The sequence below is a fragment of the Mustela nigripes genome, chromosome 3 (genome assembly GCF_022355385.1).
Source record: "Mustela nigripes isolate SB6536 chromosome 3, MUSNIG.SB6536, whole genome shotgun sequence".
NCBI lineage: Eukaryota > Metazoa > Chordata > Mammalia > Carnivora > Mustelidae > Mustela > Mustela nigripes.
Genome location: NC_081559.1, coordinates 43,017,148 through 43,089,236, shown reverse-complemented (window position 1 = coordinate 43,089,236; position 72,089 = coordinate 43,017,148).

Here is a 72,089-nt window from a genome sequence, read left to right as displayed (position 1 = left end):
GCCAAAGGAAGCTCCATCTCATACCGAATATGATAACTAACTCAGACTAGATCAAAGCCCTCAATACAAGAGTCAAAATGGTTAGAAGAAAACACAGAGTAAGTCTTCCTGACCCGGGATTAGGCACCGACTTCATAAATATGACTGAACACATAAACAACAGAAAAAAGAATAGATAAAGTGGATGTTATCATAACTGACGACATAAACAACAGAAAAAGGAATAGATAAAGTGGACCTTATCAAATTAAACATTTTTGTGCTTTAAAGGACGCCATCAAGAAAAGGAAGGACAACCATAGAATGGAAGAACATTTTGCAAATCATATACTTGATAAGAGACTTGGACTTGTCAATAACTCTTACAACTCAAAAATAGAAAGGCAAATAACCAAATTTTAAAGTGGGCAAAGGATTTATTCAGTCAAGTCTCCAAAGAAGTCACGCAAATTGGCCAAACAAAACAAAAAAACACATAAAAAGATCTCAAGAACATGACTCATTAGGGAAAGGCAGATCAAGTCCCAAATTCCATCCACTAGGAAGGTATTACAAACAAGATAGATAATACTAAGTGTCGGTGAGAATGTGGAGAAATTAGAGTCTTTTTATGCTATGGGTGGAAAAGCAGTGTGCTGAGGCTGCCCTTGGAAAGCAGGCTGGCAGTTCCTCCCACGTGTCAACCGTCAGCATGTGACCCAGCAATTCTACTCCTAGGCCTATAGCCAAGAGAAATGAAAACAAGTCCATGGAAAACTTCATGCACGATGTTTGCAGCAGCATTCTTCATGATAGGCCAAGAAGTGGAAATAATCCAAACATCTAGATAACAAATATGTATTAAAACATGATATATCCAATATTGTGGAATATTATTTAGCAGTAAGAACCAAGGACATCCTGACACCTGCTACAACATGGATGAATCTTACAAATGTTTTGTCAAGTGATATAGGCTAGTTGCAAGTGACCAAGTATCATATGATTCCATTGACATGAAATATCCAGAGTAGGCAATTCCACCGAGGCAGACAGTAATCTACAGGTGATAGCAGGACCTGGGGCAAGAGGATGGGCCACAGAGGACCAGGGCTGTGGCTGGAGTTTATGGACAGCTCTGCCTAGACTTGAAGGTAATGGGCCACTCATCCTGGAGCCAGCCATCCTCTGTGGCGAGAGCCTGGACTTCACACCTGGGATGGAAGCTAACATTAGAGCAGGACCAGCTGCCTCTGTCAGATGGATAAGAAGAACAGATAGGGATGGAAGGGGAGATATTTTTAATTCCTGAGACATCAGACTCTCAGCAAAATAGAAGAGCATATTGGTTCTGGCAGATGGTCCTCTAGAAGAAGTGGGATTTGGGGTGTGCTGATGTGGCTGAGAACGGTTGTCATGGACTGTCATTGGACCATTGACTCAGAGGGACATTTGGGACTGTGCTTGGTAAAATCTCAGTTGGAGTTCTTAGTAAAGTCATCCCCTGTAGATGGCACTATCAGTGCCATTTTGGAAATGTCACCATTTTGGAAAGCAAGCTAACAACACAGAGTGGGAGTTGTGACACAGTCTTCGAGTTCAACGTAGAGTCCTGCCCCTGGAAATTATCCCAAGGAAGTCATTGCAAAAGAGGAAATCAACTAGGGTGAGACATGGTTCAGCAACATAAAATACAAAAGCTAAAGTCCTTAAAATGACCTATGTGTCTAATAGGTGGAAGGTCAACCATGGTATGGTCAGGCAAGGGGATGTTTCGAAGTCATTAAACTCATAAAGTCTATGTAAAAGGAAACTTTCTGAAATAATGTTAAGGAAAAACACAAATATTACAGTCTGTATTACTATGTTCCAGATTAGATTTATGAGGACATGTTGGAAGGCACATAAAACAGCAAGCTCTTATAAGACTAAGGTGCTAGATTCTAGGTGAGAAATATTTTCTTTTGAGATGCCTTTTAATATTATACAATTATTTTAGTGATGATATTTTTGCCCCAAGTCTTACACAACTTTAACAATCCAAATTAAAAAAAAAAAAAATAGGACACATCTTTCTCCCCTCACCCCCTTCCTCCTGATGCTTGTGTTCACAGGTGAATAATAGAAGAGAACATTTTTGCAAAACTTCAGAAAGGCCCAGGAGCTAAGGGCAGGTACACATTAGGGGATGTTCAGCAGGATAAAGAAAAGATGCAAGGAAGGATGTCAGTGGTGGAAGCAAAGGGATTATAAATAAAGAAGGGAAGAAGGGAGACCGGTGGTGGGCGGGGATGGGGGCTGTCCTACAGAAGGGTCACGTGGAAGCTCTTCTCATGCTCATTTATGTCCTCTGCATGGATGTGACTCTTGGCCAACGACATGAGAGGGGATGCAGAGATGTTCATCATCCTTGCACTGCTACCTTTATTTAATGCTGTGAGTTCCACGGGGCAGCGTCTCACACTCGTATCATGAGCTCGTGCCAGCAGGTGCTCAGTTAATGTCTGCGGAATGAATGTGGGCGAAATGTACCCATTTTCTTTCTCTACTCCCTGAGAACAGGACCTTGCCTTCTCTTCTCCTCTGTCCATCAATCCTTGCTTCATTTCCTTGCCCCCCAACAACCCTGTTGGATCTGACAGAAGGGTGCTTCTCCCCACTCTGCCCTGAGGGGGATGTGGCTCACTGGGTGCTCAGTATGGGATGTGGCCAGAACTGCTCTGTCTTCTGAGAGCCCAGGATGGAGGGCCATACTGGTCCCCCTCCCAAATCACCTTCATCACCAGGACCCAGTCCCTCTGCTTGTGACATCTGACTTCTGACTTGCAGCGCTTCCTGGTTGCTTGTGCTGGTTACTTCAGTCCTCTTGATGCCTCCGGGACTGTAGGGCCACCCAGAGCCCCCTCCACCCCCACTGGCTTGGAACTCCAGGATCCTGTATAATCCTCTCCAATTTTCTCCCTTTGCCTTAGGTCATCTCCTCCATACTCACCCTTTCGTCAGCGAGTTCCTGTGTACAGACAGCTTTCCCGGAATCAAAAGAGGCAAAGTCATAGCATGAGGTGGGGGGCAGGGTGCAGCTGCCCCAGCAGGTGACCATGGCCGACATAACTAACCAATGACAGCCCTCTTTCTCATGGAGCCCGGCCATGGTCTCAGAATCCTGCTGTACAGGGGGCGTCAGCCAGGCCCCACCGATGGGACAGTGACACTTGTCAGCATCTCTGTGCCAAGATGGAGGGGCATCGCCAATCTATGTATCTGGTTTTGTGCAGCTGCCATGTCCCACGTGCTTGACCAGGGCCCCAATCTTGAGCATCTCCAGAGGTGGGATCCAGGTTGTCATCCTCCTCAGACAGTTCTTATATTCAGCCTTCTGCGTGCTCAGGGCTCCCCAAGTCCCAGCAAACTGTGCCCGTCTGAGTCATTGTGACCACAAAGCCCAACCCAGGCCTGAGAGCAGCAGCGTGTACTTGGCAATGAGAGGTGGGTGTTATTTGGTCTCTTAACCTACTGTCTCAGCATAGCCTCGCTCTGGGGTCACAGTCAGTCACCCTGGGCCATCCTATATCCACTGGACCATGAGAACTACCAGCCCCGACTGTGAGCCTCCAGCGGGCTGACTTGCCCCACAGGGCCTCCCCAGCTCTTCTGCAAACAAGCCTGTGGTCAATAAACTTTCTCAAAGGGATGATTTATATTTACCTAGACATAGACGGGGATCTGGAGTTGCTTAATAGAAAGTCAGTCTTCGGTGGGGAAAGAAGTGTAGGAACTCTAAAAACCCAACCAGAATGCGTCGTGTGTTTTGGGGAAACCAAAGCAGAAAGCATCCCGTGTTTGCCCCTCCCTTTATCACAGAATGCTTGAGAGCCCAGCCTTCGAGCCCTGGCACTGACCTCGTGGCCTCGAGCCCTCCGCCCCTTCAAGTCTACTTCTGCACCTGTGGAACTGAGGAAACAGCTGGGCTGCCTGCAATGCAAGGACGCTTTGATGATTGAATTAGACTAGTGTTAGTCCAGTGCCCGGGCTCCTATATAGAGAGTATCATCAACTATGTGAGAGCAACGAGACCACCTCCAAATTGTGACGTTGTAAGACACATCCATTTTAACCTTTCACAATAGAAAGCAAGCATTGTACTTAAGTGTTTGGAGGGAATGCAGTTCTGGGGAAGTAAGATCAGTTTTCTCCCCTGAAAGAAGGGTCAGCTAAGAGAGCGGGGTCTGGAGGCCTGGTGGGTGCGATCTCAGTCTTACCCACCAGGGGCCGCTGTCGCATCGCGGAGGATCTTTGCTCTTCCGCCGGACTGGCGCACCTGAGCCTGGCCTGGGCAGGCGCAGCAGGTGGATACTGGCTTTATTTCACGGGCTACTCTTTCGGCTTAGGGCAGTTAATTACTCTTCCTCAAAAGGAGAAGGGGCACTGTGATTGGAGGCGTCCACTTCCACGTGCCACATGTCTGTCTTAATTTTGGGGGGCTTCCTCAGGCTTGGCTCCATCCTGAGCTGCAAGGTCCAAGAAAGTGATCAGGCATGCGCGGCGCGGGGTGAAAGTCACCATTAGCCTGCAGGATTCAGATGCAAGCCTTCTCACCCATCCCGTCCTGGGGAGCTGACAGGCTGGTGGGGGTGGGGGGGTGTGAAGAGCTGCAGGCTGCTCAGGAGGTCTTGGACCGAGTCTGATGGAATTGAGGATGACTTAAACTGGATTCAAGCAGATTTGAGTGACCATTTATGAAGCTACCTTATCTGCACTGTCCTGCAAACTTCACACCATCAAATGAAGAAGCAGAGCTCAGAGAGGTTAGGGAACTGTCCCAAAGTCACACAGGTGGCAAGCAACAGAGACCTGAATTTGGGCTGCCTCCCTGCAAGGCCCGTTTTCAGCAGCAGCGCACAGAGATTGAGCAGACCCCGCACACCAGTGAGTGCTCACTCCCGCTACATCCAGTCTCCTACGTGACTCCTGGGGATCAGTGAGGCCTGGAAATAAGTTTGGGCCCAGGTTGCCACTGAATTGCCTAGGCTGCTTTATGAATCCATACCCTTCCTGATACTCCTTTCAGTTCCAGACTTCCTCACATCTAGATCTTCTCTGCCTACTGACCATTCCCATGATCTACTCAACTGCCCCACTTCAGCTCTTACCCTTCCTAGAATGGTTCTGCTGAGCACCTACTGTATGCCCTGCACTCTTCCAGGAGCTGGGGCTCAGTGGCCAAGAAATTCGGCCTTTGCCCTCAAGCTACTCACTCCTTGAGGAATTCCTCTAGTTCTCTTGGGTCTCTGCTTCCTAGAACCTACCAGACCATTTCTGTGTTGTCTACGATTGCATATCAAATGGTCCTGAAGCTCAGCAGGTTGCTATGATAGACATGTACTGTCTCACACTCTTCCTGGTGCAGGACTCTGGGGGGAGCCTCGCCTTCTCACAGGGTCTCGTGGGCTGGGCCGCCTTAGCGAGGTTGACCAAGGCTGTGGGCTCTTCTCGAGGCTGATGTGGGAAGGAGCCCCATCCATACTGCCTCATGTGGAGGCTGGCAGGAGGTGGGTCCTGGGGCTGTTGGTTGGAGGCTCCCCCTACCCCTTGCCAGGCGGGCCTCTGCATAGATCAGCTCACAGCAGGCCAGCTGGCATCATCCACAGCCAGCGAGCAAGAGCAAGAGCAAGAGACGGCGCCTAGGAGGAGAACCAGAGTCTTTTGATAACCAGATACTGGAAGTGACATCCAACACTTTGGCTGTTCTGTATTCTTCAGAAATAAGCCATTAGGTCCAGCCCACTCCTAATAAAAGTGCTGGGAAGGCCAGAGGATGGGCGTAGCAGGGGGTCACATTAGATAGAGCCTGACTCCTACAGTTTGTCCTCTAGCTCTCCAACAGTCACATCCCTCTCCCAAGCAAAATACACTCATCCTCTTCCCAAGATGCCACCCTAGGCTTCACGTGACTAATGCATCAGCTAGAAGTCCGGAGTCTTACCATGTGAATCAGATCTGGGTGGGCTTCTTGACATACAGTTCCTCTTCGTATGCAGGTCTCTTAAACGAGAGACACGAGCGTCCCATCCCATAGGTCCTAATAGGCATATGATCACTACTATAGACACCCCTGCTCTGGAGAAGGGAATGAGGGGCATAAGGGAGTCCCCAGTCCATAGCAATTCTGAAATTCAGCCAGGGAGATGTTGAAAGTTCCTGGATTCAGTTTCAAGCCCTGGGAACAGTTTTCCATGTCTCTGGGCTCTGCCTCTGGCCTGACCCTGTCATCTTTCCTCTACTCAAGAAAGGTAGAAAATGTTTGCAACTAAGTAGTTGCCTTGGTCTGTCTCCTTCTTGATGGTGACCAATTGTTTCTTCAGCTAGGTGATAAGGACACAGGTGATCATTGTAACTGCTCATCAAGTTTTTTGATGTGTCTTTGATATGACATAATAAATGTTATAAAAAGAAAATTTCTTTGGTACATGAATAGACAGACAGATCAATGGAAGAGAATTAAAGTCCAGAAATAACCGAAGTACATATGAAAATTTAGCGCATGATAAAGGTGACATTTCAAAGGCTGGAAAAGTGATTGGCTTTTTAATGAATGATGTGGAGACAGATAACCATACCTCACACCATACACACCAATGCTCTCCAAGTGAATTAGAAATATACATGTAAAAAATGAAATTATACAAGCTCTAGAAGACAACATCAATGAATTTTTCAGTGGGGAAAGGCTTTTTCATTATGACTCCAAATCCGGTTGGCATGAGACACAAGATGAACAAAGCTGAACTCATAAAAATTGAAAAACAGAAACCTCTTTGTACACCAAAAAGTACCATATGCATTCTTAAAAAGAAAAAGCAGGGGTTCCTGGGTGGCTCAGTCATTAAGTGTCTGCCTTTGGCTCCGGTCATGATCCCAGGGTTCTGGGATCGAGCCCACATCAGTGAGAAGCCTGCTTCTCCCTCTCCCACTCCCCCTGCTTGTGTTCCTTCTCTCACTGTCTCTTTCTCTCTGCCAAATAAATAAATAAAAATCTTAAAAAGAAAAGAAAAGAAAAATCACACAACCTGGTAGAAAAATCTTTGCATATCTATTGAAGACACAGGGCCAATTTCTGTATTGTATTAAGACTTCTTTTTCCCCCAAGATTTTATTTAGTTATTTGAAAGATAGAGACACAGGGGCAGGGAGTGTGGAGGCAAAGAAAGAGGGAGAGAGAGAGAGAAGTGGACTCCCCACTGAGCCGGGAGCCCAATGCAGGGCTCCATCCCAGGACCCAGAGATCATGACTTGAGCCGAAGGCAGATACTTAACCAAATGAACAACCCAGGCACCCTTGTATGAAGAATTCTTTAAGATCGAACCAAGACAGGTGGGGATGGTTATATTGGTTGTACTCTCTACTCTAGTGTTTCAGTCTCTCAGAATTCCCCATAAGAGTATCCAGAACAACTACATAGAGAAACAGAGGGTGACAGGTAACATTTACAATAATCACACGTCATAAGTTGTTCTCGGAACTTCAGAATACAGGCAGATGGGACTAAACCATTAATAGTGCTAAGAGGAATAGTGTGTGAGGAAAAGCAGTGGAAGTGAGGAGGCTTCTGATGGTCCGAAGAAGAGGAAATGTGAAATATAGCCCTGGGTTTTCACTGTTGAGTACAGAGCATGATTTGAACTCAGTATGTGGAGCTGGGGGTAGGGGGTGCCCAACTCAGCAGTGGCCGACTGCAGGCATCCCTGCTGACTGCAGAAGGCATGGAGACTTCTAGACCCTGTTGACTTGCAAAATGGATCCCCCAGTGTTTTCTCCCAGGGAAGGCTGTTGAGAGTGGAAAAACCATTTTGCAGAAAAAGGACAACTGAGCAAAAGAAAGAGTGTCTAGAGGCCCCTGGGGAAGGGCTGCACAGCCAGGACGTCTCAGCTGAGCTGCTGTGTTTTTGAAACACTTCCCAGAAGTAACAGCCAAGAGGGTTCTGTGGATGAGGAAAGCATGTGAGCTGCGATTCCCCTTGAATGGCCACGAGAGCCGCATCACACAGAAATGGACAACATAAAAGGGCTGAGGAAAATCCTAGTGGAGTTCTCTCTGGAAAATGGAGGGACTAAGATCACAGCCCATTGGAAAAAGTGGGCAAAGATTTGAGCAGGCAAGAAAATGTACAGGTAGACACCTAAGAAAACACACTCACTTTGTCCCTGTGAAAAATAGGACACTGCGGTTCTGTCTGTCAAGTACCAGGCTGACAGAAACCCCAAAGACCAAGGACAGGCTGTGTGTGGCTGGGGTGCAGTGGACGCTTCCTCACACTTCTGGGGCGAGGAACAAGGGACAGCGCCGTGGAATGCCATGCCACTCAACAGAGCCAAACTATGTCTACACTTGCAGAACTGGATTGAATGGTGCCTCCCCCAGTTGATGTCCACCTGGAACCTGGGAATGTGGCTTCATTTAAAAATGGGTCCTAGCAGATGTAATCAAGGTGAGGTCACACTGGAGTTGGGTCGGCCCTAAATCCAATATGGCTGATGTCCTAGTAAGAAGTGGAGAAGACACACAGGCTTGGGGACAAGTTCATGTGACAAAGGAGGCAGAGACTGGGTGAGGTTTCTGTAAACCCAGGAAAGTCAGGGTGGCTGGCAACACCGGCAGCTGTAAGAGGGCAAGGAAAGATCTTTCCCCAGGATCTTCCTAGAGAGTGCGGTCTTGCCAACATCTTAATTTTGGAATTTGAGTCTCCAGAACTGTGAGAAAATACATTTTCTGTTGTTTAAAACCACAGGGGCAGTAGTGATTTCTTAGGGGAGCCCTAGGCAGTGAGTACATGAATTCTCCAGCCAAACAAAACCTCTTGCAGGAATTTATCCTGAAGACCTGTATCCAGTGATACAAAAAATACTGTGCACAATCTTATTCACCAGGGGCTTTTCTGTAATTGAAAACAGTCTAAATGGTGAGATGGAGAAGATTGGTGGAAAACCATGCCACGTCGTGTCACGGCTATGCAGCTCTAGGACGGAATGAGTACTGTTAGGAGCCCTAGGGGACTGACTCCAGAGATGGCCCATGGATTCCATCACTTCTGCTATGCACATGTGGCTAACCACATCAAGACTGGGGGCTGACCTTGTGTCTTGCTTTGCCCCATAGAACGCAGAAGAAGAGAATTGTGCCAGTTCTTGAAGGGGACTAACACCTTCTTCCTCCTTTCTTGAATATCCTGCCAAAGATCGGGGGCAGATGTGCAATAAGGACAGTGCACCCAACCATGTCTGGGGGTGTCAGGATCAAGGACATAGAAATCACAGTCTCTTTGGCAACTTGAACCCCTAGGGAAGGCAGGAAGCTCCCTTACTCTCTTGGTTAGGGACAGGGGTTATGGTGAGGGGCTTTTAAATTCAACCATGCCCTTCATTCCCATTGTCTACCGCCTTCAGTGACTTCTGATGGGAAGTTTGTCCCCAGGAAGCCATCCACAGGTGGGGAGAAGTTCGGTTCCTCTAAGAATGGACGTTTCATTATGGGGTTTTCATGTGAACATTTTCAAGGATAGTTCCACATTTGAAGGGCTTTGGTTAGGATGGGTGACTCTGCTGCTCTTATCATTTTGGGGTTCTCACAGGATGGTTTCTAAGACTTGTTCAGCTGGGGCCTGTGTCTTCTGCTGTCGCCGTTCTGCCTGATTCTTGCTGCCTGGAGACTGCGTTGGGCGTCCTTGCTTGCAGCTCTCCAACCTGCAAGGTCCGGATGCGACGTTCGGGTCTCCATCCCCAGAGTCCTGGAAAATTTCCAGAGGATCTGAATTCTCTGAAGAGTTCGGTCGCTGGTGGTACAATGTGGGGCCGATAGCAGACCGTTGCCCCATTTGCCCAAAGGAAAAGGAAACTGTTCGTATTTTTACAAACGTCATCACATCCTTTTGAGATACTGTGTTTTGTGCTCACCAACGTTAGCTCAAAAATGCTGAAAATCGCCAGAAGACCTTGGTGGTAAATGACTTCCCTGATTTTCCTAGCAATTCTTGTAGCTGCCCAGAGGATGTGCCGGGTCCCACCTACTGCCCATATACCGTTCAACAGACTGGGGTACAGATGTTAATTATGGAATTAGACAAAAATACAGTTATTCACAGAAAATGGCAGGGGGGTACATATTTTATGCTGATGTGCAGTATAAAGGTCTGATGGTTGGTTGGGTTTCTTTGTAATACAAGTGCCTGACCTGAGCATTAATTGCCCCCAGAGTCCACGTCTAGAGGGCTACCCCCCAGTGAACACACTGCCAGCCACACCCATGGATCAGAAATTAGCCATGTCCTCAAACCGAGGTTCTTTTGTTTTAGAAATCTTGCTTGAATTCAGTAACTGACCATTTGGGTCACTTGCCTTTTCTCTTCTTGTGCTTTAAATGCCTGTTCTTACATTTTAAATTTACCAGTACTGAAACCTAGGTCCCCAACCTTAACCCCAGGAAAAATAGAACCCCATCTTCCTCTACCTGTGACCTTGCTGTGTCACCCCAGGTATGCTATGTAATTTCCAGGCCTTGGAAATGATCAGCCGAGTGAGGCACCCAGGCACCCCCAGGTCAGCACGTTTCCAGGGATAGCAGGACAAGGTAGGTGAAGCCGAGATGATTCAGGTTGCCAGCTGGCCGGCTGCAAAGACTGACCATGTGATTAGAGAGCTGGGGCCTTGGGCCACCTGTCACTCCCACATCTGGGGAGACAGTCCAGAGCTGGATGTGGCGATGAGTCCCACAGGTGACGATTCAGTCGATTCTATCTCTGCAAAGAAACCTCAATAATAAACCCTGGAAGCTGAAGCTCCTGTGGGTTTCCAGGATTGCTAATACTCCAGACACCGAGTCACGCATCAATGACAGGAGGGCCCTGCTTCCCTCAGGACATGGAAGCTTCCAGATGGAGCCGTCCTTGACCCCGGATCTTCTCCCTGGGTCTCTTTGATTGGTTCTGATGTGTTTCCTTTTGCTGTCATAAAACTGTCACTGTAAGTATAGCATTTTCCTGAGTCCTGTGAGTCATTCTAGTGAGTTCCTGGACTTGAGGGGGTCTGTGAGACCCCTGCATTTGTAGCCAGCTGGTCTGAGTGAGGGTGATCCTATGAACTCTAACCTTGCTGCTAGGGGCTGAGTCTTCCCAGTCTGGGCAGTTGGGAAAGGCAGGATGCAGGGCCTGGAGGACCACGGGGGTGGGGAGGAGGCTGGGCCCATGGGACAAGCTCACATGTCCTACTCCAGCCTCCACATCGCACTGGGTACTGGGAGAGGCCTGTGCTTTGGGCAGGGGTCTGTGTGGCTGCCCCAGGAGCCTGGCCCCTCCCCTGCCCTGGTAGTTGCCCCAGTGACCTCATGGATTGGTGCAGGAGAGAAAGCATCATTGGGCAGTCCAGGCCCATGGAACCAGCAGGCTGGAGAAGGCATCTTTGCAGGGTCTCTGCTCCCAGACCCGATGCCATCCAACCACGGTCGAGGCTAATTTCCAGACACAACAAGAGAGGGGCCCTGACTCTCCCCAGGTGTGTGCAGGCTGCTGCTCTGTGTGGTGGTTGCCCCGGCCCTGCTGGCAGGCCCAGTCACCTGGTGTTCAAGTTGGATCTGCATGTGTTTGTGGGCATCAACCAGGCCAACGATGCTAAATTCCTGCACCAACAGCCATCAGGACAGAACAAAACCAGGGTTAGGCTGTAGACCACCATAGAAAAGCCAAATCCATGGGGAGAGCTGGTGGAGGAAGCGGGGAGTAAATAGTATGGACCATCGGGGGCTGGTCGTCAGAAAGCTGGGCAGGTATGAACGGAGGACCGAGTGCTGGGGAAATTGCTGATGGAGACAGCCTGGAGTTCACCAGTGGGGGACAGAGATGGCTGAGCACCCCAGTGTGGGTGAGGAGGCCCAACTGGGGGCTGACTGGGGGCTGCTCCCGTGCGTCCTGCTGAAGGACATGTTCCTAACCACCTGCTCAGCTCTGCGCCCATTGTTCGCAGTGAAGTGCTCTAGGCCATGGGTCCTATTGTTTCCATTTAAGGAGGACATCAAGGCTTAGATGGATTGTACCACTTTTCCAGAGCCTCGCAGCCTGTTCTCAGTAGAGGTGGGGTGTTTTCCCAGTAGAGCTGGGGTTTTTTTTTTTTTTTTGATTGTTTTAATCTTTAAAATATTTCTTTTATTATAGTAAATTATATATGTATATTTGTGTGCACACATATAAAATTTGCCATTTTAAAATATACGATTCAGTGGCATTAAGCACATCCCCAGTGTCATGGACCCATAACCATGAACTATTTCTACTTTCCCACCACCCCGAACAGAAACTCTGTACCTACTAAGTGGTAGCTCCCACTCCCCTGTCCCCCCAGCCCCAGGCAACCTCTGATCTGCTACCAGGGTAGCTGGAGGAGCCACCAGAGGTGGGTCTGCGTGCACACAGAAAGCTCACCCCCGCTGGGGTGAGGAGCAGAGGGTGAAGGACGGGTGTTTGGGCTGATCAGTCCTCCTCAACACTTTCCCAAGAAGCCCCCACATTATGGTCTCAGAGGGGAACTTGGGAAGAAAAAGACAAGGGTTCATTTTCCCAGATACATTTTATAATCATGCTTCTCACGAAATTTCTGTATCATTTGGGACCCTATGTTACGTATACCGGAAATGAACTAAGAGGAGTTGAAGGACACAGGTCATGGAGACGTCTAGAGAAGGGCCAGTGCCAGGCAGGCATTCTGGGCGGGGTCACAGGATGTCATCGGAGTCCAGCTGTTCCATTTCCTGTGGGTGGGTCCCCTTGGAGGCAGTCCCCTCCCCACGCACCTTTGGGACTGTCACTGTTTTCTCAGGTTCAAATGCAATGGGATGGAGACCTCCAGGACCAGTGCCCACCAACAGACCAGCCACTGTGCAAGTGACATGCAGGCTGAGATACTGATTGGCTTAGGCCGGGGTCCCCAAATCCCCCTGCCAGAGCCCAAGGGCTTGGAGGCAAGGTGGGGTGGTTTCCCGACTGCGCAGAGTCACCAGAAGCAGGGCGAGTGGTGCCAGGTGTCAAAGCCAATAGATAAGTCAGCAGATAAAGGTCCACATCCACTGAGCCCAGCCTCTTGGAAAGTTATTGCATGTAAAGTACTTAGGACAATGCCTGGCAGCCGGCGTGTTCTCAGTAAATGTTCACTGCCATTGTTGCTTTTTGCCAAACACTATTCCCAGCAACTACCTTGCACAATATCATTTAATCCTCACAAAGCCCCATCAAGTGGATGTTAGATTTTTTTCATTTTATAGATAAGAACACCAAGGCTCAGAGAGGTTATGCAACTTGTCGAAGGTCACACAGCTGGTGAGAGATGGAGCCAAGACACAACCCCTGGTAGTCCTAGCCCAGAGGAGCATGTGTGGGGGACCACCCTCCAGTGTGGCCCGAGGGGGGCTGGTTCCATACACAGGGGCCATGAGGCAACCGCAGAAAGTGAGTGTTTTAAAAACATCCCCTAATAGTATAAATCAGATTGTCCCAGGAGCCAATTTTTACTCTGGTTTTAATCTGGAAACCCTAAGCTATGTTAATGTTTTAAGATAAAATTCTGAAACCCCAAGAGCAATCGACAATGCCTCCTTGGTGCCCTAGCAGCCAGAAAGAGTTAATGTAGCTTCTAGAGCTTTGCAACTTATGGTGAGGAAGAAATTTACACACTGGGAAAGTATAATTCACGGAATAATGGGAATCTGGATTAATTCCCAAATAAAGCTGTTATCATAAGAATTTATGAACAGAGGAATAAAAGACATTTAGCAGAACCTCCAGAGACAGATATTAGACATGAAAATCAAACTTTGCAGGGCTTTAAATGTTATTTATCACGTCTTTCTCCCTTTTGTGGTTCGGCGCCTGGAGCCCCAGGCCTGTGACCATTTTGTTGTAAGTGGACGGGAACAAGTGGCTGCTCTCACGGGGAAGTAAGAAGGACAGGGAAAGATGGATGGGGGGCGGGGTGAGAGGCAAACGTGCTCCCTGCCTGTGAACACTAAACATAGGAGGTAGACCACATGTGCGGCTCCAGTTCAGTGCCTAAAGCCTTTTCTGGAAAGTTACCTTCAGGACTTTCCCATTGGATCAGTCCAGGGGCTATTGGGAAATCAAATGAGGGTCTCCCTTTTGCTCTTCCTTTTCTTAGGAAGAGCTCAGGACTCATGGGACTTTCCTGGTATGAATCAGGAGATGAGAGGCCAGCTTTGCCTCTTTCCCCCAGTGGTCCTGCTTAGCTTCTAGAAGTCTCCTTGGAAGAGGGGAGCTGCACCCTGTCTGCATGGAAACCAAAAAGACCAGCTCTCTGGGCTGCTCTGTGGGGGTTAGCCTGTGCCTTGTGCCTTTGCATGACATTTCTGAGAGGCCAGTGAAAATGGAGAATTTAGGTCCCCATATTTGGGGTTATTGGCTCTTTTGTGGTGGGTGTACCTCCATTAGAAGCAATTCAAAGTTCTTGATCCAGGATGGGTCCTCATACAGACTCAGCAGCTTTCCTCCCTGATGTGAGCCAGGCTAGCTGGAGCTGACGGCGCCCTGAACAGCACCTAAGGGTCTCACACTGTCCTCCAACTGCTGTTCATGATCTACAGATCATTCATATGGTCACCATCCACACTGATTTTTCTGGCAAGTCTCCTACATCGTGCAGAGCCTTTTAAAAATCATAACCGGGGATCTGCTAAGCTCACTGTTTTGCCCCGATCTTTACTCTAGCACCTATTGCATGAAAACAAGACCCTCTACCTCTGTGGCCCAGAGTCTACTGTTTTGCAGGATGGGAGGGTGGGCTGATGGGAGCAGACCTCATGTTGGGTGGGAACTACTGGGGATGAACAGGAACATGATGGAGCTTTGGGACGATGGCCGGAGAGACATGGAGTGAAAGATTGAGAAAGAGCACATCTGCCTTCTATAGAGTGGTGACCGGGTGGGACGGGCGGGATCACTGATTCCAGAGAGCTGAGCTGGAGTGATAATTCTCACGACCAAGAACCAGAAGGCTTGGGGTCCATGTGAACCCCAGCCAGAATGCCCAGCTTTCCAGAAGGACCACCTGCTCTCTAGACACAGTGACCTGTTCTCAGATGACAACCAGCAAGAGAACGGGGCACTCCTACCAGGGGTGCCATGGTGGTTTAGTCTGTTAAGATCCACCTCTTGATCTTGGCTCAGGTCTTGATCTCAGGGTCATGGGCAGGAGCCCCGTGCATTCTGGATGTGGAGCCGACTTAAAAAAATGAATAAATAAGGCCTGTGGTGCAGCAGGGCCAGTGGGCACTGTGGAGGGCAGTGTTCTTGGGTGTGGAGTGTCCTAGCACACAGCAAACCCTGGCGGGACTTCTGGGCTCCAGACCAGCCAGCTAATTGACGGTCGGTCTTAATTCTAGAAGTGGGATGAGCCTTCTGGTTGGGTCTGAGGTGCTTCCGAGCCGTCAGTACAGGGAAGGTTAGGGGCACCTGTGCCAGCAGGGCGGGGAGGGCCAGTGGGGGGCCCCAGGAGTGGTACCTGGGGATAGCAGGTACTTTGCGTTCTTGGGGGTAATGCAGAGATAGACCACAAGGTGGCGATCACCACAAAAGGATTCTAGGCCCGTGTACCTCTTCACGGGGGATTTCATCTTTTCATTAACTTGTGATTTTCAACAACAACATGAACAAAAGAAAGCTGAGACCTTCCTGGGCATTCCTTCCTTCTTCTTTTCCAGTATTTCCTGCTGGATTGGACAGCCTAATCCTGCCTGATCCCACAGTCTAGTCCAGAACAGCGGGAGCGGACCCTTGAACACCCCAGCAAAAAAATCTCCGTCCTCACTGCTAACCCTAGGGAGGCCGCCAGCGCCCAGCCAAGGGCGATCTCCCAGAGGCCTAAACTGTTTTCCCCCCAGAGCACTGAGAGAGGGGCAATGGTGGGGAATCTGGCAAGGCCGCCTTTGGGTTGCAATCTTACGGTTTCAGCCTAACCCAGAAATTCCAGGAGTTCGGTTTTATGCAAAATTTTTTCTGTTTCTACAAACGTGGATATTTTGCTTTTTTGTCCCACCCCAGCCTCCCTGTTTCTCATGCTCCCCATGCACTACATCATGCTCTTTCCTTCAGTTCCCAGAACCTATGCTCTTCCGAGCACCGAGCATTGCCCTGGGATGCGGGAGGAGGCTGAGGAGGGACAGGGCACTGGGAAGGAGCCCAGGCTTTGGAAGTCAGGAAACAAGCGTTTTTGTATCTCCTGGAAAGTCACAGGAAGAGCAAATTATTACAAAATGTTTTCCTCTCATTGAAACTTTCGATGTATTGGTGTGTGAGTGTGTATAAACATAAATGTTCATTTCCAGTGCTGCCTGAAATATCCGCATGGAATTCTGCCTGCCTCTTACCGCCGCATGGAGCTTGCCTGGCATCCTGTGTAAGGTCCAGACTGCTTGTCCCGATGAGCCATTGTGAAGCTGCTTTCTGGGAGCTTTAGTCCCAGGGCTGCAGTCAGAATATGGGGTTGACCAGAGGACTCAGCCCCATGTCTTCCCAGGATGCCCTTGACTTGCTTTCTCACTGGAGGATGACTAGCCACGGGGAATGTGGCCTTGGAGCAAATGTTTAGTAGACAAGAGACCAGAGTTGAAGAAATCCATAGTTAGAAAAGTGTCTTGAAGTTCAGCTGCAACGGTGAAAAAAAAAAAAAAAAGGAACTTCTATAAAAAGAATTCTTTTAGCAGTGATCTGCTGAAGTGAACATAGTGTGCATCTTGGTGGATAGATATATAATTGTCTGCAGATAGATATATAACTGATAAGTTTGCAAGAATGAGCTTGCTGCCTCTGCTACACAGAAAACATTGACAAATACCCAATGGCACGGAATAATGTTCTGAGATGAAAACTGCTGGTGGAAATCAGTACAGTCAAACCATAATGACATGTTTTATGAAAGTTTCACCACCGCTGGTTATCTCTGTGTGGTGAGAGTACAGGTAATTTATGATTTTATTCTTGTTTTTTTAAAAAATAAGTTTCTTGGGGCACCTGGATGGCTCAGTGGGTTAAAGCCTCTGCCTTCGGCTCAGGTCATGATCCCAGGGTCCTGGGATCAAGCCCCACATCGGGCTCTCTGCTCAGCAGGGAGCCTGCTTCCTCCACTCTCTCTGCCTGCCTCTCTGCCTACTTGTGATCTCTGTCTGTCAAATAAATAAATAAATAAAATCTTTGAAAAAAAAGGGATTGCTTTAAAAAATAAATTTCCTTTATTCTGTATTTTTAAAGTATTTTTCTTTTCTTTGTTGTCTGATTTCATCTGAAATCCATTTGTTAACGTATACCGTATCATTAGTTTCAGAGGTAGACTTCAGTAATTCATCAGTTGCATATAACACCCAGTGCTCATTACATCCCATGTCCTCCTTAATGCCCATCACCTGGTTACCCCACCCCCCGACCCCTGTCCCCTCCAGCAGCCCTTAGTTTATTTCCTAGAACTAAGAGACTTTTATGGTTTGTCTCCCTCTCTGGTTTCATCTTATTCTATTTTTTCTCCCTTCCCCTATGCTCCTCTGTTTTGCTTCTTACATTCCATATATGAGTGAAACCATATGATAATTGTCTCTCTCTGACTGACTTATTTTACTCAGCATAGTCCCCTCAGGTTCCATCCACGTCATTGCAAATGAGTTCATCCTTTTTGATGGCTGAGTAATATTCCGTCATATGTATGAACCACACCTTCTTTATCCATTCATCTGTCAATGGACACCCCAGCTCCTTCCATAGTTTGGCTATTGTGGATGTTGTTGCTGCTATAACATTGGGGTACACGTACCCCAACTATTTTTTAAAAGCACCAGCTAGGGGCGAGTCTCTCAGAATGTGTCAAGGTAACTGTTTCTCATCGTGGTGTTGCAGGGTCAGCGCTGCTGGGCGGAGGGCCCTCTCTTCACGTACTGCAGCTTTGATTATGTGCACACAGACAAGGGGACCTCACCATTCCCACCTTGAACTGGGGACTGCATCTGCCCCTCTGTCCCTGCTCTAGGCCATGGGCATGGGCAGAGCTCTGAGCATCTCCCTGAGTGGAACTAAAAAGTGGCAGGAACCCAGAGGCCTACCTCCCTTCCTGAGCTGACAGCTCACCAGGCTGCTCTCCACAGGGACTGGACATGGCTTCCTATGATCTCCCTCAGGGTTTGTTGGGCTGCACCTCCAGGCAGGCTTGCCATAACCCCTTCTGTGCACCCCATCTCTAGTAGTCCCTTCCCTCTGTGGGCTAACAGCATGGAAGGCACGCGGTTCTTCCCAGTTCTACTCCATGGTCCGGCACAGGTGCATTTGGCCTCCCTGCGGGTGCTGCAAAGGAGGCCATGTCCTCGAACCCATAACACGTAGGTGCTACGTAGACCCCTCGGAATGCAACTCCAAGGACCACTTCCCTCTCCTGTCATGTGACACAATGAGCTTCTATAAGGAATGACCCCTGATCTGTTGGTTCCTCTTTCTGGTTCTAATAAGATCTCCTTGCCAATTATCTGGATTTTTAGAAAATAAATTATTTCATCTTTAAGGTTTTAGGCCCCTTTCTCTCCTGACCGTAGTGGGGCAAACTGGGCAGGAAGCCAGCCCCAGTGGCCACATTCATGTCATCCCACGCCACAGCAACCAGCAACACGCACCCAGGCTCAGATGAGAGTGGCCAGTGTCTCCCCCGTGACTGTGCTGCTTAATGAGATGGACACAGTATGGCTCTGTTAGAGGCCTTGCCTCACTCTGACCGGCTTTTGAGCTCTATCTGGGCACAAACGTAACATATGGCGGCACTATCCCTGAGAGCTGGGATCAGTGGTGATAAGCTCGCCCTCCCCAACAGGCACGGGGAGCAAGCTATCTGAACCTGGTGAGGAGAGGGTCTCGCCGCATTTATTCTGAAACATTACCTAATGTCGGCCAGCAGCTGTCTTCTGGCTAAGTCCCAGGGGAAACTTCCATAACTTACTATTTCAGGGGCTGGAGTTACGGGTTAAGGACATTTCTCGGCTATATTTGCCGTATCCATTACCAGAAGGAAAACAGTGTGGTTTGCAGACGTGCACAACGGCAGACTCACATGGTCTGCAGGACAGGGCATGACACAGACACAGTCCTAGCTGCTGCTGAAGAGAATCAACCTTGGTGACCGTGGCAAGGGTGTTGGGGGCTCTCCTTACCTCAAGATGCTGGTTACTGAAGGCTGGGCGAGGCCTGGGAATTTGGGGGCTTCAATCAAGTTGCTCCATAATGAGGGAGGTGCCTTCCCTGTCTGCAGTGTGTGTGTGTGTCTGTGTGTGTGAGTGTGCGCACACACACTTGGAAACAAGGGCCAGGGCAGCCCAACCAGCTGGTAGACCTATTGTTAATCAGCTTTGTCCACACTTGTTCCGCTGCAGGAACATATGAGAGAACTTGCACTCCTCCAAAATCCTGAGGGATCCAGAGGGCAATGGTGTTCTTCTCCCATTCCTTCCTGGTCTCTTTGCTGGTTCCCACCCCAGTAAGGTGGAGAAGGGGTCTGTCTAAGTTCGCTCTCCCTCATCCTTCAAAATGATGCTTTGCACCGTTAGTTCTGATTGAATTTTGAGGCTGAGCATATTTTTGTATCTAATTGGTTTCAGACTTAAATCAGGGACATGGCTCATTATCAGGAATTCTTGAGTGCGGACCCACAGTCCCCTCCCCCTGTCTTGGGTTTCCTTTTCCAACATCTGCGGGCATCCCTTTGCCTTGATCTTGCCTATGAAGTATTTTGAAGGTTCTGATGTATTAAATCTTTAATTCCCTCCCTCTCAAATCCCCATTCCCTCCTGTAGCGAACCCTCAGTCTTTTGCAAAATTCGCTTTCCTTCATGGGTGTTACCCCATGGGCCAAGGGCACTGCCAGAGCCTGTGTTAGCATTCATCATGACATGGGCCAGTGACTTCCCTGTTTGCTCTTAGATGGGCTGCCAGACTTACAAGTAAACATGCAGGAGGCCTAGGTAAATTTGAATTTCAGATAAGCAATGCGTACATTTTTGTGTAACTATGTACCAAATATTGTATGAGGTATGGCTGTACTAAAAAAAATTATTCATTGTTCATCTGAAATTCAAATTGGACTGGGCATCTGTATTTAATTCAGCAACCGCGCCCGTAGATCCGTTCCCTTCCCTTCCCCTGCTCTGCTCCACCTCACCGGCCCCACAGCTCCCTGGCCTCCAAAGTCTGTGTAGGTTGGGTGAACAGGAGGACAGAAAGAACCAAACTCCAGGTCCACTGTCTTCTTCTAGTTGAGTTTCTGGCCATAGCTGCGCCTTCCCATGGCCCCATCTCTGGGCAGAAACGCCTGCCGCGGTCCTCCCCAAGGGGCAGGGTCCTGGGCTGCTGCGAGTCCTCTCTTCCTTGTGACCTTCTGGCCCCGAGGAAGGCAGCAGCTGCCCTCTCTGCTAATCTCCACATTGTCTGCCACCCCTGCTTAGATAATCTGCTTTCCCAGTCACTGTTTAAACAATTTCCGGGCACTATACTTCCTCCGTTTGAAAGATCTGGAGTGTTTTCTGTTTTCCTGATGAGACCTTGATGGAGAAGTGTCTCTGCTGTTCATTCTTGGAGTTTGTCCTAAGCCCCCGCCCCTCTTCCTTCTGTCTTCACAATTTCCTTCTTCCCTTGTCTCTTCTCCCCTGCCTTTTCCAGTACAGACGGTCCGTTGTAAGCCGTAGCACCTGTGATACCACGAGGATTAAAGTGCCCCACTTACTTTGGTGTAAAGATGGAACTAGCACCCGGGCTATCTGTAAGATAACATCCTTGTCACTCACCCGCACTCTGGTCTGTTATCAGAAGAACACAGCCGCAGTTCTCAAGGAGGGAAGAGGCCAGAATGAGAACTAGCCCACTAAAGCCTGTTCGCACTGAGGGATGAGCACCTGCTAAGTCTGCCATGAAAGAGAAGAAAGGCTGAGATTTCCTGCTGCAGAGCAATGAAAGGGAACTTCCTCACTTCCCAACTTAGGTTTCTATTTCGTTCCCCGATAGCTGTGCCCGGAGGTCTGGCCTCACTCATCCATCACTACAAAACAAAATCACGTTTTCAACAGATAATGAGGTGTCAGCATCATGAGCAATCCTGAAGAGTTTAATCACTGTGAATTAGTCTCTTCAAATGATTTCCAGGTTACATCGACAGGTGTCGAAGAGAGCTGACACTTGTGCTCGGGATTGGGCCTCATGATGGGTACTGTGGTCTCCTTGTCTTGCGCCATTCAGCTGCCTGGTGTCCCCAGAGACCACCACCCCTTGGCCCCAGCTGGGCTCTGCTGTGAATGTGGACACAGCCTCCTCCATGGTCTGCTGCAGCTGGGCAGCAAAATTGTCCTTCATCTTCCAAAGCAAAACAGACCAAGTGGTGACTTTTAATAAGGACTTGTGGAAATTTGGGGGATAATGGCAAAGAAAAATATTACAAGAGATGCTTAGAGTAGTTCCCAACGTTACCACATGCAGAGCCCACCAGCAGGGCTCCCTCTGCCTTCAAGGTCAAGCCAGCCTGACCGAAGCTTCCACAGAGAATGATGCACTCCTCTGCTAGCCCCACCTCTGCCTCTTCACGGCTGGCAGTGGGCAAAGCCACTTTGGGGCAAATATCGCTTAGCTTGGTTATAGTCTAGCCCTGCCCTTCACCATTATGTAATGGACGTCAAGCAAATCCTATTCCCTTTCATAGTCCTGAGGATGAGCCTACACATTTTCCTAAGTCTTTGAGCTTCTGGATTTCTGGCATCTCTGAATGGGAGAAGTGTGCCCTTGCACACACATAGCCATGCACACACACCGAAGCACACACATGTGCATACACATGCACATATAATCATCTCCCAAAAAGCATAAGACTGATAATTTATGTGCATGCTTCATTCTACATGAATACTGACAAAAACCTTTTTTTCCATAAGAAAACATTTTGCAGTGTACTCTTAGAACTGCTTATACTTTTGAAAATTTCGCTGATACTCAGCCAGAACAATGATATCTTCAGAGCTCTATTATCTTAGATATTTCCTTCTTAGAAAAAGGCTTTCTTTTTCGCCCAGGAAACTACCTCTGTGAGCTTTTTAATTATGCAAATGTGAGCAAAAAATAGTGAGCGCCAAAGGCAAATTCAAATATCTATTCTTGAGAGCAGAAACAACGAATAACCTCAATGATAGGTGTACTAAATTATGGAATAATTTGATGCTATAGAAAAAATAGTTAATTGATAAATTAGCTAACCCTTAGATTTAAGGAATGCTGGTGCACTAACATTTTTACATGTTTGTTTCATATTTCCTATTTTTTTAAAGAAAAATTTTGTTTATTTGAGAAAGAGAGTGAGTGAGAGAGAAAGCACATGCAGAGGGAGAGGGGGAAGCAGTATCCCCAGTGAGCAGAGAGCCCTATGTGGGACTTGATCCCAGGGCCTGGAGTCATGGCCTGAGCTGAAGAAGATGCTTAACCAACTGAGCCACCCAGGTGCCCCCATGTCTTTAAAAAAAAAATAAGACATGATGGATGAAGTTCGACCCCCCATTTTACTTCCTCCTGGTCCTGTCCCCTAAGTCTCTCCCTACTCGGGCACCACCAGCCTCACACTGATTTGGGTTTTTCCTGTTCATAACTTCACGCCTTCAGTATATAAAATCAATATATAGCAGATTCTCTCCCTCTCCCTCTGCTCCTCCCCCAGCTCTCACTCTTTCTCATTAAAAAAAAAAAAAAAAAAAACACAAAAAAAACATATATAGATATATATACTTGACAACTCTGTGTATGTTCCAACTATGCAAATGTTTCAGACAGACTATATTATTCTCCAAATTTAATTTTTTTGATCAAGATTGTTTCAAGAATGACTGTAATGTGTAAAGTCTAATTAAGTCTAGTTAATTTCTTAACATGGAGCTATTGCATTTCATCCAAGGAGAACTTGCTCTGTCAAGGTAGCATAATAGGGAATCAGATTTGCCTTTCTGCCAGAAACAAACAAAAAGTAGACCCAGTATATGGAATGGTCATTTGCAAGACACTGATGTCAGGCAGTGGAGGATAGTGATCCTGTAGGATAGTAAATCAGTACCCGCCCATCATCCTGCCTTGGGAGCGTTTCCAGGCAGGCTATGGTATGGGGTGACGGGGTAGAGACTCTTGACTCCCTGAGTAAAGAAGACAGAGCTGAGAGTCCTGGAAGATCACAGGGGCTGGAGCTTGCAGGACAGAAGATCAGAGGGGAGAAAAGTCTGGAGATATGCCAGCATCCCTTCCAAGGATTCAGTGCATGCACTCAGGAAGCCTCCCAGTTCATGGAAAGAAACCACCAAAGGATGAGAGGTATCAGTGCTTTTTGTCCACATGAGAATTTTTCCTGGATTTGCACTAATGGGCGAATTATTGGATCATGCAATCATGAATGAGTGCTTTTCCCATTTTACTTGTATTGCTAAGGTGCCCACAAAGTGCTCAGAGAATGAATTGTCAGATTTTAACGTCTGCTTTTCTAATGACTCTGGATGCTCTATTCTGATGCACTAGTCTGTTTGTCCATCTTAGTCCTGATATAATGCTCTGTAAATTACATAGCTTTATAATAAACCTTAATATCTATCAGACAACATCCTCAACATTTTTCTTTTTTTCTTCTTCTTCGTCTTTTTTTTTTTTTTTTTTTTTTTTTTTTTTTTTTTAGTGAGGCCATGACAAATAACCACAAAGTAGGGGCTTAAACAACAGAAATTTACTTTCTCATGGGCTGGGGGCCAGAAGCCCCAAATCAAGGTGTCGACAAGTGTGGTTTCCTCTGATGACTGTAGGGAAGGATCTGTCCCAGGCATCTCTCTTTGGCTTGCAGATGGCTCTGTTCTCCCTGTCTTCCTGTGTTTTCCTCTCTGTACATAACTGGGTCCAATCTCCCCTTCTTATGAGGACACCAGTCAGGGTGTCCACTCCAAGGACCACATTTTAACTTAATCATCTCTGTAAGAACTTTATCTCTAAATACAGCTACTTTCAGATGTACTGGAGTTTAGGATTGCAACATGTGGGTTTTGAGGGGAGCACAATTCAACTCCAATACCCTGTCTCCTACCTCTTCATCTAAACAGAATTCTAGAATCAGTTTCTTGAGTTCCACAAGGAAAAGCCCAGTGGGACTTTGATGAGTTTGTGTTGGACTGACTTTGGGAGAAATGACATATTTGTGATACTGAGCCTTCCTTTTCATAAATATTGTGAAATATGTAGTAATGTCTATAATATCTGTTATTTGCTCAGGGTTCCTTTTCTGTCTTCCAGTAGAGTTTAAATTTTACTCCTAATGGCTACACATTATCTCTTTTCCCTGGCTTACTACCATTGCCCCCACCCCACGATGGGGTCCATTCAGCCTTTACTTAGCAGCCGATATATAAGCCACCAGCTCCAGGGTGACTGTCTATGCAAATATCAAACCATTGACTACTCCAAACTCTATGCCAAGATGCTTAAGGTTTTCTCAAGCACACCATGCCATCACACATCTCCACAATTTTCCTCTATTCCTCTGAGTTAGACTCAGCCTAGGCAAAACCCCAACCTTGGCTCAGAACACTGATCACCCACAGGATGGGTTAGGTGGCTCTTCAAACCATACAACTGCCATGCCACAGTTTTATAAGTGTCTCTAGGATGGAGGCATCTTCATGGAAGCTCTTTGAGAGCTCGGGCTGTAACCACTTCAAATTTGGATACCAACAGATGGTAGCACAGTTTGGCATATAGGAAGTTATAACAAATATTGACGACATACATGAATAAAATAAACCAGTGATATTTCCTTTTTAGATTCTGCTAGCTGGGGGCCCTTCTCAGGATTAGTGGCCTTGGGACGTCAAAGGGTAAAGGGAACATGGGGCGGTGAACATCAGTGTAGGGAAAATCAGGACAGCCATGAGAACTGATAGCTCCCCCTCTTCTTAACAGAAAACATCATTTTAGTAACTGGAACATTCATGTCCACTTTGTTTATTGTTCCACTTTGTTTATTGTATCCAGCACTGGCAAAGTGCTGGATAAACATCATCAGGGTCTGCTGCCATCACAGGGTTTCCTTGGGAGTTAAAGACAGCCTTCATGACTGTGGGCACATTCTGAAACTGCACCCCTGAGATCACAGACAACCTTGAGGAAGGGAGCCATGGGTGTCTCCATGAGGTCTGCACCTTACATATGGACCATCTCTCCACTTAAGCCTTAGAGCATTTTCTTGCTTTCCAAAGTCTTGGGCGAGGAAGCGCCTCACTCTTGTCCTCGAGCACTGACTCTGCTTCACAGGAGGACTCAGTGTCTGTGCCCGAGCCTTTTCTCTGAAATTAGTGAGCCCACTGAGGGTTTCAAAACACCCCCAAGGCCACATGGTAAAGGTGACTCTTCAAATATGTTTTAAGTTCCTGGCTTTTGATGGCTTTTATCTTCTCAAAAGTAGTCAAAGCTTTCGACAGGACTGTGAGAACTGTTGAGGAAGTGTGAGAATGTGAGTGAGCTGGGGACGCACTGGCAGGCTTCTCGCTGAGCACTTTTCTCTCTCCTGCCACCCATGCTGGGGCCTTTCTTCCCTCCACAGGTGTATGAATCCAATGGGCTGTCCAACTCTCCATGTCCACGAGACCATCTCCTATCGACAAATGTGATGTTTGCCATCTCCCCACCTCCTCCTTCAGTCTTGTAGGACACCAGCCCCTACAGATTTGCCATTCTAATTTTGGGGAAAAGAATGACAGGGGTTCACTGTTTTCTTTGCCCTGTCTTTGCACAACAGAGAAGTCCCCCTTTGTCCTTGCTTGAAAGGTAACTGGGCTCAAATGTGATACTCAAAAGAGTTTCTTCCAGAGGGGGAAGCATATTCTAGAAAATCACCTTGCACCTTATTTGCTGTGGATTTCTGCTCTTTGCTCCCCCCACACCCCGCCCCATCTTGTGGTAGCAGTGTTCTTGCTTTCTTTTAGGAAGCTACCCCGTGCCTTATCCCTGACGTTTTGGTGGGACTCCCAACCAAGGCTCCTTCAGGGTGATTAATGAGGATTGAGAAATTTTCATTACCCTTATTTCAAAGAACTTCTCATCATCCTCCATAGGGTGGGCGCTTAGCCACAATTCATAATTTTAATCAGTCCATGCAAATATTTTAGGGATGGGGAACACCGATGGCTGTTAACCTCTCGTGGTAAACTTGAGCAATCTGACATCCTTGAGAATGTATTACTTCACCTACGAGAAGTTGCCAGGTAATTGAACCTAATTCTTATGAACAAAACTTTAAACATTATAATCTTCCATGAGACTTTGAAATATAACAGATTCAACAGAACATAGAGGAAACACATAGAACTTAACTTTGCTTTTATGAGTCAGAATGGCCCTTCTACAAATCAGTCACTGCCATTGTTGTACTGTTATATTATGCAGCAAAGTGTGTGGGCCAGAGAGCTTTGCTTGACATTCTTTGGAATGCTTTTATTTGTGCTTCCAAAACTTCTTTGTCTTTCCAGCAGCAATCGACCTTTCCTGTCACTGAATATTTTTCCATTCTTGTAGGTTTGTGCATGCTGCTGGTTAATCAGGAATGTCTGAGTCAACACGAGGGGAGAGGTGATGATGGTGATGTGGGGAAGGCAGAGCACAGGTGATCCCTGAAACCTTGGGCCTTAGTGCAGTGACTGCATAAATGAAGGAGAGCCTGGCAGAGAAAGAACAGATCTTCCTGGGGTCCTCAAGTTTCATTATACAAGTTATACAAATTATGTACGTTTTCATGGGTTATGTTCTTTATAACATCATTCAGATACTGAACATCGGGGGGAAAAAAAGGCTAGGAGAACTGTCGGGGTGTCACACTGTCCAATTTCTTTGGGAAAATGTATTGAGCCAAAATTCTTTCTTTGATTATTTCTTTTAAGAAACAGGTTATTAGTGTTGGGTTTTTAGATTTTTGGTTGGCTTACATCTTCTTGTAAAAGATCTGAACATACTCTAGGAAAAAGAAAGTGTGCAATTGTAGGATGTCTAGTATTAGGGATGCTTACTTGATATTATTATAAAATAAACATTGGATTCTGGCACGCCAAGGCCAGGCTTCCCTGCTGCCCCCTGCGTCCTGGTTTATGTTACTCCTATCTTTTCTAAGGAAGCGACACCCATTATCTCCTTCCCTGCCATTCAAGCTGCTTTTCTTTGACATCAAAGATTCCTCTGTGATTTCCTTTCCTGGCTCCGCTGCTAACAGTGGAATATGTAGACTCAGCAGCAGTGAAATCTAAAGTCATTAAATATTATAAATTCCCCTTTGGACAAACGCAGTGTGTTTAACAAGCACTGCATTTCCTGTACCTTTATGAAAGAGAGGGAAATTTTAAACATGACAAACTTCAAAGTAATTAGGTCATCCAATCATAATCCAAATGTTTACATTTGCATGATTACAGCAGCAGAAAGGAAAGATCCAGGTAACGTTTTGAAGTGAAATTGAACAAATGGCATGTCATGTCAAAAATACTCTAAGTCACTATTGTGTTATCAGACTAATTCTACTAACTGCAACCTCAGTTAGATAAACAGAGATGGAAGCCTTCCACGTGTAGGTATTTGGAATATGTCCAACCACTTCTGTGGTGTCCATTGGATAGTTGCAGATGGGCTCTCAGACTTCGGAAAACACGCCATCTGTTGTGGCATGGCCTAAATACTCTTCTGGGTCAGCTCCTACTGAGCCTGATCATATTGACTTAATCATCTGCGGGGTCTGCTCTATCCAGACTTTCTTTTACAGACATATCCCAAAGTGGTTCTTTAATTGGAAAAGTAGAAATAAAGACCGTAATTAAAAGAAACTCAATTGATCCATAGATGACAATGTACGTGGAGTGATTTAATGAACCATCAACTTCTAAATAGAGATTCTGGGTGGGATTCCTTCTGGGACCGCTGGAAATGTCTAGCCCACCTTGGATCAAAGACTGGGGATTCTTCTTCTTGTTCCAGTTTCATTACTGAGACCAGCCGAACATGGGTAATGGGCTAGTCCAAAGGGCTCTATGTACATTACCTCACTCCCTTCTTAATCCAGGTCAGGGCTTTGTGTTCTTATACTCCAAGGCCCCCTCCGATGCTTGGACTGTCCCCGGATCGCAATTATAAACAAACTTGTAGAATTAGCGGATTAATGCCTTTTTCCCCCAGTAGATAAGGAGCTCCATGCAGGCACAGCTTTCTATATGAAATTAGCAACTGAACATGAGTAGGCATGCCTGATATTCTCCAATTCTTTAATTGGAAAAATAGGACACTAATTGGAAGCCACTAAAATTGTGCTACGGATGAACATGTAGACAGAGAGATGCATCGGACAAGCAGTTTAGAGGTGACTGGCGGCACCAAGCCTAGTACACAGATGACATTCTTGCTTGGAACTGGGAGCCAGGCACCGTGCTTGGTACCTGTAAGACGCTCACTCACTCACTCATACCTATGAATGAGTGAATGCCAATATTCAATGCTACAGAGAATTAGGAGTTATTGTTCCAACTGTGTTTACGAGGAGACCTAGGGCTGAAGAGGATAGGATCTGTGATCGGGAGAGGATCTGGCACCATGGACTTGGGTGGTGTCTCCAACTACCTCCTCTGGTCTGACCCGTGTTGTCTACTTCTTGGGCCTGGAGTCACCACTGCTGACTCAGGAACTCAACATGGTTAAAGCTGTGTTAAAGCAGCATCTCTCAAGCAAGGCAGCATTCTGTGGATAGCCCTCGAGTGGGCTTTCCATAACGAATGGGTGAACTCGAGAAAAAATGTTTCACTACATCATCCTTCAATGTAAATGAGAGAAATGTTACTGGGAAATAGAACTAAAACCATATAACTGGAGCAAGAAGCTAGTTTTGCTCATGGATATTACTGCCTAGGTTGGGAATACATTGTTCAAATTTTCAAATGAGTCAAGTTGGAGGGAAAACACTAAGTAATTAGTGATAGCTGCTTTCTTAGACAAGGAAGACCACACAAAGTGTTAGAAACACTTCCTAATGTTACATAAGGTTCACCCTACAAGCAAAACATTCTTTTTGATCTGTCCCTCCCTCTTCTCAAGACTTCACCTACCCTTCTTCAGGCCACATTGAAAGTCTTCTCATTCAGAGCGGGACACCCCTTTTGGAGCAGGAAAAAACACCATTTTAACTGTACAACAATAGGAAGGCTTATTTTTCTGTTCCATGGCGAAACCCCAGACTTGTCAGGGAAGGGTTTGCTTTGAGAGGTGCCGTTTGCAAAACAATCCCCCAAACAAAACATCTTTCTGCTGTCATCTTTGCTTTCTTTGCTCAAAATTCCTGCTGCTTTGAAATGGGAGGAAAAAAGGGAATTTCTTGCCCCAGAGTGGGGAGGTGCTATTCCTGTTTGTAGCGGAGTTGAGAGCCAGGTCTGGGAAGGGGCTCTTCGCATTATTATTAAAAATTAATAACTGTCTTAAGGGCAAGGACCATGTCTTATGAATATTGAAACCCTTTCCCTCAAGATATATGCAAATCATATACTTTAGTACTCAAGAATGCTAACTGAATGAGAAATGAGAGAACAATTGTTCTACTATTCCCCCCCAAAGTAGCGAAATACCAATAGAACTCGTGCTTTTAGGGCACCTGGGTGGCTCAGCGCGTTAAGCCTTTGCCTTCAGCTGAGGTCATGATCTCAGAGTCCTGGGATCGAGCCCTGCATTGGGCTCTCTGCTCAGCAGGGACCCTGCTTCCTCCTCTCCATCTGCCTGTCTCTCTGCCTACTTGCGATCTCTGTCTGTCAAATAAATAAATAAAATCTTAAAAAAATAAAACTCATGATTTTACAGTAATGACATATTCTTTAATGACTTGAAAGCAGAGCAGATCTTCATCCAAAGACAATAGGTGCCTGCTTCTATGAACTTTCACGCTGGAATGTAAAATTTGGAAAATCAAGTGATATGAAATGATTTCTTATGTATGAAGCACATGCTCAAGAAACACTTATTATTTTTGCTGAGCTGAATAGTGTCCTCTCAAAATCCAGGTCTATGAAAGATGTGAGAACGTGACCATGTTTGGAGATAGGGTGGTTGCTGAGGTCATCAAGCTGAGACGAGGTCATCCCAGAGGAGGGCGCATCCTAAATCCACTGGGACTGATGCTCTTATTGAGAAGAGGGACATTCGGCACAAAGACATAGACAGGGAAACTATATGGCAACAGAGGCAGAGATCGGAGTCTCACGTCCAGAAGCCAAGGAGCCCCAAGCATTGCTACCAAACACCAAGCTACTTGGTTAGGGAGCTTAAAAAATAATTTTTGTGGAAATTTCCTAGCAGTCTGCAAGTTCTCCATGAGCATTTTACAGTTTTGCTTTCCATATTAATGATACTTTATAAAAATGACCACAGACATGGCATGTTCCAGAAAGCCCCCTTTTCCATCTTATTTCGAGGCCCACATTGACATTTATCCCCCCTTTCATGCCTTGTCGTCTCATAAAATAAGCTGATGTCTCCCGGCAGCATCCAATGTTTGTCATGGTCATAAGCTGGAGTCTTTTAAGAGGCAAAACTTCTCTGTACACACAACCACTCTCACGGATGAAGACTTCACTTTCCTGCTCTTGAACGAGTGAAAGCTTTGATGTGACATAACTTAAAAGAACTAGGGTGGCCGAGTGAGACTCTGATTGTGCGGATGTGGACGGGCAGATGCATAGTTGATTTGAAGGTGATCCTACTGCACCAACCCTACATCAAGTACTATCTTCACTGACAGCACCGAGGTTTGCAAAAGTGGCTGGGAAATTTGGAGCTCCCCTTGCCTCTTGGGTGGAGACGGCAGGCAGGACCTGAGCCATGGCTGTCACCGCACTCGCTCACAGGGCTGTGCCTGTCACATTGCACGCACCTGCCGGAAGCACCCCCTGCATGCAGCAGGTGGCGGGAGGAGGGGAAACCTTGCTGCAGAGGGACCACGACTGAGTCGTCATTAAACAACGTTAAATAGCAAAATTGAACTGAGTGCATTTTAAAGGTCATATTGGCCTTGCTTGACAATTCTGAATTGGGCAGCAGCCCATCCAGCCAATAGAAAGAAGCTCAGGAGAAGCGTACAAAGTGACTTGTAGAGGCGCAAGGGGGTGGGATGAGGAAGTTGCTAGCTAGTGAAGAATGGATTGTGTGTGGCAAGGTCACCTTCCCTAAGGGGACAGCAGAGGTCCCTCCGGTGGGCTTCATCACTAGTGCTGACTTGGTAATTCCAGATGGACTGGTTTAAGATTCCACTCCTGAGAGAGGCTGAACCTGTATTTGGGTCAGGTTTTAAGTCTTGGTTCAGGGATGTGAGCTTAGCCTAGGTGACTCCATCTGGAGCCTGTCGTGAGTGTCTTTCTGTCTTTTTTTTTTTTTTTTAACAATGGCATACAAACACACACACACACATTTATATATATATTTATTATTGCATTTTGGAATACACTTTTAAAATGATTGGCCTGTCAACATAATGGATTGGCAGTTAAAAATAACTAGGAAAAATACATTTTAAAAAGTGTAAATTACACCAATGATAACACGCTGGTGATTCAAACAGGGGTCCATCAAGCCGGGCAATAAAACAGACTCCAGCCAATAATATGCAAATGTGAAGCCACCAGCACATTTTTCTACTATTAAACCCGGAACTAGCAATTCCATTTGAGCAAAATAATGCAATCAGTCATATCTAATGATACCATTGATTTGAATTTGGGTCCTTTGAAAGCATTGTTTTCCGTGTGTCCTCCGTAAGTGACAGTTGCCAGTGAAGAAGGGGCACTAACTCACTTTCTGTTTGTACATATTTAAGAGACGGTATAAGAGAATTCGTCCACCAGAGGAATCTATGAGACTTATTTCCCTTTTAAAGGAAATCACACAAATTTGAGTAGGATAGCCCTGTGATCGCGTTGTCGTCTTTTCTGCATTTTATTTTCAGATTTTGAAAATGACATTTGCAGTGTTGTCCTGCGATTATAAAGGAAACACAATGTCATTGTTACCTACGGAGAAGCTAAAGGAAAATGAGAATCACTTGTAAGTCTCCTTCCCATACCATTTAATACCTATTCTTTAGGGGGGTTTCTATGAATATTTACTTTAATAAAGCAAAACTGACATGAAACCATAAACTTTATTTTACTGGTCGCTTTTATCACTGAGGAGATGCTCATGACTGTTACAGGATATTAAAGTAAGATTTTTCTAATTCAAAGTTTTTAGCAGAAACGGACCCAACCATGCCAAGAATCAATTTCCTAAAACAAGGAGGGGAGCGGCCACTGCAGCGGGACTTGTGAGTTAATGAAGCAATTTTTGTCAGCATTATCTTTTGCCCCAAATCTATGGGAATCAAGACCAGTTAGAGGCAGGGGAGGGTGAGCTGGGTTCTCCTGCGGGGACCTGGTGCCACGCTGAGTGTCTCCAACTCCTATGAGGGACAGGTGGGCCTTCTTCTCACATACCTGGAGCCAGGTGAGCGGGGGCTTCAAGGGGAAGCTTGACCCCTTTACTCTGGAACTTGGGGAGCACGGTGTCTGACTCACACAGGTGACTTCTCAAGGCCTGGAGGCCAAGGTGGGCGTGGCTGGGACCTTACCAGGGCATGGAAGGTGTCTGGCCGCTCAACATACACTTACCATGGAGTTGATAAAGAGGGAAGAAGGAAAGTTAGTAAGGGAGGCGACAAAGGTGAGGTTTCCCATGAACGAAGGTCCAATAAGCTCCCTTTCCTCGGAGGCCATCAACAGAACATTTATTGATCCGGGGAAACACCTGCCATGGGCTCTAAGCGGTAAATGACGGACAAACTTTGGTCTGGTTTGTGGGATTAGCTTCAAATATAAGAAACCTCAAAATGGGCCAGTCTTCTTGTTAAACAATACTGAACAAGCAGATACCAGAGGAGACTTTTCTGCACGCATCTATTGCCTCCAGATGAATTCTCTTGAGGTCTGGCCCCAGGGTCCTTTCCTCCTCATTAACACAAGTGCCTACACAATGCTATTTAAATTTCAAAAGTCTCACCTCATCCTCATTGGAGGCATGGAAATAAAATTCAACTTGTCGATGCTTCTGAATATCCCTTTGCATTTTTTTCTACCCATCTATGTATATTCCAAGGACTGTTTTTTCTTCTTCTTGTCTGAAAATAGGACAGGAGCATGTAACTGCAAACATACAAAAGATGCAGGGGGCAGTTTTCATAAGTTATGTGTTCTCTGGGGGGATTAATCAGGGGAGCAGCTTTGGAAGCTGGTGTGTCTTCTTCTTCACCTGATCAAACACTGAGGTTTTGGAAGCTGGGCACTGCTGTTAGCGGCCAATGGCAAAGCCGTAGCGGCCAGCCCACTGAGTCAGCCCACATTCTCACTCTAGCCGGCACAGTCCCCTCTTGCATCCCTGAGAGCTCCTGACGCAGCAGCTGGCCAGTGCTCTGTGCTCAGTCAAGTGATTTTTTTAAAGGCGTGATTAAAAATGTACACAGTGTTCAGGCATTTCCAAAGGTATGAGCCATCCCAGGAAGGGACTTCCACTTTCCTGCAGGTCTGCCTTTTTGTTTTGTTTTGTCTTTTCAATTAACAAAGAATCAAGGGAGTTACTCAACTAAGAATTAAGTCAAAGATTAGAATTTCAAGAGTCTGACAGCCCTAGATGAATTGATGAATCCTCTGTCCTGTCTGGGGCTGAGAGATGATTCTGATTCCTTGCTTGGAGCTCTGTTCTCAGATTTCTCAAGAATTCATAGAGGAGGAGGTCCACGGGGTCCCCAGGAACAAGGAGAAGGGACTCCATGCCTCAGGTGAGCCCCCTTGGGTTGATGTCCACAGAGGCTATGTGAACCAGCTTTGTAAGTATAAGGAAACTTTGATGCTACCAAGGGAATGGTGAGGAGGTCTTGTCTTGTCTGCTTCCTGGGAGGCTCCAGAACCAGGTCTATGACAAGACCCATAGATGTCTAGATACTGGTTCCATTGCCTTTACCAGCTGTGTGACTCTGGGTAAATGATTTATGCTCCCCACTCAGTCTCCTCTTCTATAGGATGGGGACAATAATGCCAACTCAGAAGCTTGCTTTGCTGATCAAATGCAGGGCAGTCTCTGGCCCAAGGCAAGTCCTTAAAGGGACAGAGAGGTTGCTGCTGAGGGTCACCATGGTGTACATAGACCATCAAAGACAAATAATAAGGGAAATTCCAGCAGAGGAAAGCCCCAAAGGTTTTCAATCATCCTAGGTAAAACAAATCCTATGGATTGCTTATGGAAAACTAAAGGCTAAGGGGCCATCCTGTGCTTCACTTTTCCTGGACTGGATTCTTATGTCGAATTTTACTATAAATTACTCATTCTGTGATGACACGGGCCATTGCCCAATGCCACATGACACCTTTATCCATCGCTAGTAACAGCGGATCTTAGTCTTTAACCTTAAAAGTTACCTTAACCTGGTGAGAAAGAAAGAGACACTGCTGGGGGATAATAGTGAAAATAGGAAATAACAGTGATAATAGCGATAGTGAAAAAAGGAAAAAACAAAGTAGCAATGAGAAGAAAGATCATGTAAAAAGAGGGGAAAGCTTGCCCAGTTGGAAAACACGGATATAAAGCCTTACGAGTGACCCGAGAGGCACGGGTCTCAGAATCTCATTACTCAAGAGATTACTGAAAATTTATTAACAGAAATAGTGGAGCAAGCCAGTGCAGTTAGAGGGAAAACAAATTTACCGTATTCCAAGTACATCAAGACTGTAAATGAGCAATGCTTCGATTTGGATGGGACGCAAGTTCATTAGCTTTAAATGACCTTGGCAAACATTAAAAATCACCATCAACTTTGAATAATTATTAAACGCCTAATTGCACAGGGTGCTGGATTCCCGATTTAAATAGGTCTAATTAGCACATGAAGAGGAGCTGCCCACAGGAAAGGCTTGGAATCTCCAGCGGGGCATAGAGCTGTGGGCAGCAGAGGAGGGTGGGTGTATGGGGAACAAGTGGAAATATGCTTGGAGAGCAGAGTGGAAGCTGGACTGTGGGTCTCTGTGGAGTCTGTTTACCCTTGCTTGCTCTCAGTTGGGTTGCAGTTCCGGGCCTTGCCTTCTTTTTTAGTGTTTTGTAATTTAAAAGAACAAAGGAAAGATCAAGGCTAGAGATTGTTAGAAGTTTACTCTCTCTCTGGGTGATCAATGGCCTTTATTTTCCTTATTTAATGGTGTCACCCAAGGACCATGTCTTTTGACTCTCCTAAGAAATAATCCTTACCTTAGAATCTAATTCTGTTTTAGATTCCTCTTATGATAACTATAATGTTACCATGATTTCTTTCTCCCCCTCCCCCTCTCCCTCCTCCTCCTCTTCCTCCTCCTCCTCTTCTTCCTCCTCCTCCTCCTCTTCTTCTTCTTCTCCTTCTTCACCATGATTTATTTCTCATTAAACAGGACTACCTTACAAAATGGAGTTAGTTTGAGATATTGGAACATTTTCTTTCTTTCTTTTTCTTTTTAAGATTTTATTTATTTATTTGACAGACAGAGATCACAAGTAGGCAGAGAGGCAGGCAGAGGGAGAGGGGGAAGCAGGCTCCCTACTGAGCAGAGAGCCCGATTCGGGGCTCCATCCCAGGACCCTGAGATCATGATCTGAGCCAAAGGCAGAGGCTTAACCCATTGAGTCACCCAGGCGCCCCTGGAGCATTTTCTTGAAGAAAATTTCCATCTGTAAACATCACTGGATAAGGCAAGCCATTTCAAAAGTGGGTCTGAGGACTGTCATGGGTTTTCTGTACATATTTTCAGCAGAAGGACATTTCTACATGACAACCTGGGGACATTTTCCTTCCTTTATTTATTCCACAAATGTTTACTGCACACCTATCATGTCTCAGGGCTATGCTGGGAACTGAGCAGAGAGTATATAATACAGACAAGAATGTAGTAATGATCCTGAGAGAGTCTCCTTCATGAGGCAAAGAGGGATGTCTTCCTTGAGGATTGGAAATCTGGATCGGGCTTGCAGAAACAAGGTCCTATCCTGGTGGCCACAGTAGAGATGGGTGAGATTTTGGGTAGAGGGAACAGCAGCACCCAGTGGGCACAGTGACTTGACCTGCGTAGGGGGCGCCCCATTGTTGGCATGTCAGGTGACAGGGTGGGGCCCTGGGATGGACCTGGTGGGATGGGGGTGGGCAGGTCAGGTCCCTAAAGGAGCTGTCACGGGAGTGTGCGGGCAATGAGGAGTCAGGGAAGTATGTCAAGCAGAGGAGATTCGCAGTGTGGTGTTGTGAGGGGAATGGGAACAGAGAAAGCAGCATCTCAGACCCTTGGGACAGGTTCCTGATTGCAATAGTAGTTCGGTCAGTAAGGTGGAGTTGCTGGGTTAAGGCAGTCAGGGGAGTGGCGGGAAGGACAGTTTTGCAAGACGTTCACGGGGGAAAGTCTTCAGACATGGCTCCCCTTGTGAGCGCTGGGTTTCTAGATGCAAAAACACGGGAGAAATTGGTGCCTACAGTCAGGACAGCAGTCAGTGTAGATGGGACTGGCCATAATTTAAATCTGTCCATTTTGAGATCCAGAGTCCTGCGGGGCATGGAGCTGGCAGCTGATGAAGGCAGGTTCTCGGAGCAGAGGAAGAGTTTGGGTCCTCAGAATGCAGGCGGCAGTTAAGCCCTGGGGGCCGGGTAGAGAGTATCCACAGGAAAGAGTGGTGGCCCCCACGTGACAGATAGAGACAGTGGTGGTTACTCGCTTGCTCAGGTCATTTGAGTAACGTGATGGGGTGAGGTTTCGGTCCCCGGGTCACCTGATCCCCTCACCTATGTTGATCTTGCATAGTCCTGCCTGCCGACGCCAGGGGACTTATATCATTGCTTCAATTCCTCAAAAGAGCTACATTTGTGGGATTTAGTTTGTTCTCAGAAGAAGCATTTTCAAACTAACCACGGCAGATGTGGCCTTTTCATCACACACAAAGTGAATGTACTTTTGACTCAGGGAAAGCAGTTTAGGTACTATGGGAGATTTAGACTACAGCAATGGATTTCAAGCTTCTTCCTTAACAGCAGATAGAACTTTTGTATACATTTGAATAAATGGATAATGAATGAATTTGCTCTACAGATGGAAGTGGATTGTTTTTTGTTTTTTGTTGTTGTTGTTGTTGTTTTGATTGAAGGTGGGGATGGGCTCAAACCTGGCAAAGAAGCCCCTGGGACAAATGACCCTCTAGCTGGGTTTTCCAGGGTTACAAAAGGCTGAAAGCAAGGCTGTGGATGGCCATCAGAGGGACACACAAATACCAAATTGCTGAGGTCTGTAAGACACACACATAGACACACATGTCTTGATGTTCCTGGGTTCTTGATGTTCCTTAATGTTCCTTGGATATCAAGGATAATTGCTAATTTAACAATGGTCTTAGATTGAGTTGATATAAAATGTCAGTGGCTGGCCCCTTCTTTTGGATGTGCTCAATCTTGTCCCAGTTACACAGACATGGCCAAAATGAGGCCCTAAAATCACATCCACCTGTTACTCCTCTTCTTGCCTAACTGCATTAAGACTTCCTACATCTGTAATGTCTGGGTGTGCTGGGATCGGCCTCAGAGTCCTTGACCTCGCATCGATAGGAAGGCAGCTCTATTCAGAGGCCAACACAGGGAGTCAGAAGCAGATAGGGAAGTCCCTGTGAATGATGGTCGTGCACACGGAAGCCAGTATTCCATCGAGAGAGGCTTTGTGGTTAGTTAAAAGCAAGCAGCAAAGTGTGTGATGCGGTGCTGATTATTTTTGCCCCAGGGACATATTGCAAAGTGGGTGCAGACAGGGGGTGTGTTGTGGTCCTGCTCCTGGAGTACCAGTGGAGGGTGGATGGAAGAACCAAGAGAGTTGAGTGTCAGACAAGAAACTTGAATAAAGAGAATTCCGAGGTCATTGCTTGCTATGAACACCACGTCTCCCATCGGCTATCCACTGAGCTTCTCCCTCATGGGTCTCCATGAACTTCTGATGATGAACAACTCACTTTGAATAACTGAGTCCCCCCCAAATTCTAGATTACGGGGCAATTGTTCTCACTCTTCCCGAGTACAAAGAGCCGTGTGAAGGCTGGCAGTGCAGGCACCTTGCTCACAATGATGGTCCAGGTTGTAGAGACTGATTGGAAAACACTCATGTGAAAATACTCACAGGAGGTCATTGCTGGTTGATCTCAAAGCACAGGGGGACATTTTTCAAAGACACTCAAGCTTTGGTGCACGAGACTTGTCTTTAGTGGGCACATGGAACCTGGTGGCCAGAGTGACTGCCAAGGCCCCTCCAAGTAGGACAGAGCTCTGAGGTCCCCTAGGGCTCTGCTCCCCATGCTTTGGGGGACCACAGCTCTAAGAAATAAATCTCATGGTGTTTGGTTTCAGAGACAGTTTCCCATAAAGAAATAGAACTTAATCTTCTGACGTGATCATCCCCTTTCATCTGTCACAATCACAATATGTTCAAAGAAGAAAACCCTGCTCCCAATGTTGTCTATTTGATCAATACGGTATGGTTACAATATGTCACCGCTGACAGTGGCAATGACACAGTAGGCATGCCACATCAGAGGCGTGAGAAAGCTGATGCATTTTAAGCCTATAGCAGTTTATTTTTTTTTAAGATTTTATTTATTTATTTGACAGACAGAGATCACAAGTAGGCAGAGAGGCAGGCAGAGAGAGAGGAGGAAGCAGGCTCCTTGCTGAGCAGAGAGCCTGATGTGGGACTCGATCCCAAAACCCTGGGATCATGACCTGAGCCAAAGGCAGAGGCTTAACCCATGGAGCTACCCAGGCGCCCCCCTATCGCAGTTTATTAAGAACAAAACTTTTCTTTCTTGTTCTGGGCTTTGATGAGAGCCCTAGCCAGGGTGTTGACTCAGGGTTTTATGGAGGTATTTCAGAGAGGAAATAACAAAGTAGAGATCTGGGGGCCTGTGTCAAATGATCTGAATCCATATAGATACAAATCTTAAAAAGGAGGGAGGCCCAGTCAACAAATCACCCCCCCCCCCCACCGCCCAGCACGGGTTTTGCCAGGAGCCTAATGCAGGCCCCTTGTTGTTGGCACCAGTGGGAAAAAACTCAACACAGGCACATTAGCAACCAATTGAGGGGATCCACACGTTCTGATGGGTAGGTGGAGAAGGACTCATGTGAGCTTTTGCTCACTCAGCAAAGATTTAGGGGTCCAGCCAGGGGCACAACCACAGTCTGTGTTCTAGTGAGGTGTGAGGGGAGGGAATGATACACAATTAAACCAGCAAGTGTATAGGATGCCACCTGGTGCTCAGAGCCAAGGAAAGATGAAACAGAGGAAAGAGGGGGTTACTTAGCCCAGGGTGGACCACAGAGCCCTCCTGAGAAGTGATGCAGAAACAGAAATCTGTGGGAAGTACATCCATGCAGCTCAGTGAGGAATGGGTGTTTCAGGAAGAGGGTACATCGTATGCAAAGGCCCTGAGGTGGAGCAAGGAGGCCAGCATGATGGGGGAGAGCTGGGGGCAGGTGTGTTAGAAGATGGGATCAGGGTTTCACATGGCATGACCAAAGGTCTGAAGGCCACAGTGAGGAGTGCTCTGAGGAGGACGGGGAGTGAGGGGAAGCTTTTGAGCAGAGGAAAGACACCATCGGACGGGGATTTTAGCTGCCCCGCTCTGTTCTGGGAGGCAGCCAGAGCGTGTTTATGGAACGAACAGTGCCTTCGACTTCATCCCAGATGGACATCAGACTGTCCCTGTGTGGATGACGGACACACCTCAGGCTGCTTCTATATCCTCTTTCTTGCCCTGAACCCCCTCCTCAGGGGGCCAGGCACACAGCAAGAGCTGTTTGATCGCTACTGGTGCTGCCTTTGGACCTGAACCCAGGGCCCAGCAAGCCCAATGCTACACCCCAAGTGTGCACTCACAGTGAGGTCTTGCTTTCTCAGGCTTGGAGGCCGTTCCTCCCCATGGCTGGCATGTCCCTCTTCTCCTGGGCACTCTGAGATATCTGATGAAACCTTTGGAAATGGGTTATGGATGTCCACACCTGCTTCCTGACCCGTGAGAAAGAGTTCACCTGCTAACGACAGGCTTCAGTCCCTCACGTGCAACAGCTATGCCCCAGCTCCCCGCATCTGCCGCAGCCCTTAGCTCCTCTCAGTCCTTTCGGGTCCTCTGTCCCCCCACCCTCCACCCCTCCCAGTCACCCCAGGCTGCCAGAGGACTATCCCCTTAACCATTGGGTTCCACAGGATTGAATTGCTTTATGCCAAAGGCCACGGTAAAACTTCCACTATGAGGAGCAAAGACAGTTGATTTTCGGAGTAAGTAACAGTTTCTGCAATGTTTTGGAGCAGAGGGTACTTCCCTTTCCAGAGGTAATTTCATAAAAGGACTCATTAGCCATGCAAGGACATGTCCTCAAACACAGGCCTTGGTAAGATAACTGTGGTTCTGAGTTTTGAAGCAGTAAATACCTTTTTGTCACGTTGGAGAATTACGAAGTGGTCAAACTGGGAGCCTGGGCCACGTGGGCACCTGTCCACACAGTCTGCAGTTACCCACCCTTGACCATAGCTTAGGAAGCCCGAGGTATGGGGCCTGGTGCCTCGTGTGTCCTGCAGCTCACAGTGTTTGTGAGAAGCCCAATGACATGGAACCAGGGCTCTAACTGGTGTTTCAACAAAGTGCTATGGTGGCACAGAACAGGGTGACTGAGCCCTGGAAGAGAGGGGAGGGAGGGGCCCAATCCCAGAGAGGCCAGAGGGGGAGGAGGGGGAGGGGTGTGAGGAAGGGAGAGGTGAAACCGGTGTTAGAAGTTGCTTCCCAGGGGGGAGGAAGGCAGGATGGTCACTCCCTACCTAACTTGCTCCCAAGTTTGTCGGGAAAGCCACGTCTTAATTTGAGGTCCAGGGAGTACTTGAGTGTCGGGATATGCCAGAAATTACGTCTGAAAGTTTCCACGCATGTGCATTTTTCCTGGGGAAAGTTCCACGCTCTCATTTGGAAGGAGACTGTGTCCCTACAAGGTCCTGAACGATGCATCTGCTTGGGGCCAGCTCCCCTCTGATTCCCGCTTGTGATGGGCCTCTGGTTACTGGCCTCCCAGGCCCGCATCACGCTGAGGACCCTTGGGTCTCTAGGCTGCAGCCTCAAGGTCTTGCTTACGGCCCCCTGGGCTTCTCAGCTGGGCTGGGACCCCGGGGCTGGGTCAGTGGGGTGGAGGGGGATGAAATGAGCTTGTCTGATGGCCGACTCTGCCCTCTGTTTTCCTCCAATTTCCACGAGGATGTTTCTGTGCCGATGTATATGACAAAGGTACGGAGACCCGGGGGAAAGGGTGTTCTTGTTCGACCTGTGGCCTGTGTGGCCCCTGAATCTTTTGCACCTGCAGATGGAGAGAGGAGACAAGGGGGATGGACCAGGGAACTAGAGGGCTTCCATGACCCGGGAGAAAGTCAGAGCCGGTGGTGATCACAGGAGCCAGGGCCCGGGGGCGGCCTGCGTGCCCGGAACAGGAATGCACTTGGGGCTCAAGCCAGGGCTGGGATCCAAAGGAAGGATCTGGCTTGGCTTCTGCCCTCACTGCGAACCTTGGGCAAATACTTCATGTATTTGGACATCTGTTTTCTTGATTGGACTTGGGGAGGTTAAATTCTTCACAAACCTATTTGTCCAAACAGCTCCCGGGTTTGTCCCCAAACTGGCACAGACGAGACTCTTGGAAAATGTTAGTCGAAGTGCACTGAATAGTTTCCTGGATGCTGTTCCACCTCTACAGCGTGTCCTGTGTGGCCAGTGAGGGAATTTTAATGAGCTCCGCAGATGCCCTGTGGGCACAAACATACAGCCCCAGGCCCCCCTCCTAACCCAGAAGGGCATCCGGCTCAGCCAGAAAGTCAGCCTTCGCTTTGAACCTGTTTCTTCTGGCAGTCTTTGGGGAGTGACTCCCTCTTTCCTCCTACCTCCCCCTCCCTCCCTCCCTTCCTTTGCAATAATGGAAGAGCTGGAAAATATTTATTTTGGAAAATAGAAGCCCAAAAAACCCATAATAAAGTTCAATGGCCGCATCTCAAGAGACAGTAAAAGGAAATTGACCTTGTGGATGGGTAGGCAATCACCTTTGAACTTCTGCATGAAAGAGGACTGCGCATGATAAATCCAGCAATCTCGGTGCTCATTTTCAAACATGAACCTTTCCTGTGGGAAGGGTAACCTGTCTTTCCCTATGGAGTCTGCCACCAAGGGCTCTGTCTCAAGTCCACTGGCACTCACTTTGGCCTCAACCTTCCCAGTGAAGAGCCCAGTGCCGCAGCGGACGCTGGCAATCCAGTGAGGTTGGGACGTGGAGAGAATTCAGCAAAGATCCAGTCTGTGCAAAGTGAGAGACGCATTGTAGTCATAAATAGCGACCTATTTTTATTTCATTTGAGCAGCTGGTGACTTCCTTCATGTCACCCTCTGGCCACCGGGTGGACTCAGCTGCCCTGGCTGGCGGTCCCTTCCTTGCTCATGGCTTCCTGAGGATCTCGCCCTTACAAAGCTGGTGCTCAGTTGGGAGAGTTGCCTTTCCCAGGACTGAGGGTCTGTCCTGGGTCCAGTGAGCAACTACACCTGCCTCATCTTGCTAACCCTCCCTTGGTACACCTGTCGAGGCACACGTGGAGAGCATGGGGCCATGGGCAAGGCAGTGGCTAAGGTTGGAGGGGCTCTTCTCCGGAGCCCCAGAACCCCCTCTTATATGTACCCCTGTCACAAGAAGAGACATTGTGCCAAAGCTCTACCGCTGGGTTTTTCTTCCTCTGCTCATGGTCTTCCAGGCAGTCCTGTGCACTCCGTGAGTCTAGCTTTTGTCCCTAGGATGCTCTGAATTCCAGCTCCTGACAGACCTGTGGCTCCGCTGAGTGCCTGGCACAGAGCAGACTCTCGACCCATCTTGCTGGAAGGAATGGGTTCCCTGGGTTTGCAGACCTTCCATTTCCAGGCTCCCGTTGGGTCAGTGCTCCTGCCTCCGTCCCCTCCTTTCTGCTCAAGTCTGATATCTCCCACCAGGTGAGCCTCTCTCCCAGTCCAGCCCTGGGGTGAGGTTATCCCTCAGACCTCCTCCCTGCTGCTGCCTGGGTTCTCTTCGCCCTCCGCCGTCTGTCCCAGATGCTCAGTCCTTCTGACATCTGTGACCCAGCCAACCCTCTTTCCGAGGGGCCTGCCTGTGACTGCCTAGTCCCTTAACATACCCTCTCCTCCCTCAGTCTCCATGAATGCCCCCTGCATGCCCCCTCCCCCTACTTCCTTCTCCACAAGTTAAAGGACTAACGCTTCTCCATCTGCTCTTCCTTCCTCCTTCCCTCCAGCACAGGAGGACACAATGGCTGTCTTCAGTGTACAGAGTGTGTGTGTGTGGCGGGCAGGGCGGGGGGGGGGGGGGTCTGGGCTCCTGCTTGCTTCCTGCCCCCCCCAACCCCTCCTCCCTGTGTCTTTGCTTCCTCACTGCTTCTTCCCCTTCAACCTGCAAATATGCTCTGTGGTTCCGGACACTGCACACAGTAGCAAGCCTTCCTTGGGCCCTATGGAGCCTTATCTCCTTCCGTTCCTTTCCAATTATTCGATACATGTGGAGTGCTAGAACGCTTCGCCGGTTACCATCATCGTCATCCCTGTTATTTTTATGACAAATATTCTTCCAGGTTTCTCCGATTTCACTGCCTCTATACCCCCTGCCCAGAAGCCACAGAAGCTTTGACTCTGTCCCACCCAGAAAGGATTTCTACTGACCCTTCCTCTGCAGCACCCCCGCCCAGGAATTTTTGAGGCTCCTTTTCCTTTCCCTGACCTTTAACCTGGGACATCGTGTGGGGCTCAGTTGTCTGGTCTCATCCCTCTTCTGTCCCTGTCCGTCCCCTGGGGGGGGGGGTGCTCATATAGCTTCTGGGCTGTGAATGCCTCATATCCAGCCACCGGCATCTCCAGCCCTGGTCTCTCCCTTGAATTGCAGACCTGTGGATCCAAGCATGTCCTCTTGGATGTCCAAATCTGAGCTCCTGAATTTTCCACCAAATCTGTTCTGTCAACTTTCTTCAATTTCAGTAAAATTCTTCCAGGTTCCCCCAGAAAAAATGTTTAGAAGGTGGGAAGCATTTTTAATCCCTCTCTTTATCTTCTCCCTCCCCTGTGGCTACCACCACTCTGCTGGGAGGCCCTGTCTGCTCTCCCTCCTGGATTCTGGCTGTAGCCTCGTAACCCATCTCCTGCCCCTGGCTTGGCTCCACCAGCCCCAACCTCGGCATCGTCACAGTCTTCTGTAGCCTTGTCAATAAAGCAGCCAGTGATCCTCTTCCAAGTCAGACTCTGCTTCTGATCAGTCCTCTGGGCAAACTCCCTGAGGCCCATCAGCTCGCTCTGTTCACCCTGTCAAGGCCAGAATCCTCCCTATGACGCACCAGGGTCCCATGACCCAGTCTTACCCTTTCTGGCTTTCCCCCTTTCTCCCTGGACTCAAGCCCTGCTTGCCGGGGGTGGGGGATATTGTGCCCCAAATAGGCCAGCGCACTCCTGCCTCACTCTGTGCATTTCCGTTCCTTCTGCCTGGAATGCTGTTTCCTCGGGTGTCTGTGCCCAGCCTCCCCGACCAGCACTCACATGCCCCTTGTCTGGCTGCCTGGAAGAATGCCCCAGTCCCCTTCCCAACACGGCACACTCCCTTCTTTCCTCTGCTTTTACACTGTTCCTCACCAACACTTAAGTGCTGACATTCTATCTGTTTTGTTATGTACCATGTATACTGTTGGTCTATCCAATTTCTCCTTGAAATAGAGGCTTCATGAGGAGGGCTTTTGTCTGTTTTTGTCCCTGGCTTTCAGTACAGGTAGCAGGCACAGTGCTGTTGGCCGCACAGGGGAGCCCAGTGCAGGGAACAGGCTGGGACGGGTGCACTGGGGGGCTGCGCAGGGAGAGGCAGGGGAGATGTGGAGGGCACCCCGGTCTGCCGAACTTCTCCAGCGTGGCCCGTAGGTGTACATGGAACTGGTGCTGCCAACTGTCGTGGATGGTGTCTCCCATGCTCCTTGGTGGCCACCGGGGTCTACTCCTTGCTGACTGTCAGATCCTCCCCCTGCTCTCTATCCTCATGGCCACCTGGCATTGGTGCCTCACATCTCATTTGTAACAAATAAGTTATGACAGAAGGTTAACATTCTGAAGGAAGCAAAAACAACACTGCTAAGTGAAAAGGAAAAATTGCCATCACCCAGAGTCCTAAAAATGACCATGCACATGGAGGTGTCTGCCCCGCACTAGTCTTCGCTCACATTATGAAACAGTGTGGTTGGTCCAGAACCCCGTTCTGGTCCGGGTGGTACATGGAGTTGGGTGACTGTTCACTTCTCAGAGTCCTTCCTGGGTTCTGGGTAGATATGTCCATCTGTAGGGCTGGGCAACGTTGGAGGACGCTGAGGACACAGGCAAGTCCCTTATTGCAAGAAGGCCCTGGAGCTCAGTGGGAAATGTGGAGCTCTGCCTGGTTGGACCCTCACCACAGAGGTGTAACTGAACTGAGGATGGGTTTGGGATGGGTATGGGAACCACATGGCACTGGGGAAAAGAGTGACCCCAAGAGAATCACCACAAGAGAGCTTGAAGGTAGGTGGGGCAAGAGTGAGGATGGAGTGGCGTTTTCAGGTCTAGTCTGAGGGCACCCAGGAACCTTCTCTGACCCAGGGTTCGCCTTCCTTGAGGGAAAAGCTCCCCATCCTGAAAAGGCACAAAGAAAGAAAAGGTATTCATAGGGTCTCTGACTCCCAACCTCTTCTCCCAGAGATCTTCTGGGGGGGAAAAGAGCAAACAAAACATAAATTTCTTAATGAATAGAGAGATGTGAGAGAACAAGTGTTGCCAGCAGCTACAGGATCAAGTCCCCTGCTGGAGGCGGCCAAACGTCCAGGGCAGAAGCTTCTGTCCTGGCCACATCCAGGGCAGGCAGGGAAGGTGATGCAGAGGGAGAGTCCTATTCAAGGTGGCTCTGGTCACAGGGGGCAGCCCTCCTCTGCACACGGTGTCCCAAGTGAATGGATGGCCCAGTGGACTTGTTGCCGAGCTGCTAACGTGACCATCTCTAACAGACAGACCACACAGATAGCTCCCTGCCCCTCTGGAAAGAATCCTACTCAACATTCTCTTGTACAAAAGGAATCTTTTCCATTTAAAAATAGGTCAAGATTATTTTCTGGTCAATAAACATATACAACTTAATTTAAATTAAAAAGAGAAGATGATCACGTGATCTGTGTGATTTTTGTACCTCGTAGGTCCTTCCTTGCCCTAAGGTTTTATGACCGTTTATGCCCGCTACATGCTGACAATGTAAAGTATTCAATGAATTCATCACCTTATTGAGCCATCAAATATGTCAAAGGAAATTTAGGATGAGTGGCAGGGGAATCTTATGGAAACATGAAATTATTCCCCAAGGAAGTTGTTAAAAATCCATCCTACAAGCCATTTATAAACATGTTATTTATCAACATCTTACAAAAGATGTTACACAACACATTACCAACAGAATTCTTATATTAGCAGGATGGACTGGATGCTTTAATAAGAATTTTTTCATATCTCCTGATGATTTAAATTATAGCACTGTGATTTTTTATAGCTTAAAGAATGTTATTTTCTTGCATTATGAAATGTAACACCCAAATGCAGCAATTGCTTTCAGGAATGAACGGGGAAAGATATTCTAGTTGTCTTTTGTAGCTTTCGATTGGTAAATCAGTACAAGATAGAATATCTGTATAATTTCAAATGAATATAATTTTTTAAAAGTCAGATTAGTTATGTGAATATGTCCTTAGATGACATAAAATTGATGTATTAGTGATTAAGATGATGTGTTAATATTAACATGGTTATTAGTATGTATTAATTAAATGACCCAAGGGCAGGTCTTGCTGAGGAGGAAAGGCGTGATGGGAAGGGACTCTGGTTAGAGAAGGTGGCAGGAAAAGGTGAAGCTGGGTGGGGGCAGGGTGGGATGGGGAGCAAGAAGCAGGTGCAGCCTGAGATTGTGAGGGGAAGGATCTGAGGACATTTCACGTGTGAAAGATTAGTGAGTGAAACACTACCCAATGACCCAGTGTGCCTGATCAAGATGGTATCACTGGGGGAAGCTGGCTGAAATCTTTTAAAGTTAAACGTGAAGATCCCAACATGGAAGATAAATTAACTGGAAAAAAATATTCATTAATGAGAACTACCTTTATACATGCTAGAATGATACCCCCTTATGTGCTTATGGCATAAATAGTCCCACTCGCTTCGGGACATCAAAGTCTGGGAAAACGTGGTGCATGGAGCCAGCCAGATATCAACTACCAAGTTCCTAATTTACAGAACAACCTTAAAGGAGCAGAGAAAATGCTGCAGCAGTGTTTGAAGTGACCACTATAAATTTCTTCAAGCTATGGAAAATACTGGAGTCAAATGTTTACAGTACTGAAGGGCTCGTGTGCAGTGGAAAATAACCTCTAAATTAAGAACATCTGGGAGAAAAATCTCAGAGCCAAGTAATGAAAACAGCAATAAGAATGCAGAGGACATTTGTGAGGAAGGCTAATGAAGAAGTGAAGCTTATTATTTATTTTTTTTTAAGTAATGAGGTTACCTTCCTGTGGTGAGCTTGAGGGAAATGATTTGATTCTGTCTGACTGGGTTTACAACCTGCCAAACGAAAATACTGCTACCTCCCATTTCATGAAATGAAATAATTACTGATGTATAGAACTCATAGATGGCCTTAGATTTTAAAACACCAGAGAAGGAAAACATACACACCCCTTCTCACACACACACACACACACACACACACACACACACACACTTATGTATTTGGGACCAATCTGCAGAAGAATGTTTTTTCTGGATTACAGGAAAACCAGAAAGAGAGGCTGAATTTAGACAAGATGAAAAATGTTGGCTTCAGTTGGAGTCCAATTCTGGCCCATTGTGTTACTAATTGTTGACTTGGGTGAGTTATTTAGACCTCTTCCCTCTCCAGTCTGCACATCTTTATTTTTTTAAAATATTTTATTTATTAATTTGAGAGAGAGAGAGTATGAGTGGGGGGCAGAGAGAGAAGCAGACTCCACACTGAACACAGAGCCTGACGCAGGGCTCAATCCCAGGACCCCGAGATTATGACCTGTTCCAAAGTCAGATGCTTAACCCACTGAGCCAGTCAGGCGCCTCAGTTTGCACTGGGAGAGCATCTTGAAATGATGCTCTCACAAGGGTTAACTGAGATAATGCAGACTAAGCATAGAGACTTGAATCTGGCACAGAGAGAGCCTGATACCTGGACTTATCATCACTGTTATTATTACACCTTTATTCAAGGAAGCAAGGTGTCAAAAGGAGGCTAAGTTTCCATCAAACAATAGTGTCCAGTGAAAAATATTTATAAATTCTGGAGGGTCTAAATTCTCTTGGATGCATTTTGGATGATGAACCCCATAAAACAACGAGGTATAGTATTTTGCTTCCTTTAATGAGAACAGTTGCCTGATCACACGGGGAGGGAGAATGGGACACATTCAGAGACTCTCATGCCTAATATTCTGTGAAGGAAAAATTGGTAAAATCCAATATGAATGACCAAGGCTTCTCCCCTCCCAATTTGCTCTACTTTGATGTTTAGAATAGGACATCACACCAGGGCAGAGTCTCACAATAACCACCTGCATTGATATGGATGGTTTTGAAGTCTTGAATGTTCTTAGATGGGTATTATTTATACCGTGCCTAGTATATCCATGTAGTATTTCTGCCTTGAGAGCCTCCTGTTTCTTAGGTACCCAGAAAGCTTTGAAGTTAGGAAAGTTATGGACTTCAAAAGATTGCTGTTGGTGGAGAGCACAGGAGTCCAGTAGGGAGCCAGATGGGGCCTGAAGAGTCTCGGGATATTCAAATCATAATTTTAGCCCATTTGATGTCTGCCTGCTGTTTAGAGACTGAATAGCAAATTGCCAAGAATTCCTAATCTTAGGCATGGTCTTACAGCCCATGAGGGTACCCTGAGCTGTTAACAATAGCAGTGAAAGCCTGTGAAAAAAAGAAATTTTCAAATTTGTTGCTCGTCAAACAAACAGGCTTAGTTATTGGTATTGCAAATGACACTGGTGGCTAAAAAAATGTCTTTCTTTCTTCTTTTGTATATATGTATGTATCTACTTGATGCTCCTCAAAACTTTTAAGCATTGGATAAGACACCATGTTTGAAAGTGCCTGTTAAAGGGCCTATCACAAAGCTAATGATTTAATAGCTCTTTTTTTTTTTTTTTTTCCTTGCTCTCTTCCCAGAAAGGCAAATGAAGGTCCCAATGGCACCCATTATCTTCCGATGTTGACATGCTGGGATTACTCTCTAGGTTACGTAGACGGTGAGTGTGGTCCCTGCTTTCTTTCTGCCCTGTAGGTAACACAGAGGAAGATGGCTCTGGGTGGAAGCAATCATGGACTTATGACCTAACCCTAGAGGGAGACCAAAATTTCTGAGTTATCAGTGGTTGTCTGTCCCTTCTGGAATCCCTTTGATTCTGAGTCCTGCGACCCACGTCTGGTCACAATCTAGAATAGGGATGGGACACTAAACAGATTGAACCACATGGGCCTGGGAATGTAAGGCTGTGTTGAGAAAGATTGCAAAGCTCAGTGGGAAAGGGAGCTATGATTAATTAGTGATGCCTGCCACTGGGTGATCAATTAGTGATGTCTGCCACTGGCTCAAGATAAAAGAGGGAAGCACACACCAGATTGTTAGAATTCCTGTCCATAGGGTAAGGCCCAGCTCAAATACCGTCTTCACAAATATTTCCCAAGATTTAGAACTAAGGCATATATGAATTCAAAGATATTGGGATCACCCCTATCATTCTTTGGGTATTTTTAGGCTGTTATTTTATTCTAACTGCCGAATACTAAAATTGTATCTTTTCATTACTGTCAGATTATAAGGCAAACATTTCTTCCAAATCATCTTTATGCAGCCATGATCCTCCCTTCCTCTCTCCCACTCCCAAGTCCCAGCACATGCATTCAGGCTTTCTTCTGGTGACTCCTTCGAAGAATGTTCACTGAACATCCAACTTGCCCAGGCCTTGTGCTGATAATTGAGAGCAGTAAGATACAGTAGAAGACAGGGCTCAGCTCCATGGAACTCATGGCTTTCCACAGGGCAGGTTGGTGCTTAGAAGTTCTGTTGGTGAATCTGAACCATTGTATGCAGGTCCTAAGGCTTGGCGGCTGGTGACTCAGGAAGGGACTGTGACCAATGCTGAGTTTGCATTAGGGACCAATGAGAGGGGCTAGCACTGGGTGTAGACAAGGTCACCAGTGGCAGCTTCATCACATGGGGGACCTGAGAGCAAGATTTAGAGCCAGGGGATAGCAGGAAGCAGAGCTGGAATGCTGGGAGCCCAGGGAATCCCAGTGGCCAGCTTCTAGCAGACATGACTACACTTTCTCCATGCAGTGTTTTCTGGAGTAAACTTAAACGCTGGGTGGCTCTTACCAGGTAAGAAGCTGCTGCAGGTGACCAAATGCTCAAAAGTCAGCCATGAAATGGAAGACCTGCCTCCCTTAGAACTACTGACCGGTGTGGTTCCTCTCATTGAATTCTTCTCCCACTGCACCACTGCATTCTGGGAATTCGTTCTATGTTTTACCTTAACCTCCTTTCTGAGAAAAATTAAAAGAACAAGTCCGGTTTGTTTTATAGGCACTGAGGTCATATTTGAATTTCTAACTTCCTAAATGGTCCCAGACAGGCCACTGGAAAGAAGCACGCAGTAGACTTGGAACAGGGCTAAACTTTTATAAGATGCCCTTCTCTATCCACGGATCATTAAGGGTTGTAAAGAAGCCAACACAACATTAGCCAGTCCTTCCGCTAAGATTTAGATGGCTTTCTTCGTAACGCTGTCACCGAGGCATCTCGTCTTAATGGGGAAGGATGTAAAAGTCTCAACAGCAGTGGAAGAGAGGTTTACTGCCGCCCAGTTAGGCAGAGACCCGTCCCCTGGGGCAGACACTGTGTAGAGCACGCCCATCTGCTGCTTCCCTTCTGAGAATGGCCTCAGTTCTGTCACCAGAAAATCAAGAGTTTGATTCCACAAAACCCTCTGCTTTCCTGTCCACTCACTTGGCTAAAAAGAAGGTGCCGTCTGGTCGGGGATGGTTTCTTGCTGTTTGTCTGTGTTGTGGGGTGTCTCTCCTCGGGGGGCTTCTCAGGGCAGTCACTGCTGTGCCCCAGATGCTCCCACTTGTCACATTGTTTTTAGCCTCAAGAACAGCTCAATACCTCTATGCTCCTGAAGACGGAGGTAGCACAGAAATTTCACATGGGAGGAATCCAGGATTCAGGGTCCTTGGGGTTCCTATCTGTTGTGCAGCCTTCTCTATCTGTTGGGTCCTCTCAATATGGGGCAAACTCTGGGGACACTGTGATGATGACTCAAAGGCCCTTGAGGTGCAGAGAGGGACCTGTCCTAAGACCACGTGTTATCAGGAACAGCCAGGCCCCCATGGCAATACCAGTTTCATCACGTTTCCCAACCTGACCAGCTCTCTGGTGTCAGTGGGACAAAACAGAAAGGTGACAGTCCTCATGGCAATGGCCTGTTCATCCCAGGACCCTTTCTGAGCTCCAGACTCCTGCAGTGGGCCCACAGTGCTCCTGGGTCCTTGGACATCAGGGCCTTCTGCATCCCCTGCCTCCAGTGGGCTTGAGCGGCCTTCCTGGCCCTGCCCTGTCAATGTTTCCAACTAAGATCCAGGCTGTGTCACACACTGTGTGGCTCAAAGACCCTGCACACACTTTTTCTCCATGTCCCTAACTCACCAGAACATGATATGTGTCACTCAGTTACTTGTGTTCTATAAACAGAGCTTGGACCTCCCAAGTCCAGCTCCCCCATTTAGCAGCCAAGGACCTGGAGGCCCAAGAGAGAAAAGGAGATCGTTCATTTAGGTAGAACCCAGAGTCCCCACTCTGCTGTTTCCACTCCCCTGCCCTGCCTTTCATGTTGTTCTCATTAAGCTCTTGTGACACTCTGTTTCCTGATCCTGTCTGATTTCTCCAACCACAGTACTTGGCATGCTCGATTTCTCCAACCAGATCCTGAACCCTGGAGAGTGACTACGTCTTGTCATTTCCTTTGTTGTGTGTAGCAGAGTGGACAAAAGACGGTGCTCTGAGCACTGGTTGAAATGGATGCATACAAAGAAGGAAATAACCTTGACAACAGACCACCCACCACAGAGACTGTTGTGTGACACCCAGGAGGGTGGCCTGCAAGTCACTGGCTTGAGAAGGTAGATGGAGTCGCACGTGTCACAGACCCGCAAGGCGGGATGTGGACAGAGCTGGGCCAGTGCTGCTATTTTCTGGGGGAGCTCCTGGGGCCCAGCCCACTCAGGGCACATGGTTATCTGGTAGCAAACTTGGAATCAGAGCAGATGCTGTCATCACATCAACCCCTTGCCCGCCCAGCCCCTGCCCTGCTCCCCTGGACAACGGCTGAATGAAGAGGGCTGGGGGGAGAGAGAAGGAGGAAGGAGGAGAAGCAGCAATGCGGAAACTGAAAGGGGTCAGGGTGTCGTGGCTCTGTGGGATTTTGTTAGGGCGGGACTGCAGTGGGGCCTGGGCCCTGGATCGGGTCCTGCCTTCCTTTCTGCACAGTTCACTTTTTGGCTATTTTTCCTCCTTGACTTATCATCTCTGATTAAAATATGTTTTCTCCTCTCTTTGTTCACATGAGCCCTTCTGTCCCTCCTGTCCCCCAGAACTCTCAAGTTCATTATGGAAAACACCAGTCTGACTTTGGGAAGTGCTCTAAGGACAAGAGCCCTGCTGACCCATTGCTCTTCGGGTCCTGTCTTCCCAAAGCTGCTGCCCCTGTCTCTGTCTTCCGTGCCTGTCAAAGAACTGTCAGCAGTCCTTAAAGCCCAAAATCATAGCTCGGGAATCTAATTTGTTCGCAAGGAGAATAGCAGTGTGTGTTCGGGGCAGGGGCGGGGGGCGTTGGTACGACGTGCTGGGCCAGGCGGATCCACGGTCAGCACGATTATTCACATCCTGTCATGGAACAAGGAGGTGAGTCTGGCCCTTCCACCTTCTGGTTGGTTTGGCAATCACGGAGGTCGGCCTGGTCATTTTCTCAGAAGGCTCATCCAAGACAATCCTGAATCGAGGCAGCGGCTCGCAGTCAGGAAAGCAAAGCCGATCTGTTATTCAGGGAACACAAGGTCTCACTGTCTGTATTAGCGCTGAGTTTGTTGTCATGGGAAATCACTCAGCTCCTCAGAGGAAGCAAACTGCATATAAGCGAGGCATTATTAGCATAGTCAGATAATTGCATCATTATAAAGCAATACTGTGACTAATTTGCAAACTTGTGCAAAGAAGGTCCTTGGCGGTGAATCTGGACTAATCAGCCTATGGATACAACCTTCTCCCCATCTGCTCATGGGTGAGTTTCTGAGCCCAAGGATTCACTCTGTGGCTTCTGGGAACAGTCTTTCTGATGCAGATCAGTGATGTCTTGTAATGCTAAGTGCTAGTAATTCTGATTTCCCAGGATTTTTAAATTTGTGATTTCAAATATTCGCATTTGTTTAGGGGTGAAACCAGCCCGGGTATGAAGAAGTGAGAATTTAATTGCCATGTGCCCAGGATAGCATTTCGGACCACGGACCCTGTCAGATTGGAGAGACTCACAGATTTGCCCTGAACGTGCTTCTCTTGCCCTTCGGATCAGCTTCTGACTCGAGGTGTCTCTAGCAGCACCACTCAGAATTTTCCCCAAGATGTAGATGATTAATCAAGGCCCCCAGGATCACAATGACCCATTGTCCCAGAAGGCATTCCTTCTCCTGGCATCTGACCCTTTCCTCTTGGGGTGAGTGTGCATTTTCCCAAACTCCTAATGGACAAAAACTCCAGAACAATGGCCCTGCGTGTAGCTTACATTTGCACGAAGGAACAGAGGGGTTTTGTTGCTGGAGGTAGGGGAAAAGGGCATAAATTAACTTAATCTTTATATTCTCATGAAAAACATACATCTGTTGTGAAGAGGACAGCATTCCACTTGGTGTTTTATTTTTAAAAGTCTATATTGCACAAAAGCCCATCATGATAACATTAAAGGAATTAAAATAAAAGGCTCCGGGACAACCCGACTATTCTGACAAATGTGATTACTTTCCTTTTCTGTTTCTCTCTCTCCCTGATCCACACAAAGTTTTTACCCAGTTGTCATTAAAGCTCTCTTTGCTTTTAAAAGCATTGCATTGTGATGGAGATCTCTTTTAGATAGTTATGTACCATTATTAAAGATTCAAAATACCATTAATTTCCTTCAAGCTCTATTATGTTTATCATCGATCACTGTGTCAGCACATTAATCACTTCTGTGGTTGCCTCAGGACTGTTGCTTAACTATCTACTTTTAATAGAACCCTGACCACTCTGGCCTTTCTCTGCGCCAACAAAGACAGACCATTTCATGAGCTGCCGATTCCTTGAAACAAGTGAAGTCTTTTAATGGTCTCCTCTACGGGTGAGATTTTTTTCAGATAATGAAAATCAAAGGCCAGAGAAGTTTGCCGAAAGAAGAAGAAACGTTCTTATTCTCCCATAGCCCCTGGATGCGGAGCAGTTGTGGGTACAGATGTGACAGCTGCTCTGACCAAAGGAAGCTCCTCGGCAGCCCTGTGTCCCTGTACGGGACTGACCGCTGGGCAGGCAGCAGAGATGAAAAATCGGGCCAGGTTCAATGTAGGGGGAGGCTTTGGTGTTGCCTTTCTGAGCACACAGTCCAGCACCTTAAGGAAGCTCGGCAACATGGGCTTTGGAACAGACTTGCCCAGTTCCTCAGTAGGTGATGTCGGGTAAGTTAGGTGACCATCCTTGGTTCTTCGTATCTGAAACACATAATGTCAGGCATCCATTCAGTATTAGGTTTATTGAGCATGGCGCTAGATGCTGGGAATGTAATGGAGTTCACACACTTGGAGGGGGATGGGAGTAGACCTGTGAATGAAAGACTCCTCCCCTAGAAGATAGATAGGATAACTAACCGCTTGTTTCCTTTTCTGTGAACCGCTGGCTTTTAGGCGTAAATTAGGTTATTAATTGCTTATTAATCGCTCTTTTGCCCTTCTGTAACCGCTTGGCTTATAGAAATAATAGAGATGCCATGATGGCATTCCTACCTTCCCCCTTCTTGTTCCCCTTTCCCGCCTCTCTCCTCCTGCGCGCAGGCCCTCAGAACCAATCAGCTTGTTCCCCCTTCCCGCCTCTCTCTTCCCGCGCGTGGGTCCTTAGAGCCAATCAGCAAACTCCACGTATGCCTTTTTCAAAAGTTCTGTCAACCAATCAGTTGCGCCCCACCCAAAACTTGTTTGTACCTGTCTATAAAAACCCGGCACCACCCAAGCCGGGTGTGCTCAGCTAGCAGGAGCTGCTGACCACCTGCAGGCGCGCGCTGACCACCCGCAGGCGCCTGCGTAACAATAAAGAACCTCTTGCTGATTGCATCCAGTGGCAGTGTTGGATTCTTGGGTAAGGGGATCCGCGGGTCTTTCATGAACACTTATCTCCTCATCATCCCAGAAATCCCTAAGTGTGTTCAATAGGGTGAAGCAGAGCTCCATGTTATGAGAGCGCAAGGGGAGGTGAGCTTCTAGGCTGGTGTGAGCATGTGCAAACCAGCAGAGGACTGAAGGGAACAGCATTTCAGCAGAGGGAGTAGAAAGAGAATAGCCTCTATACTAAGAGGAAGCATGGTGACCAGGAAGTAGGGCATGATTTAATAAGATATAGACATTGAATGTCACCCTGACCACAGTGTGGAGATGCTCTCCCAGGTGAGCTAGAGCAGATGCAGAGAGACCGAGGAGTCTCCAGGGAACTCAACTGGCTTGCTCCCTATTAGGATCCGCCAGCTGGCGCAGCACCTGAGATCGAGTAAGTGCTGGAGGAACAATTTTTTCAGGGAATGAATTATCCTGGTGATAATCGAACAGAAGAAATGGGGAGACCGAGACAGATTCCAGAAATATTTAGGAGGTAAGGAGGATGGTCACTGCTGCCTGTCCCGGGATGGGTCCTCATCTAAACAGCCCTGTGGATTGTGGCTAGGAGCCCATGTTCTGGTTCCACTGACTGTTGGCAATATAAGGTGGCCTCCACAGGGGCTCCTGAAACCTGTTGGCTCTGTCCATGGTTCCTGAGCCTCCGGAAGCTGAGCCAGACCCATTCTCACTTGACCACAGAGGGACACAAGTGAGAAAGCCTTGTCACGCAAGCACATTTCAAGCCTCTGCTTACATCACACTTGCCTCATCCCTCCGGCCATGCCGAGCCTGAGATCAGAGTGGAAGGTCATTATGAAGTCACTGTAGCTACGGGAGGGAGGGGTGATGAATGGGAGCCATAGTGAGTTTCTATTAAACTATGAGCTAACAGATTTCTTATTCTTTCTCATCTCTTCAAATATCCAGGTTAAGAAGTTTGCTTTTTTCCTCCTATTTCCCTCATGCCCTTTCCCTTCTGGTCCCTCCAGTTTTCCCCAGCTATAACCTAGCCAATTTAAAATTAATACCCAGTCATGAAAATCTTCTGGAAGTGGCCTGCTATTTATAATACAAATCCTACCCCATGGTGCACTTAACCTTGAATATTATAGGAGTTCATTCTCTGAGGCCATCAGCTGTATCTCTCTCATAATGTATCGTCATATTTTCTGTGGGTTATAAAGCCCACAGTGGGCATTGAGTATGTGCTTGCTGATTACAAATATCTTCTGGGGCACCTGGTGGCTCAGTGGGTTAAAGCCTCTGCCTTCGGCTCAGGTCATGATCCCAGGGTCCTGGGTTCGAGCCCCGAGTCGGCTCTCTGCTCTACAGGGAGCCTGCTTCCTCCCTTCTCTCTATCTCTCTCTGCCTGCTTCTCTGTCTACTTGTGATCTCTGTCTGTCAAATAAATAAAATCTTTAAAAAAAAAACAACAAAAATCTTCCACCTTGCAGCTTTATCCTTTGTCAATGTCTTTGGAACATAAACATCATCGTGTCCAACATATTCAGTTTGAACCCCTCGATCCTCCTCTAAAATGTTCTCCATCATTGGCTGGATCTCAGAAAACACACACATGCCACATAATCACAATACAACAAGAACATCTGAAAACTCTGTAGGGTTCACCGTGTACTAGGCACTGTTCTGAGTGCTGGTCTCATATGAAAATTTGAGGGTTCTACTCTCCCCCAACACAAATGGGCTCAAATACGATGGAATTGTCTCAAGAGGGTCTCAAAACAAACACGCATGCTATAAATATTATATATTTAGTAAGAAGTTTTTCACAGAAAACGAGCCTGTTTTTTACTTAACCATATGTTCAAAGCCCTTCGGTTAAATTTTTCATACCGAAATATTCCATCTGTAAATGGTACACTCCTTTACTTAAGAAAGAAACCCAACATTTACAGAAAAGAGTATTTTGTACTTACAAAAGCATAAACTCAGATGGAGATGGGGGCTGATGAACACAGCCTCTGAGCCCCTGGGGACTCTAAGACTCTCTCATCTGACGGATGGAGATGAAGGGGTACGTGCTATAGCCCGAGATTGCCAAGGATCTCACAGTGCTCCCACTCTACTTTTAACTGTGCTATAAAAATTCATTTCCCGACTGGAACTTGGCTCTGAAGGTTCACGTTTGAAAGGCTGCAGTCACACTGAGCCATACTTCTCCCCAAGTGGAAAATAACATTCTTTTTGATGTCGAGTGGGTCTATGACCAAGAGTGAGAGAGTGAGAATGAGATTAAAGAAAACTCTTTTAAGCAAATGAAAGTAAGAGATTTTTTTTTTTTAATTTGGAATTCCTGGCGCACTCTTTTGATGTTTAAAAATTGCCTGCCAGGCTCTCATGGTTTATGTGCAGGTAATGGACATCTTCATTCTGGTGGTGACATTTAAGAGCATCTAGTCCTGACAGGGAGAATCTTAATAGAAGCACAGTATGGAAATATGGATTATTTTATAATGCATGTGGAAAATACACGACTTTCTTGTTTAGAGCAGTTCTGATATCTGGCGATTTCCCACCAGTCTGAGCACTCTCGGCTCCTCCACATCTCTCTCTCACACACCCCAAAGGCCAAAACAATGTTGAATGTCATTTTGCGCTCTCTACTCGAGTGGGTCATGGGTGAAGGTCTGTGATCATGCAGCTGGTCCAAGTGAGAGTACAGCATATAGTAAGACAAGTAGTAAGATATTATGAGGTCTTTTAACTGTCTTTGAGCCTAATAACCATGCACTATTCCATCAAATTAAAGGACAAAAACTGACTTAGGTATTTCTCTGTTATTCAACGTTTAAGTGATTCCTATTATTTTTCTCTAACAGATCTCATGTCAAATAACTGCTGTTTTTATAGAGCTTAGATCTTCCATTTACTTCTTTCCTGTAGTCTTTCCTTCCAGATACGTTTCTTTAAGTGGGCAGACTAGGCAAACAAATGAGTCACCACTATACAGTCGTCCACGAATGGTGTGGGCAAATTTACGATGTTGCCTGCTGTCGGTTACACATGCATACACACACACACACACACACACACACACACACACACACACACGGGTGTGTTGTATTCTTTCCCATCCAATTTCACCAGTAACAGATGCTATGATTTAAATTTAAGTTTAACATGGTTCTCACATTTGCTCTTACATTTATTTCTTTTTCAGGTGCTGGTTTACTCCTTTTACCTTGTTTTATGTGTCTTTTTTTTTAATACTTGGTGATGGCCCATTCCCCTAGTGCATCTGTAAGCCCTTTCAAATATGTGTGAGTATTTTCAAAGGATATTATCAGTGTGAACCATACTTGTCAACACAATACATGTAAGCATCTTACCTTACATGTTACCCTCTATATTTTAAACTAGTCCTTTTTTTTTTAACCAATGTTGTAATTTTTTTTAAATAGAATTGCTCATCAGTTTGCTTCATGTCTTTTCTAATATTGAAAAAATATATTATTTTTATTTATCCAAAGGCAGGCTATTTTCTGCAGATTTTTCTCTAGGAATATGCTTGCAGTAATTAAATAACCTCCTTTATTTGGCGATCACTGTGTAAACTGACACATGTCAGTTTTTCCTTGTATTATTACCAGATTATTCCAACTTTATTTTTTTAATTTTTTATTTTTTATAAATATATAATATATTTTTATCCCCAGGGGTACAAGTCTATGAATCGCCAGGTTTACACACTTAACAGCACTCACCATAGCACATACTCTCCCCAATGTCTATAACTCCAACATTATTTATATTACAATTCATCATACCTCTTCTTTCCCCAGAGTTTGCATAATAAAATACTGGGGTTCATTCTGCCTTGTGTATTCTACCCATTCATCCTTATTTCTATTTCTTAACAACTCCACACAACTTTATATTATTGTTATAGGAGCTAATATTCTGTTTTCTGAAAAGGCTACATTTTGGCTCATTTTCTTCTGAATATTGCCTACAATATCTTCTTGAATATTCTCTACAATACCCACACAAGGAAAAGACACCAGGTTTTGTGAACATAAAGCTTACACAAGTAGGGGACCCTTTTAAGAAAGACAAGACAAAATTATAAACACGAAGTTCTGAGCTACCTGTGAAGAGCCAGACAGAGAACATGAGGAGCCCTGAGCTTAGCTTGCTGAACCTTGTGGGGACCTCCCCAGACCCACCAGTCTCACGGCCATTTTGCCATCTCACCAGTGAATAGGTAGATCCTCATGTTACCCAGTGAGAACCCTACTTACATCTGAACTGGAATCACATTGTGTCTGTAAAATAGAACACAATGTTTTCCACTTTATTTGCTTTCTTTTTTTAACCTTTACCATATTGCTTATCCATCAGTAATTTGTTGAGTACCTCTTCATCAATTCTGCCATTTTGCAAGGTTGTTTTTTATGATAGCATCTGCTGTAAGTAATTGGATTCATTATTATTTCAAATCTTGAGTCTTTTATGAATGGAATCTTTTTTCAAACTTAATTTTATTTTTTCAGTGTTCCAAGATTTCATTGTTTATGTACCACACCCAGTGGTGCATGCAATACGTGCCCTCCTTAATACCTACCTCCAGGGTCTTGAATTTCAAAATGGCTTTATTTGCTAATGACTTTGTTTATTTTTTCATGGCTAGTGACTTTCCTTTTTTTTTTTCTGTATATTTTTTCTTACAATCATCCATTTCATGGAAGCCTAGGTATTAACCTTTTGGTTTTCAGGTAGTTTGTCTTTTAGATTTTCTTCAGAATAGATCAGTTTGTCTTCAACGAATCGGATTTTAAAATTCTAAATGTGGCTGTTCCTTGTTTAAATGCCCCCTCCCCCATAGTCCCTTATCACCATTAATTTTTAAAAAATTAATTTTTAATTGTTGCAGAAAACACAACATAAATTTACCATTATAACCATTTTTAGATGTACCATTTATTAGAGCTAAGTATATTCACGCTGTTGTGCAACAGATCTCTAAAACTTTTCCATCTTATCAAACCAAAACTCTGTCCCCAGTAAACACTAGCTCTCCCTTCTCCCTATGCCCCAGTCTCTGGCAACAACCATTCTAGTTTCTGTCTCCATGAATCTAACTACTCTAGGGACCTCATGGAAGTGGCATTGCCCCGCATTTGTTTTTTTGTAACTGGCTTGTTTCACTTAGCATCAAGATTTGCCATCAAGATTTGTTTATATTGCACCCTGTGACAGGATTTCCTTCCTTTTTAAGGCTGAAGGTCATTCCCTTGTATGGGTAGACCACATGTTCATCCACTCCGCTGTTGATGGATCCCCATCCCTTTGATGAAATCCCAGGTTCTTCTCCAAATCCCCATACATTGGTCTTCTCTCCTCTAAGGCCTTACCCTGGTTCGCCTCCTTGGACCCAGGCTCCCTCTTCACTGCTTTCTTTCTATTTGCCCCTGCCTCAGGGTCTTTTCCCATGTTTCCCTCTTCTGCTGCTAACATTCCTCCCTATAGCTTTCATTTCAAATGTCACCTCCTCACTGAGTCCTGATAACTCATTGAAGTAGAGGCCCCATCTCTGTCACATTCTACCGTGCTACTGTTTTAGACTTTCATTCATCGCATGAATCATGACCAGCCATTCACTTGTCTCTTAATTCCAGTGCTTGTTGTCCCTATGTCTCTGCTAGCAGTAAGCTCCATGAGAGGTGGAGCCTTACCTAACCCACTCACCACTCTGTCTCCAGGCCCAGCTAGCCACTGGCAGGTGCTTATTAAGTATCTTTCCATTGAATTTCCTTAACATTATTTATTTTTCCTGTGTTACTGCCTTGGGGGTACTAAAAAAAAATATATCTATATCTATATCTATATCTAGATATATATATATATATATATATATATATATATATATATATAAAGAGTAGTGGAGATGGTGGTTCTCTTTGTTTCATTCTTGAGCCAATGCTGTTTCAGATGACCTACCATCATGGATCATGTGGGGTTTTATTTATTTATTTATTTTTAAAAAGATTTTATTTATTTATTTGACAGAGAGAAATCACAAGCAGGCAGAGAGGCAGGCAGAGAGAGAGAGGAGGAAGCAGCCTTTCTCCTGAGCAGAGAGCCCAATGCTGGGCTCAATCCCAGGACCCTGAGATGGTGATCTGAGCCGAAGTCATGGGCTTTAACCCACTGAGCCACGCAGGCACCCCTCATGTGGTGTTTTAAATAGGATTTAAGTATTTTAAGGAAAGGATTTTTAAAATAGTCTTTTAGGGATTTATGATGAACCTCGGCATCTACTTGCAAAGTTATTCTTTGCTCATCTGTATGAAGACAGCAGGCGCCAGGGACCCTCTGGGTCAGAGACCCTTGCTCCAAAGTAACAGCAGTGACCCGTGTGTCACCCTGTTAAATGACTTTAATTGCTTTGGATAAGAGGAGTCACCCTGGCATTAAATGACTCTCTCAAATTATTTTGCTATATATTGGAACAATTAAATGGCCTCTTTCTTTATGGCCCTGTGCTTAGAGCTGTTCACAATTGACAGCAGGGTTAATGATCTCAGCGATGTCTTTCCCATATGTTGGCTGGCAGGACAGGAAGTCTGGCCTTAGAACCCTCACCTTATGGAACAGGCTCTGGGTTGTGCTCAGCACCTTGGGTGCCTTGGGCTTGCAGGGGGCATCTGTTCTGCAATCCTGCCTGTGTAGGACATACAGCATGCCATGTGGAAAGCATGTCTGCTTCTGAAGTGAGTTCAGCCAAGATTGGATCCTGCCAGCTCTAGGGCCCTGGAAACATTGCTCAACGTCTTGTGCCTCCATCTTGCTTTCCGTGTCAAGAGAATACAAGATGTGGTCCTCAGGGGGCTCGAGGGATCAGAACTTAGGGATGGAGTGTCCAAACCAGAGGAAGAGCTCAAGAAATAAGAAATATTGCTGATACCATCTGAACTCTGCATTAACCTTCCCATTTTCACCCAATTAATTACACCAATGTACCCTCACTTGTGTCTCTTTGACTCTGTCTCTCTCATTTTCTCTCTCTCCTCCCTTAAGCACTTTCAGCCATACAGATTTTTTTTTTCACTATCTGTGATCCTTTGGAATCCATGCTGGAGCTGTTGTTTCAAAGCATTAGACAGTCTCACAGAATGAATTTCAGGTTTAGTCCTATGATGCTTTAGAAGAGATCATTGACTATTTCTGAAGTTATTCTGAAACAGGCAGAAGAATGAAAACGGATGTCAAGTAGTGGGACCAAAATGGAAATTTCATGTTAGTCAATGAAACTAGATTCCCTGACCCTATGGGCAAACCCTGATAAAGTGAGCGTGCACAGAGAAGTCTTGGCTACATTTCTTTCTTTCTTTAAAAATATTTTATTTATTTATTTGACAGAGAGAGAGATCACAAGTAGACAGTCAGGCAGAGAGAGAAGAGAAAGCAGGTTCCCTGCTGAGCAGAGAGCCCAATGCAGGGCTCGGTCCCAGGATCCTGAGATCATGACCAAGCTGAAGGTAGAGGCTTAACCCACTGAGCCACACAGGCATCCCTTGGTTACATTTCAAAGAAAAGATCTGTAACAGGAGACCACAGTGTAAGTGATGGGATGCTTCAGCAGAGTCCTCTCTGCGTGACAAGTCTGGTGCTTGGTGAAGGGAATTCACACTTGATGATGGGCCCATAGGATGGTAGGCTCGAGGCTCAGTGTCCTCCTCAGTGTGGGCTGCCATAGCACCACAGACTGAGTGGCTTCAACAACAGACATTTATTTCCTTGTGGTTCTGGAGGCTGAAAGTCTGAGCTTAAGGTGTCATCAGGGATGGTTTCTGCTGAGAATTCTATCCTTAGTGCTCTGATGGTTCCTTTTTCTTCTTCACGTGGTCTTTCCTCTGTTCTTGTCCATGTGCTCACCTCCTCCTCTTGTGAGGACATGGGTCATATGGGATTGGGATCCACGCTAATGGCCTCATCGACCTTAATTACCTCCTCTGCCTCCAGCTCACACTCTGAGGCTCTGGGGATTAGGACTCCAATGTATGAATTTGGCGGGGAGGGACATAATCCTTCACATAACAGATGGGTTTTCTTACCTATTTTGGTCTTCTGTGGCTTCTTTGGGCTCTTTTTTATTCTCTAACCTACAGAGCAAAGTGGCCTCTGGTTGAAGGATTTGTCACTCAAATAAGCCATCACCCAGAAATTAGAGTGGGGTGCTTCAGCTCTCGGCCCAACTTTAAATCACCAGTTCCTGAAGTTGGGCATTCCAAAGTCTTTTTCCTTTGTCTAGCACTGATTTCTCCTGTATTATCTATAACTGGGATTTATTTATTTTTCTAAGTGGGGTAATGCTTCTATATTTTGTAGTATTTTATAATTTATGAGCTTTTGACTCTGACAAACAAAGTAAGCCCTAGCATCTGTGTGTATGAATTTATTCCAGTTTCTTGGATTGAAGCCATGATAATGTAGAGAAGGGTTTGGCTTTTTGTTTTGTTTTGTTTTATACTTCACATAGACCCAGATTATGTTGAGTAGGTAGCCCGATCTGTTTTCTAAATTAAGCTAATAAAGGTAAAAATGTTGGAAAATAAAACATACATGTCCTTAAATGACTGAAGATATTATACATGTTCACAAATAATCCACACTGAAAACCCAGGTCAGTATTAAAAGCTGAACAAAGAAAAACAATAGAAAATCAGGGGAAGAAATTTCCCAACATAGCTGTAGACTCCAAAAGGTGGACCTTGATTTGGGGGAAATAAGAAAATGCCACCCGCTGAAATAGAAGCCAGAAGTGATCAATATAAAATAAATGAGCTTTTAAAAGTATAATAAAGAAATACTACAAACAATTCTATGCCCACAAATATGATAATCTAGATGAAATGGACCAGTTCCTTAAAAGACACAATTTGCCAAAACTCACAGAAGAAAAAATAGATCATCTGCATAGGCCTGTATTAATTGAAGAAACTGAATCGATAATTAAGCTTCCAAAAAAGGAAGTGCCAGGCTTAGGTGGGCTGATTGGTGAACTCTACCAAATATTTAAGGAAGAAATTATACCAGTTCTCTACGATCTCATTCAGAAGACAGAAGCAGAGAGAATATTTTCTAATTCATTCTCTGAGGCCATCATTTTCTTAGTACCAGAGATGAAGACATTATAAGACAAGAAAACTTCAGAGTAATATCTCTCATGGACACAGATGCAAAGATCCTTAACAAAATATCGGTGGGTCAAATCTCATAATTTATAAAACTGATTATATACACAACCAAGGGGGATTTATCCCAGGTATGCAAAGTTAGTTCAACATTCAAAAATTGATGGAAGCCATCACGTCAACAAGCTATTCCTAGAAACCTGCTATATGTACTGTATATATAAGCCACCATACTGGATCGCTTCCAGCATGTTGTGGAGGCCCAGTGATGTTTCTGGCAGTGTTGGCTGTGGTTACGTCTGTGACATAGCAGATGTCTCTTTCAGAGCAGTACTGAGTGATGCTCAGGCTTGGGGATGGTGTCCTTTTCCTAGACAGTCCAAATGCTTAGTAAAGTTGAAAGGCTCTGAGAGGTCTCACCAAGAAATCAAGCAAATCTTGATTAATTCACTTAACCCACTGTACAGGAGATGTAGTGGTGGGGCTCTCTCTGTAGGGTCACATTCATAGCAACAGAGCATGAACCTTTGACGTGCATTATCTCCTTTAATCCTTATACTACTTTACAGAATTTGTAGCCAGTGGTACCCATATTTCACAAATGATGGATCAGAATCTACCAGAGAGGAAAAACATCACTGGATGAAGCAACAGTAGGAACTGAGTCTGCGTCTCAGTAGCCGGACAGAGGCCATACCCTATACACTCCCATATGGTGACACTCATGGGCTCTTCTTGGAGATCTCCAGTTCACATGGGAGACCCATCCCAAGAACGGAGATGGATAAATGGGGCTTCCAGAGCTGGATAACAGTATTTCTTAGGACCACCCAGCCTCTCCTTCACCTCTGGTCAGACTCACTAATGAGCCTGTGGCAGAAACCTGGGAGGCAGCAAAGTGGGGAGCACCAGGGGCCTGGCAGTGGCTGAAAGCTGCGATCATCCTCATGCCTCAAGGGACAAACGAGGAAGCTGGTTCCTGAATCTGGATTATTGTCTGAGCAAGGTGGTGGCCGTTAGGACAGGGGAGCATGCCTCTGGCAGCACCTTGGCGTGGGGATTCGGGAATGACCCTGCACACCATGTCTCGCTCCCTCCCTGCTGTCTCCCCCCACGCCCCTCAGATCAGCTGGCCAACAGGAAGCCCAAAGACAGAAAACCTGTGAGTGCAATCCATACTGAGCTTCCTTCTAGCTTCATTTCCCCCCCAAATTACTTACAAGCCAGCATCATTTATTATATAATTCTTCTTTTCCCTAAAGGGAGTGCTTATTGGTTATATATTAGATTCCAATATATAATAATAATCCTATTTTTGTTTATTCCGGTGTGCTGTAGTATGTCTTTTTAAAAACAGATTCCTCATTATCATAATCATGGGCTTTTTGGTGAGGTTTAATATCCAAGGGGCCAGCAGGGCTCATTTTGTTGGCCAAACTATGATTTTCCCATGATGTGTCTTAACTGACTAACAGTCAAAAACCCTTCTGATTGTCCTGGGCAGAGTGCCTGGCCCTTGCTAGGAATTTCGTACATTTTAACACTTGGTGAGGTCTGCTCTACCATGCTTTCCTTTTCATTAAAAACAATAATTTTCTTTAAAATTGCCCCTCCGCATGTTTCTTGGGATGATTTATTTCATCCTGAGTGTCAACCTCATTAGCCTTCTGTTTTTCAGACCGGAGTTTCTGACAGTAACCCAAGCTTGGCTTTGGTCTTCAGTTAGCCCGTCAGTCTCCTTCGAGCAATGCTGCTTTATTGCAAACTGATGTTTTGCCCAGGCACACGCCACTCGTTCAGTGCAAATGTTTAGTTCTTAATGAGGAAAATTTAGACTTAATATCTGTAAAGAAAAGTAAGCGTTTGGTATCTGACATCACTCCTAACCCTCTGGGATGCTTGAAATGTGCAACATCTGGGTACAATAAACAATAATAAGACCTAGTAATGTTTCCATTGCTCAGCATCTCTTAATAACCTGTCTGCAGCTTTTCCAAATGCCCTACACAAATAATCACAATAAAGTTTCAAAACCACAGGCATCGTTAGCTTGTACATCCTGAGAACGATTCTGCTGAGCTAAATAGGGACATGCACACGTGGTATAAAATTCCTGGCTGAGAGAAACATCTATCACAGCACATGGGGAAATGCTTAATGAGTTACACGAAAACAAAATGTCCAAACTCCTGAAGATTTGATTTGTGTTGTCTCTTGAAGCAGGCACTGAGGACGGAAGGGTCAGGATGATTAAGCTCCAATTGGAGCCAGTGGAACGATGCAAAAAATTCAGCATTCGGTGTGGCTAACTTTTTTTTTTTTTAATTTAAATACTTCTGGGTTTTTGCATTGCTCTTAAATGTACTAAATAATGCTTGCAAGAATCCCACCAAAGCAGCAGCAAGACAAGACCATAATTTATTGGGGAAATTGACCAAAACAAAAATACATTTCTGGAAAAGGTGAAGAATGACTTTGCCTTTCTCTTCCCCCTTTGCTGAGCAGGTCTGTGTACTTGGCTCCGGCAGGAAAAGCAAGCGTTGATAAATTAGGTGTTGGGAGCACCCCCCGCCCCCCGCCATGGTAGGATGGAGGACCTGTTGGCATACTTTCCCCTAATTACCTGTCATTTTCTCTCTCTCCTTGGGAATGTCAGGGAGCTGTCCAGAAAAATAATGGCTTCACATGGTGGGCGGGTCAAGACCTTGTAGAAGAAAGAATAAAACATCATATTAAAATATCTGTCTTGCAAACACTCCTGTTGTGTACTTCCCACAATTGTGCTGTACAAACGAGTGATACGTGTAGGTCAGCCTGTGTATTACTTTCGGAGGCTGTGAGTGTTCTGGGGACTGCAAAGTACAAATATGTGGTCTCTTTCTTGAAGACACATAAGGTAACAAAACATTGTTAATTTAACATTAGCCAGGAATAAGAGGTAGTATTTGTGTATATAAGTGAATTAAAATGTGCGAAGAGAGTGGCCAATTATTTCTGAGAAGATGTGCAAATGCCTGACAGTCTCGTGGTGGGTTTTCCCAATAGTCATCTGTGTCTTTCCAAATCCAGGCCCCAATCCCACTTTGGATGTAGCATCGGAGGTTTCCAGAGTTTAAAATGTTGATGGAAAAAGTTTTATTATGATGATGATGGAAAAAATTATATATATTATAATAATATGTATATATAATGGTATATAATGATATACATATGTATTACTGTTGTGTTTAGAAAACTTAAGCATTGCTGTTGTTGGAGATAAGCAGAAAATCTTAAAAATCATAACAAGAAAAGAGAGAAAGCATTGCTTAAGAAATATGGCCAAATGTAGGAAAGGAAATAAATTGGAAACATAAAACTAGAAATCGTACACTAGGATGACAGACTTAAGGCCAAGCAAAGAGTTAACATGGCAAAGTAAATGTGTTAAACTAGTGTATTAAAGGACCAACTCTCAGACTGTATAAAAGCAAATGCAAACTTATAACTCCCTTCCAACTATCTCTTTAAAACGTGACTATCTTAATGGAGAAGGCAGATTTTTGGGAAAGGATTTCCTGTCCTTCAGGGTGGAGAGAAAATGAGCAAGAAGACCTCCATCCATCTACCCATCCTTCATTCGTTCACCCGACACATGTCTCCAGAACGTCCACCAGGCATGAGGTTCGTTATGGGGGATTATGACCGAGAACGAGACACCACATCAGCTCTCGGAAACGTGGCATTCTGGAAAGGAGCACAGACATGGCTAAGGTGTTCCTCTTTTGCCGTGAAGGAAAGATCAGACACAGGCTGGTGCCCTGACCCCCAGGGAAGACATTGGGTAGAAGCAGTCAGGGTCATTGGATAATGGGTTATATGTATCTCCATTCCATGTGGAAAAAATGAGATAACTAATATATGCCCATGAACTTAAAATGGGACCCATTCTGTGCACATTTCAATTTTTCTTCTTCTCCTCCTCCTCCTCCTTCTTCTCCTTATCTTTCTCCTTCTTCTTCTTCTTCTTCTTCTTCTTCTTCTTCTTCTTCTTCTTCTTCTTCTTCTTCTTCTCCTCCTCCTCCTCCTCCTCCTCCTCCTCCTTCTTCTTCTTCTTCTTCTTCTTCTTCTTCTTCTTCTTCTTCTTCTTCTTCTTCTTCTTCTTCCCTCTCCCTCTCCCCCTCCCCCTCCTCATCCTTCTTCTTTTTCCCCAGTGCTTAATCCTAACAGTTTTGCCTTCAGGGTCACCTCTCAGGGCAGACACTGGCCATCCCATATACCAGATTTTGTCCCTTTTTCGCTCCCTTCAGTGGGTGAAGTCTGGGAGCTGGTTGAACAGCTATACTTGTGAACTTTTCTTACCACAGAAGGATTATAAAAAGGTCAGTGAAAGTCAGAATTCAAGAAATCCACCTGCACAGAACAGGGAATCAAAGTGACACGGGCTGGAGCAGGGCTGGAAGCAGGCAATTCCTTTCAAGTATATTTTTATAATGGATCAGGGTTGTGCTAAGTCTGAGGTTTTCCCTAGTTCATGGAAGGTTTTTAATAGTTCTGCATATTTTCAGAACCACTCATGGGAAGTGGGAGATGATCACAACTTTTAATGTGACTTCCATCTGTCCAAAGGGCTCATACCGTTTCCTGTTGGGGCCCATCTAGGTTGGGCACCACAAAAGCAGACCCCATAATGAAGATGTAGGTCATGAGCTTTGGAGGTGATCCTAAAAAACTATGGCAAAGGAATTAGGAATGGTGTCAAGGAATGGTAGGAAAACAGTACCAGGTGCCCTAATGAGCAAATCACCCATCTGGGCATTTGGGGCTCATTCCCACTTTGAACTCTGGGAGACCACAGAAGACATGTTTCCAAGTTGTCCTCCTGTGGGTTGGAAAGCTGGATACTTACCCACACTCCCTTCCACCAATCAGCTCTGCACTGATTTTCCAGCTTGTTCCACCAAGCCTGTTTCTGTGGCCACAGAAAGCCCTCCTGCACACGGTCACAGGGACCTTCAGCAAGAAGCCACAGGTACACCCATGAATGGCGGGTGTAAGCTGACACTCGTGGGCCCTAATACTGTCTGTTAAAAGGTTGTTCCTCCCCTCTTCTCTGCTGCCACCTTTTTTGTTTCTTTGTTAAGTTGCTACTTTGTGCCTGATTCTGCTAAACCACTGTGGTCTCCCTGGGTTACACTTTCTCTCCCTTTCCTCCTTTCTGACTGCCTGCATGCGTTTATTTAGCACATACTTGGTTCAGGCCTCAGCGATAACAGATGCCTGGACACTTGTGTGTGTAGATCTTCCACGATGCTGTGTCAGGATGAAATACTGTGGACCTGCAGTTACCTTCTAGCTCAGAAGCTGGAAGAGGGGATCCATCCATCCATCTGCCCATCTGTCCATCCAACCAGCCACCTACCGATCTACCCACTTATTTATTCAGAAAACATTCACCGAAGGCTTGGTATGTGCTAGGCAGTGCCATGGGGATATAGCGGTGAACCAGATGGGTACCAATCCTTCCATCACAAGCTTCACTTCCTTGTGAAGGGGAAAGACAGGCAAATTCTACAGTATGTCAGGGGTGCTAACCTGGTACAAGTCATTGCCATGGAAACCTAAAGCAGGGGAGAAGCACAGGGAATATGAAGGGGCAGCTGATATCTTAACAAGAATGTCTGGGAGATGTTCTTTGGAGAAGATGACATTCAAGTCCACCTCACAAGGGGAGAGGAAGCTGGCCATGACGGTGCCCACAGGGGGCAGAATTCCCAACTGAGGAATAGTGAGTTCTGGAGCTGTGCTGGCCAGGAATATTCTAGAAAGACAAAGGCCATGCAGCTGGGCCATGGCGAGACAGAGGATAAAGAACCAGCAGGAAGGCACCGAGTTGTCCCCTGCTTGTTTCGTAGGCCATCAATCTCCCCAGAGCCTGGGGAAGACAGAGTGAAAAGTGAGCCCTGATATATCTTTGGAGACAAGGTGCCTATTAATAGAATGTCATATGTGGTCAATGACATTGTAGGAATTTGTAAGTGTTTTCTGAAGGGAAAAATATTTTGTCTTTGATGGATTTTCTGTTTTACAGACATAATTAATCACAACGTCTTAAGAAATCAATTTCTCTAATAGCAAAAATAATCTATGTTTTGCCAACTGGAAATACCACTTTCATTTAAGAAACACTCTCCCTCAGTTGATTGTACTTCTTGGCGCCAGGAGCAAGAATTCTGTCCATGTGCACAGATTATAATGATTCACTGACGAAGTAGGAAGTTCTCAGACCAGCAAAGAGTGTTCAAATACTTTTGCTTTACCAAATGGATTCTTATTCAGAAATGCATTTGACACAAAACAGTAAAATGTACAAGAACAATTGTTTTCTAAACTTCTGAGCAATAAATAAACGTGTCCACAGAGTGTTATGCAATAATCCAGCATCAAAGAATGCGTAGAACATGGCAGGTGTTCACTTAGTCCCATGACTTGCCCCCACTGTAGGACCCCTCCTCACTACCACCAGGAGACAGGCTCTGGTCAACCCAGCATACCCTGGGGTGGCTGACCACCTGTCCATGGCTTCCCACTTGAACAGTCCTCGTTGTTGGAAAGTTCTGTTAATAAGAAATCCGCCCTTCTGTCATCTCCCCACTGGCCTAAGTCTGCCTTCTGGAATTAGAGAGAATTTGTATGGTTCTTTTTGTGAATACGTAAAGATGGGCATCAAGTCACTAGTAACATTTTACGGGTCTCAACCCGGTGCCGTGGTCTGCCACCAAAGTGACTCGCTCCTAGGACTGTCTTCCCAAAGAAGTCATTTTCACTGCAGGGTGTCAAAGATCTGTTGTTCCCTACAGAGACTCACCCCGTACTTACCACACCTATCCCCATGTTTCTGGGAGAACCAAGTATAGGCACATGCCTAACATGCATCATTTCTGCCCTTGGCTCCAGAAGGGGAGTCACTTTGGGGAAAATGTTCCACTTATTTGAAAACAACCAGGGAGCTCACACTTGGCTCACCCCAGCTCAGATGTTCAGGCTCTGTTGCAAGAGAAAATCCAGCATCCTGAATCCACCAGAGTCTGGAAGAAATCTCTCAAGGGAGAACGGCTTGATTTCTAAATTTTAACTGCCTTTGTCATCTTCCTGCCAGGCCTAACCTTGTACAAATGTGCTTTTAATTAAGCAAGA